Below are 71,702 nucleotides of genomic sequence, written 5' to 3' on the forward strand. Positions count from 1 at the left end.
CAGCAATTATTCCTTAAGGATTCCTGAGGGCCAGTTCTTGAACACTTGTCTGTAACCAGCAGAATGCCCCATGCCCAATCCATGCAGAGCTCACATTTCTCCAGTGYGCCTGGGGCCATGCTAGCAGCAACCAGGAACTGGAGTAAGATCATTCCAGTTATACTGACTAAAATATTAAAAGCTTTTTCTGCTTATGTGCAGACTATTGACTTCTTAGGCTGGAGGTTCAGCAGCGGCTCACCTAATGGAAGTGACATTTACATGGTAAATAGCAGAGTAGAGAGGGAAGGCAAAATTTTGTTCATGTCCCAAAAAGGTTATCCAGAGCAGGAGTCAGGYTTGGCATACTTAATAAGCACCTGACATAATGTGAAGCTCCTAATCTTTGAAGAAGTTTTTATGCATAAATTGTATTTTCTTAACACTTGAATTGGGTACAATACATGAGGCAGGAGCACATGCTAAATAAGAGACAAATCAAAACACAAAAAGTTACCTGTGAAACGTATCTTGTTTTAGCAATAACATAGATTCCCTGGAATTAATACTGTGTATCAAAGCAGCCTAACAATCATGGTAAAAGAGGATGCATGTTCAATGTTACACAGTTGACATAAAGGCTTCTGCAATAAATTTTATGCAGCCAGTGCTGGTAATGTGGATGAGCAAAAGCTTTATGAAAAATTGTCCCTGTTTGGTATGGAAAACAGCAGTGGGAAGGATGTGAAAGAAGTATAGTGTGCATTCAGCTGCTGTTGGAGCTGCCAAAAAAGCATCTATGCCAGCCAGATACCACCCGGCAAATACAATGAGCATATTGATTTTCTGGGAGTAAATATCTGACAAAGATGTATGGAATAGAAGACAAAGAACGCAGTATTCGTTTTGATAGAAATGTGTTTGCCATACGTATTCAGAGTTGGTCTAAGTATTTGGAATGGACTGGAACGATCCAGTGACTTCAACAGAGTGCCTGAATAGCCTAACACATTTTAAGATGAGTAAGAATCAGTGACTTACGAGCTGTAAGCCAAGAGATTTAATTCGGTGGTAAAGGCATCTGATCCGATGAGGACAGATAAGCCCCGTCCAACAGTACTGTTTGCTATATTTGTGCTGGTTTTCCTGCCTTGCCGTGACTTAGCCTTTTCTATTTTACCTATTTAAGAATCCCGTAATTTCCTTTTTCCCCCCGGGCCTTCTAACACAGCGCCAGCCGCCCGCGCCCCTCCCACCCGGCTCCCGCCGCCCTCCCGCGCCGCCTCCCCGACGCTGGCCCGTGTCCCGCCGGCCGCCCCGCAGCCCGGTGTATGTGCGGCAACAACATGTCGGCTCCTCTCCCCGCCATCGTCCCGGCCGCCAGGAAGGCGACGGCCGCCGTGAGTGCGGGCGGGGGTGCGGGCAGGGGAYGCCGCCGGCCCGCTTTGTTGGCGCGGCGGCCGCGGGCGGGCGAGGGGCGGGGGGCGAGGCGCGGCCGCCGGTGGAGGGGGATGGCGGGCGGCCCGGGCCGGGGGATCTCTCCCGTTCCTTCCCTGCCGGAGGCGGGCCGGGCTCGGCACCTGGAAGGTCAGCGGTGCCCGCGGGAGCGGCCSCTGATGGCGGCGGGGCCGGGGAGGGGAAGTGAGCGAAGCGGAGTTTTCTTSTGAGAAAGTGGTGCCGTGCTCCGAGCCGTGCCTGACCTTGGGTGGGCGCCTGGGGCTCCTGGGCGAGGTGCGTTYGGTTTTTTGGTGATCCTAAACCGCTACCTTTGTTGTCTTTTTTTGTTTGTTGTTGTTGTTTTATTTCCTTCAGGTCATTTTTCTTCACGGATTAGGAGATACCGGGTGTGTATTCTGATCTATTGCTACTCAGTAGCTATTATACTTTCAAATATAATTTGCACGTGAGCAGTTAAAATTTACTTAAGCTTCTTATTTTGCCCTTTACTGAATGCATCGGCCAACAACAGATCAAACTTCATGTGTGAATGAATGGTGACAACTATTTACTTAAAATTTTCCACCAAGTCCTCAAAAACTTAACTCACTTGCCTAATTTGGTCCCAATGTGATCTCTCTTTTGTTCTTGAGACAAAYTTAGTAGAAAAACAACTCTGTGGTTTTTTTGTTTTTTTTTTACCATTTACTTTCCTGAGAGTGGGTTTCTGGTTATTCCTGTGGTTGTCTAAATTTAGAGTTCTTTTTTATTCTGAACTTGTGGATTGCTGGTTTGCCAGTAGGTAGAGTTAGTCCGTGGCTTCTTCATCAATGTGTTATACTACAATCCAGACTTATTTGATTTATCTAAGCAAACACCAAAGTCACTTAATGTCTACAGATGTCTGTCTCTGAAATACTCAGACTCAAAAAAAACTCACCCAGATAAAATGTGAAATTCCCTGTTGCCTTGTTCRTGTTATTTTCATGTAGAAATGGAAAGAGTAGTAGGGAGTTTCTGGGAGGCATTCTAGCTCTGGTGTAATGTTTCTGTTTGAAGCTTGTGTGTGCCCAGAAGTAAGCCTGCRTTCATTAAAGCTATTGAATTAACAATTTAAGAGAGTGTTGAAGCCTTTTTAGTGGATGATTTTAAAGAAATTGGCACTTAGATACTGAAATTAAGTATCTAAGTAGCATGAATGTTTTGTCTGTTGTACTCCCTTGTGGGCAAAATGACATCATTTTTTTAAAGAACTTCTCTTTTTGTTATCTGACTTAAATGCTGCCCCTAGGTTGAAACTTGATATGTTTAAGATGTAATTTTTTTCCAAAGAACTAACAAAAGTTAGCTGTTAGAATTAAAACTTGCATGACCTGGGCATTTAGTAAGTTAAAAAGGAGTCAAGTCCATGCTCTTGACTGTATTCTACAAGTGGAGATTTTTGCTCTGATTTGTTGTGCTGACACGACACCTTGTTTGCATTATCCCTTTTCCTTTCTGCTGGTAGGACACAGCTGAGGCAGCAGTGCTGCYTGCATCTTGGCACCAAATGTTCAGCAAATGATTGCAGAATCTTTTGAGCTTTTGGAATTTGAGTCCCTGCAAATTGGGTTGATGTTGGTTTTGGCAAGGGGTGTAAAATAGAGACTTGCTCTTTAACCTAAGTTGTATTCCATAGACAAGGTGGCATTTCCATGTTAGTGTCAAAGCTAATGCACAGCCTCAATCTTGTAAATGCACTGAGCATACTGGAATGTCTGCACTTAACAAGACATGACACGTCTGGGAAAACATAGTGATTTAGTTGTATTTCTTAGTCCAGTCCACTGCAGATTAGATTAGATTAGATAGGCTGCCTTTGACATACTGGTGTTGGTTTTGTTTTGTTTTTTTTTTTTAAATAAAAGCTATATAGTGACCCAAAAATTTTTCTGAAACAAACTTATTAACATTTTTATAACTTCACTTGTTTCACTTCATGTGAATTTCTAAATTGATCACTTCAGTTTACCAATTGTATTTTTCTTACTCTGGAAAGTGTGTGACAGAGGTTCTTTTTCTGTCTTAGCTCCTATAATAAATGGGACTTAAAGACTGCAACATACTTGTCAAAATCTGAACAAAAGATGCAACATAGAGAATTTGTTGGCACGTGTATGCATTGTTGCTTTCCAAATTTGTCAAATTAGTCTTTATAGTTGACTTTAAAATGTCCCCAAATTCTTATGTAACTATTTTTCTCAGTCACATTTCTCCTTTAGACTCTTATTTGGCCTTCTGTGATACTGCAAATATTGTGCAAGTCATATTACCTGCAATTGTTATTAATGTATATATAAAAGTGCTRGTAGGAAGTGGTCCGAGATAGACAGTCAGTGCTTCAAATGTCTGTGATGTCAGTGTGTTRGAAAAACCTTTACCTTTAGGTAGCATACATTAACTTTTCAGGATGATATTAAAACTAAAACAAACATATTTTTGTGGCTGGTCTGCTATTGCTCTGATTAGTTCAGCTGTGTCACTGATGAGATTGTTAAATGTTTTTCCTACTAACAAACAAATTTCCAGTATCTAATTTAGTGGGTGAGTTAGGAATATTAAATGATAAGAAAAATTAGGAAATACAGGTGTTATTGAGTGTTCTGGAAAGCCAAGTGCAGGCACATGTGGTGGTTCTACATGGGTTCAGATTTGGGTCAAGGTCGGTTCCTGCCTAGATGAGGCCTGGAGTGAATCTCTAARTTATGCTCTCCAGTTTTCCGGTTTGGAGGAAGTTCATTAACTCACCTGCTGTGCAGATCTTGTGTTGTTCAGGGCATTCATACACAGTATCTGYTTGAGATTATAAAGCTTTTGCAATTTGGAATGTTGTTCAGGACTGCYTGAATCCAAGAGCATTCAAGCTGAGCTGAAGTTAATAGGGCTGATTGATTAGGTTGGCTTCATGTGGAGTTAGCTTAGATGTCAGTTAGCTACTGTCCCACGTCAAGAATTATGGGTCACAAAGCACCAAGTTGGCTGTCAAACAAGCTGCCTTAACTCTGCARGAGCAGCAAAGCAGCCTGTGAGCTRCTTGGAAGCAGGATACCTGCGTGYRTCTGTTGTGGCACACAAATGAATAAARCCAGACAGATACAGAGTGAGCTTTGCCTGGAGCCAAAGTGGTATTTCTGTAGCTGTGCCATAACTATGGCAGTCAAATTAGATCAAGTCTCCCTGACTGTGTATGTGCCACAAGCATTCAAAGGCTGARCAAACCTTCTAAGTTTAGTACTACATTCATACTGTACTGTGGTTGATGTAAACATTTTCTAGAAGTGTGTTTRTATTCAGCACATTTCTTACTTGGTCTGTGCTGATGCACTAAGAAATGAGAGCTAAGCCAAAAACATAAATGCAATTGAATATATTTTTGTTAACAGGCACGGATGGTCAGAAGCACTTGCAGGTATCAAAAGCCCCCATGTGAAATACATTTGCCCACATGCGTAAGTTTGTAACTTTCTTGTTTTAACTTTGTAGAGCTTAAGACGCTTGGTGCAGGTGATGAAGTCAGATAGTATTTGGACATCTCTGCATTTTGTTTTATATATAAAAGTCCCCTCTGAAATAATGTTGGTACTATTAAATGTTTAAATGTTTCTTGKTTTTAGGAGCTGCTATGTGATTTATTTTGGGGAAAAACTGAATTTTCATTTGTATTTTGTTTTTGTTATTACTTGAGACTGAAAACATATTTGGAAAGTTTTATGTGCAAAATTCTATTATTTTGACTCTTTTTTTTCCAGTGGATTGTTTGTTGCTTCCCCTTCCCCCCAACAAGTTTTTGTCAAAACCAGTTTTATCAAAGAATTTTTTTTTGTATTGTACTTACAATTACRCATAAGTTGTATTAGGTACATATATTTAAACTTGGGTGTGTATACAGCAGWTTGAAACTTGCTGTAGGTTACAAGGACATTGAAAGATTCTCAGGATATTCATATTTTCAGTAAATGATGCAATTTGACYTGTCTTTGTGTGCAATTTGAGAAGTGAAATACCTCTAAGCATAGTCAGGCATCAGTAAATAAGGCAGTAATGTTAACTTAGTGGCAGTAAAACTAATAAAGTATAATTTTATTTTATCACAAAATTCAGATTGTCTTTTGCTCYAGTSGTCTTGGTAGATGTGGAGCAGAAGYGATAGGAAGAGAAGGAAGTGGTGTTTTGGTGTATTACTGACCTGTGATTTATTCATTTATTTTACCACATGGCCATGCTTTGCTGAGCCATTCAAAAGGAGCTTAGCAATATCTGCTGTTTTCTTTGCTTGCCCTTTGTCTTCTTTCAGTCCTTCYCCACAGACCTTATGCTGCTCAGTTTCCATAGATTAAAACTAAAGCCAGATTTGATCCATAGCATGATCCATTGAAGCTGCCATGGTATGGCTGAGAAGATGCCACACAGCAGCACAGGGGTGGGAAGGAGTTGTGCAGKGAAGGCAGGCGCTGCCTAAGCTGATTCAGTGGATGAGAGAAGCATGTGTGTCCAGACTCGGGACATGCTGCATTTGGCTGCTTCCTGGTGATGCTGCTGTGTAAAGTGCCTTAATCCACTGAACGTGTGTGTGGAACTGTGATAAATAATTCCTACTTAGAAATAACTAAATAATATATSTATATTTAAAATATGTATATGAGATATATGCACTCTCACACACGTATTTAAAGCAGCCCATTTATGTTTTGCTTGCTCTCCATATAGAGTGCTAATTCAACCCTGAATATTAAATGTGTTTGGGCTGGCAAGTTTCAAGAGAATTWTYTTCAACAAATGCTGCAAAGCAGCTCATGTTAATTACTGCTTAGAAGTAAGACGGAGTTAGGGGATATGGAATTTCATGATGTTACTGCATCTGCATTATTGAATTTCAGTATGTATCTTATGTCAGTGGTGTTCATTCTCRTTTCTAGGCCAGTTATGCCAGTTTCTTTGAACATGAACATGTCTATGCCRTCATGGTAAGTATTTGTTCAAATACAGATGGTTTTAATCAAATTACACTTGCAGGTATGAATTCAGGTTCTTAATTTAAAATCATGAACAACCTAAGTGTCTGTTTTTAATCACATGCAAGCGTAAAAGCCTTTTTGCTTTAGTTCTGTTCTTATAAAAGGACTGTCATGAGTACTCTCTAATTATCCTTTTGTAGGGTGGTAGTGGTTCTTCCCAGGACTAATCTCTATGTCTTAGAGCAAAACCCTATTTTATTTTACAGGTATAGCCTGTAGTATGCATTGTCTGAATTCATAGTCAGTAGAAGTAGAGACTTGGAGTAGAAATATTATATTTATTAGTAGAAATATTATATTTATAGGCTTGATATATATACAAGGCCTATATGTATTTATGTATATTGTATATTTTAATATATTATTTATATTATATTAGTCTATATTATATTCATATAAGGCATATGTCTATATATTTTTATATTTCTAGATAATATTTATAGACTTTGCTGGGGGGGTGTTAGTTTTTGTTCGGTTGCTTTTGGTTATTTTTTTCCAATAATAGGTGCTTCATGCTCCTTTTTTTTTGGTGAGTAACTGACTGCTGGGCTAAGAAGTATCCAAATCATAAGTTTRTGKGRCTAGTGAGAACTCCCTCATAAGAGKAATAYTTGCTGGGTCAGTAGGATATGTAGAAACTGTTCTTTAGAASATCCATTCTGAATAGAGAACAAGAAGAATATGGAATATTTCAATGATCTTAAATCTGTCTTCAGTTTTGTTGGGTTTTGGGCTTTTTTTTTTTCTCCTAAAGTAACTTGTGTTTGTTTTTCTTCTGTTTCTTCAAAATATATTTTAATTTGTACATGCGGCAAAATTCCTGCTATTTTTRGAGCAAATATCAAAACTGATCTACTTAATCTGCAATAAATTATAGAAGATGTCAAAACTCAGAAAAGGCTTGTTGACTAGATCTAGTCTTTTAAGTCACATTCACAGATAGTCCACTGTTTCTTGTAATCTGTGGGCAGTTGGTACTAAACAATATGACAGCTAACATTTTTATCTGGAAAACATACAGATTTTATTAATTGTGTATTAAGTGGAATGGATGCTCTAATGAGTAATGGTCTTGTTGATGTTTTTGTAAGGTTTAATATCACTGGACTTTCTCCAGATTCACAGGAGGATGAAGCTGGGATCAAGCAGGCGGCGGAGAGTGGTATGCTTAGGAATATTTTTTTATGTTTTAAAAGTACTTCTTCAAAATYAATTATCAGTCTGAAACAGGTTTTCAAAGACAACATTTTTAGGGAAAAGAATATGTGCATATGGAATTATCATTGACCAGAGTTTAGCTTAGATGAGTTGTTTATTGTTTCTTTTTTTACTTCATTAGTAACTAGAGTAATTCCCCAACATAAACACTTCATATTCTGAAATATGGGAACAAGTGTAGGGGTTTTTTTAAGAGCTTTTGTGTAGCACAGCAGGTTAGAGATGTATTAGCATCCAGTTATGTTTCTTGTGCTTGGAAAAGGATGCCATTTTCCCAGCCGTGGGGCTTTTGCAAGACTTATTTGTATGTTTTTCTCTTTGGAAATACAGTAGCACTGAAATTTCTGATTCTGCYCTGGATCTTTTGATACTTTTAATGTATAGTAGCTTAGATTTTCCTTTCAATAGCTTTCTTTTGATGCCATGAAGAAGGCATCTTTCCTCTTCTGGGCTTTCTATAGAATGGAGTGGATTTAAAATACTGGCCTTCATTTATGTTGCAGTTAAAGCACTGATAGATCAAGAAGTAAAAAATGGAATTCCTTCTCATCGAATTATTCTGGGAGGCTTTTCTCAGGTAAGATATAGTTGGAAAGAGCCATTGTCTCTTTTCTAGGGTAGTAACCTAGCTTGATTTACTTGGGAAACCCAAACACTCAAATTGAAATAATTTGATGTTAGATGCTTCTACAATTTTAAGGTGTCAATTTTCCTTTGCTTTAACAAATAAGGTTCTTTAGTTTTATGCAAATAAATACTGTTCCCTGGAAAATGAACATGCATGTGTGAAAAATGTACTAAAATTAATAGTCTGTTTTAAATCTTTATGCACATAACCTACATAGTTTTGCTTGAAAATATTGGTAGTATTTTTAATTGAATTTGGTAGATATTTGGTGGTYTGAGTTTATTTGGGAATCTTTCCCTTCATATTTGTGAGGCATCTGTGGTAGGTAGAATAGTAGATTAATTGGTTCATACATCAACTCCCTAGTATTCATGCAAATAAATGAAACATTGAAGTAGTGATAATACTGTTGTGAGTAATAGTATTTTTTGACAGCTGTTAGTTACAGTAAATTTGTTGGTTTATTTCTGAMTTGACTACATGAACTTGGAGGGGAGGAGAAAAAGCTAAGCAAATGTTGTACATAAATACAGGTTTTAGTGTTGGCTCTGAAGAAGAATAGATTGCATAGAAAAAGACCTTTAAAGGAGAAATCAGAAATCTTGAAACAAACATTAAAAAAGRTCTTTACTGTCACTATTCTAATACTTATATCCCTTTATTTTAGGGAGGTGCTTTATCATTGTATACAGCTCTTACAACACATCAAAAATTAGCAGGTGTCRTAGCCCTCAGCTGTTGGCTTCCTCTACGGGCCTCTTTTCCTCAGGTATTTGTTTCTGTCCTAAGGTAATTTGCCCTTGGGGAATGATCATATCTGAAAATTGTATCTTGTACAGGAATTAGTGGCCATCATTATTACCCAGTGTTGACTGTTCTTTGAAAACTTGGCAGTTTTTAAACTAGGGTCTGGGAGTCTTAGATTTCGGTAAGTAAGAAAACTGAAGAAACACTCAGTARCTATTTCTGCTTAAAATGACACTCAGAAAATTTCAAGGAGATTAGAAATTTGTATTGATGATTTTCTATCTGTCGTTTGTTCCAACTGCAAGGCACTATCTTATTAGAGACTGGGTTTTTGAACAAAGTTTCAGTTTTTTTACTTGGCCAGAAATAAWGTTTTTCTGTTATAAAATCATTTTGCCAAAATTTTGTTTTCAAGTCTTTGAGCTTAATGGGTTGTCAGGTACAGAGCTTACTTCATAAGGAGATTGCAGACTATACGTTGTACTATTTACCCCTCAGAATTCAATTTGCTTGTCATGCCACAGGGTATAGTGCCATGGAGCTATTTTATTTCAAAGGTGTTAGCCYTATCTTCACTTAGCATCTCTTTCTTCTCTTCTCCTGTCTAATTCCCCGCCTCCCAGGGCCCTATCAGTGGTGTCAACAAGGACATTGCTGTTCTTCAGTGCCATGGGGACAGTGACCCCCTGGTTCCTTTAATGTTTGGTTCCCTCACTGTTGAGAAGCTAAAGAGTATGATAAATCCAGCCAACGTAACCTTCAAGACTTATGCTGGCATGATGCATAGTTCATCTCTTGAGGTAATTTTTTTAATACACCATGTTTTAGCTGGTATAGTTAATTGTTTTACCTCAAAACAAATATTTATAGGCTTGGTGGGGAGGGGGGTATAGTGTGTGTATGTGCTAGTTTTTGTTTGTTCAGTTGGTTTTGGTTATTTTWTTCCAATAACAACAGCTTCATGCTCCTCATTTTGGTGAGTAAATGAAAGCTGGGCTAAAAAGGTATAAAATTCAGTATTTTGGAGAGATGGAGATGGTTCTGTGGATGGATACATGGAAGAGATAGGGAGGGAGGGCTAACACTATAGAAGGGGCACCCTCAGTACCTGTGTTTACGGTTCTGGCTCAGCAGACCGCTGAGCTGATGTAATAACTTCCTGCTGCCAGAAAGGGGTGGACTCCCTCTGCTCATGACATATGTGTCATTTGTGTCATAGGTATGTCATATGTGTCAAATGTGTCGTGTGTCATATTTGCCATATGTGTCATATGTGCTCCGGGGCAGATTAGAAACTTCCTTGAACCATTTGAACTTGCTAAAAGGGCAAAAGCTGCTGCCTTCAGTGTTTGCAGCTGTAGGGAGCTGGAGYATCAGAACTCACACAAAGTGGTAGGAGCAAGAAATCAAAGAGGTGAATAACAGGTTTGCCATTTGTATGTAGCAGTAACATTGTTAATTTTGTTTGTTGCATCTTGTTGGAACTGTACCTTTGAACAACCTCTTTGTAACATTTACCAAGTAGTATTATATTTATAGTGTAATATTGCTGAGTTGTTACACAAATGTAGTAGTAATATGTTCTTTCTTTCAACAGTGATTTAAAAAAAAAAAAAAAAAAATATTAACGTGGATTAGTTTCTCAGTCTAGTTTGATGCATTGCTTTTTCTTAAGGAGGGAAACATGAAAATGAAACTGAATGGTTAGGAGGAGGAAATGCTGATTTTTCATGCTGCAGCTAATTTGTAAAATTTTAAAGTATACATGAAGTTATGGCCTTAGCTACATTGAAACCCTGTACTTGGACAACCTGGTGCTAAGATCACTTGATAATTAATACATAGCTTGCCTGTTCAACTTCAGAGACAAAAAGTAGTCTTTGCTTTTTGTCTTGTGTGTTAGCCTCCTCTGAGTGYGTGCATAGGGCCTTGAAGTTATCAGCCTTGGCTGTGTGCAGAATGATAATCAATTAACTAATTGCTTAATATTTCTMGCCCAGCTGCTCATTATAACTGAAATATTAAAGAATGATTTAGTGTAGCTGATTAGGTAGTAGTAGAGAACTTAAAACTAATATGTATTTTTATCTTTGAACAGGAGATGATGGATGTAAAACAGTTCATAGACAAATATCTACCTCCCTTAGACTGAACTGATGTGTGAGAAACCTTCTGTATAGATACACCAGCATCAACTGTGGTAGAGTGTTAAATCTTTTCATATGCCTGATAGGAGACATTATTTCTATACCRGAAGTGTTACTACTGTGTTGCAAATTTATACTTACAATGAAGACTAAATAATGCACATGTACAAGAAATTATAATCTTTTTAGTATTCATTGTCCAGTGATGGGAAGGATATGAATGAGGGAACTAGGTAACAATGACAGAATGTAACTGTTTTAAGATGTATGATTTTTTTTCTTCTTGATTGCAGAATTTCAAACTATTTCTACAAGTAATAAAAAACTAAATTTAAATGAACAACATAGATGTGACCAGTTTAGTTTTACTTGAGATGTGATTTGTTCTTAATACTCATTGAAAACATATGACAACATTTCTTTTATGTAGTGAATGCATAAAGAACACCATATAGAACACAGTGGGCATAAAGTACAGAACATGTAATGTAGTGGGCATATGATGGTAGAATAAATGCTACCAAAAATAAAGCTTTAAGGATTACATGTTAATTTTTTAACAAATAAGGAGGGTTGCTCTATARTGGCTAGAAGACAGCTAAGGTATTTCTTATATTTAAACCACCTCTATTTTAAACTGTTCATATAGGTAAATACTGTGGAAATTCTAAAGATACTCATACTGTTGTTACTTATTTTTTCTTTTAAACTTGTTGCAAATGTTGACTTGGAATAGAATTCTGAAGAATTGCATAGGAATAATTTGGTTTCATTAAAAATAATCTTGTTTTCATACCGAGTATTCACCTTATGCTTTGTTGTARCTTTCCTTTGTTTATATTTTTCACATGAACAAGTACAGAATATAGTTTTGATGTTTTTCTGTCTGCTTTGGAGTAAATAACTGAAAATAGTGCAGCTGCCTAGTTCTGTGTATTGTTGAATTCTCATCTGTAACACACACTCATTGACTTATTTGAACTATTTTTTACTAGAAACATAAGTGCAATTGGGAAATAACTTATCTAAACTTTAAATTGCTACTTTTAGGTTTCTGTTATTACATTTAAAGACTTGATTTTTTTTTTTTTCTTAATAGGAACAAAGCATTTTATTTTCAAATCTATCCTTCTACATTTCCCTTGATCAGTATAGCCTAGGAATATGAAGACCTATCCCAGAAAATAAAAAAGTAAATTTACAAGACACAGAATGTTTCTTCTTTTAGACGCTTAAAGTTGTAAAATGCACTGGTTTACAGGAGTTGATGCACATGCTTTTTTCAGTTAAGAGCCATAATTACTGCTGGAAACAGCTGCTCTGTAGCGTTCAGAGGCTGTCACCATGCTACGAATGTTTAAAATAATGCACTACACTTTTTACTGCACTATATGCTGCATAACAGTGTTCTATAATATGCTTTCAGAGTATTTCTGTTTTGCATGTATTTCTCTTGTCAGCACTGTGCTTCACACCTACATTTAAGGTACTTTTCCTCTCCCAGGGGTCCTCTTACAGTGTATGTGGATTTACATCAGGCATCTGCCAGTATGTGAGGAATTGCACCTTTATATCTCTTCTTTAACAGTGCTGCTGCCAGAGATCTGACTTGTTTACCTAGTCCAAGTTACCAGTTGTCAGTGCTTTTTCTTTTCAGTATTTTGCACTTCATTTTTGGGAAGCTGCTTCTTTTCTAATCCAGTTTCTTTGGATTATTAAATATMTCTTAATATGTAAAATTGAAAATTAGGATTTTTTTTTCCTAAATGGTAATGAAACAGTTTTAGATATTACATCTGTGTAGTTAAGAGGTCATTTTTATTAACTTTGAATTTTAATTAGTAATTTCTCTCAGTCACTCTATTCTATAGACCTGCCAATTTGTCTTTCAGTTAATTTAGTTCAGAGAAGAAACCATAATATTCTTATTGTAGTTGTGCCAAAGTTCTCCTGAGAAAACATTATGTCCTAGCTTGGAGTCATTCCCAAACTGCATTAGCTGATTTTGTAATCCTACTGAATTGCAACCTTGGTAAGCAAACTATATGTTATTCTAGTTTTTTAGATTTATCATCATTCTCCTGTTGTCTAAATAATTCCCTGAATATTGGTATGTTTCCTAAGTTCTTGCACAAGCTTTTAATTTTTCCTTACCTATTTTCATRTTCTGTTTGTGGATTTGTTGATAATGCTGTTCAGCTGTCTTAAGCACACAGTCAATTAGAAGTCATTTCACCTATTTTCCCTTCTGCAAGAATTTGTTAAAAAAAGTATTTCTGAGATGTTGAAATGAGATCTGCCCTAGCTTCATTCTGTGCTAGCTTCATAACACTTTCTTCAGTCTGGTGAACTGTTTATAGCTTGTGGTCACTTTCTAGTACTTAGACACTAATCCAAGTCAGCTTCAACTGTCACTGTCATGATATTTTCAGGTGTTTTTCTGGAAATGCTTTTTACATGTTAACTTTATTCAAATATTCAGCTGTCATAACAMGATTCTTTTTTGTACTGTTGTCTTGCTGCTTGCTTTATCTACAAAGAGCTGTGTTACCAAAGTAAATACAAGTAAATGTTTTGACTTACTTTGAATTTCTGTATGCTATGARGAATTCTCCTAATATTTTTTTTTCTTCAGGAGTATATGTTTCTRTTGTAGTTGGGGGTTCTTAAAGAGCCCAGAAGCTAGAGGAAACTTCAAGTCTGTGTCTCCTCCTGTATTACACTGTGTATGTTGAACCTCTGTCTTTTGTAACTTCCCAGCTGGTTTGAAAGCCTTKTGTATGTTCTTGTAGCTGAACTTCTTCACTACCTGAACTGTTTTGATGCTGGGATTGTTGTTACAATGCATGTATTGGAGGCTGAATAATGGCTCAGTCTGGTGGGGAATTTTCATAGTRTTCTATTAAAATGGAGAAATTGGACTGTCAGTGTTCTAAATATGAATGTCCTATCCTCATACAATTTGAAACTGTCCAGTAATGAAGTTTATTTTTTGTAATGTTAGACTTTCCACCAAAGGAGATTATGTCAGTCAAACCATGAAAGCATCGGTAAGAAAATACCTTGCCTGCAGATCAGTTTGTTTCAATGGGTATTGAACTTCCTAATGTGTTCTTGATTTCAAAATGGTACTTAAATTTGACTGCAGTTTTGTGCTGTCACAAGTCTGACTTCTTGTTGAAATRCGTTGCCCACTTTTCAATAAACATGTTGAATTTCATACTGTATGCCAAATCTTCCAGCCATTCTTGAGGTAAAACTKTACTGGGGTCTGTATTACGGTGTGGGCTGTATGATTTGGTCTCTTCCTCCTATCTTGTATAATTACAACACAGTAGATTGGTAAAAGTACTGTACACTGTAACTGGTATTAGAACTGTTAATTAAAACTTGTTCTCTCTAATGGCGTATACTGCATTTCATTGAAATMATTTAGATGCACCTTTCAGTAGAGCTCCTATTTGGGTTGATGGATATGACTGAGGGCAAACTGTTAAGATATTAATGAAGCCATATGTGCAAGACCTGTCTCTTAAATTTTATAAACAAATACTGAACGCGTGCTCCTTGTGTTAAGAAGTATAAGCTATCTACATTTAATATAAACAKCTAAGATGTAATTTTTTTTGCTAATTTTATTTATGATAAGAAATCTTAATTTTGGAAATTATTTTTATAGTAAGGAAAATGTAGCAGCTTCCAATTTTCAGTCATTGCAAAATAAATTTCAGTTGGACAAGTACTAAAGGTTTTTTCCATACTTATCTTAAGGAAGTTGAGCTTTAATGTGCTGTAAAGCAGACACTCTGGAAGCTCTTTGCAAATATATTGCATGGTAATGTAAGCATAATATAATACAGAAGAACAAAGATTTCTAGTTACTGGAATGAGTATCACTTTCCAAGTTATGTTTTGCTATTTTGTYCAAAGAGTCCTAGGTATGACTGGAAGGTGGTTTTCATAATCTAGGTTAATTTAACTTGTTTTCTTGGAATGTGCAATAATTTTGAAAGATGGAAGAAATTAAGGTATTCTCTAGCAGTTATTCTAGGATGCTGAAGAGCCAAAGTCKTCTCACTCTGTATTACAAAACCTTTCATTTTCAGGTCAGGAGTTATATTCTTTATTTAGTTTAACATTTGAGGGTGATTGATCAGTGCTATACATAGAGCAGGGCACTCTAGAGAAAACGTGGGATTACCTGGAAGGGGAGGGAATGGGGTGTACATGTGGTAAAGGCAAGCTTCCCCCATCAAGCAGCTTAAAGCAACTAAATGGCCACTTGTCTCCACAGACTGCAATGTCCAAAAGTCAGTATGGAGTGCAGTGAGGAATTTCATGAATGTATGGGAATGCATGGTAGATTCAGTGCTCTATGTGAAGATGTTGTAGAAAATCAAGAGCTCAATAACAGCTRGTAACAATGAAAATGCAATATCTCAGACTAATCTGCCAGTTTTTATTTTATGTAAAACATTTTGAGTAATGATCAGTTTCTATTTATTTTCAGCTCTGGCATCCCTGAATAAGGTATTTGTGAGGGAGGAGAAACATTGCCTAAAACTAACACAGTAAAAACTCCCCAAACAATACAATGTAATATTGCATTGAACTTCATCAAATATAGTGTGGGAACAGTGGTGTAAGTGAAGAACATGACTCAAGAAGTTTTTAGAATGTTTCTTGGTTACCTTGAAAATGTGATTCTTTGAAGATTAATAGCTGTAGAACAGATTCTCCCTTCCTGTCCCCCATCTTTTTTTCTTCCTTTTCATTGCTTGCCACTCTCATCTTACCACCATTTGCCTTTAGAATAACAGGTTTTATTAATTATCTTTGAGTTAAACAAGTGCCTTTGATGTAGCTGATTAAAGTTGATTTAAACAAAGTACTTGTATAATTTAATGGACATCCACAAAGTGAACCAGTAAATAATGTTTCTTTTAGTACCAATTACTAGTAAAGTGCTACCCACTGCCTCCTTTTTTCTCTGCAAAACTTGTAAAAGTTAAAGCTGCCAGCCAGTTTGCTGWGGTGTAGTGAACTTGTTTCAGGCATCTAAGAGGGAGGTTTAGCTTGTGTGGAGAAGATAGACTTCCCTYCTTTAAGGTTTGCTTTAAAAGAGTTATTTCTGTGTATTAACAGGTAGTGCACATGGAGTCTACATGTTCCTATTCCTGTGAATACAAGCAAACTCTTAAAAGTAATTTGTTCTTGAAGTAATTTGCTAACTGTGTTGTAGTATTTGAAATTATTGGAGGACCTCTTCAAAAGGCTTAAAATATTTTGAGTCTATATTGAAAAAATWAGTAAAAGTTGCCATTTTAGACACCTTTACTTTAACAAACTTAACTTAAAAAATTTAAAAGTAAAAAAAAAAAAATTGCTTAATTTTTTTTAAATATTTAAATATCTGCAGTTACTGCTTCTAAGTACAAAAAAGTGAAGGCATTTTGAAAATGTAAACAACATTTTGAAAAAGTAAACAAAATATCCCAACCCATCTGTTGTATAGCCACAGAACAACTAATCAAGGTGTATATTACTATTTCAAAAATTTTTGAAGAAAATATTGTTGTTARGAGGAATTGGAACTTCTGTTTGCTATAGCTCCCCTTATGTGTCTGTGATTGGACTCCTCTTCCTCTGCAAAGGTTGGGGTCCAGCTGGCTGATTCACAGTATCTGAGATTCTGTTTTGGCAGACCCAAGTCATTGTTGTACTCCAGGCTCAAATAACGAGGAGAAGGTTAGTATCCATAACGTGGTTACCTAAAACCTATTGCAATGCTGTGAATATTATGTTTTACATAGTTGTGTTAATACTTGATTACAGTAGCTTTCTCCACAGAGAAGATTAGTCCTGAAAGTGTAGAATTTTAAGTGCCTTGACAGCACTTCAGAGAACCTTTACTATAAACTCTGTAGCAGTAAAATGTGCTACTKTGTTGCCCCTCCTGCCCCAAATTTCTGAAATGATATATCAAATGAGACTAGTTAGTAAAAATCTACATTATTTCATATGTGCACTGTTTTAGGAGACATCTCTGCGTGCTAAGTCTTAGTATGGTAGAAGGCCCYCTGGTCCAGCAAATGACAGGCTCTTGGGAACTGGATAAGGATTTTACATGAGCACAGGTGTCCAGTACCCTTTAGAAAATGGTGCAGAAGAATGGTGAGRATATGCCATAACAGGTAAACACAGTGCAACAAAGAGTGTATTMTTTCTTCTTTCTAATGGGTTAATTTAAGAGAAAGGTGACAAACAGAAAGGAAAAGGTCAGGKAGGTCTCTCCTACTCCTCTGTGGACTTCAAATAACATGTTATAGAAGAGATTGGTGCTGTACAAAGTTGTTTGGTTTAGAACCAGCTAAAAGAGAAAAACCATGCAGAGTGCTGTGTGTTTCTTTACAATAAAGAAGAACTGTCCCAAGGGTGATGGGACAGCAGATATAAAGAATCTGGTTAGTATTGGTTCAGTTCAYTGATACCTTTCTGGTATATTGTAGCATACAATATAAATAGTGTGAGCTTCGTTATGTTTTCTTTTAATGCATCTACTTGCAAAAATGGGATTATTTTTTGACATCCCTACTGAAATATTTCTCTGATGCTACTTTTATTTAAGATTGGATATTAAATAAGTGTGATGTGATTTGCCTTTTATAAAGGTTCTCATGGGATTTAATTTGCAATTGTCAGTTTCTCACCTGATACGTTATGGATGTCAGTATATTTCATCTGCATTTTTAACCTTTCCATGCATTTCCAGTGATGTAGGTGTTGAATTGTATTTTTAAAAGAAATTTTAGAAAAGTCAGGATGACTTTATTCCAGAGCCTARATACATTGAAACTAACCATAGTGACTGATTTGAGATTTCTAGTCTTGTGATTGTGCTATTCCTGACCTGACTTGTACCTGCTGTAGAAAATGTACAGACTTGTTGATCCTCTAGTGTAGCAATCGCTCTCAGCTGCCAACACCCTGTGTGTTGCKTTTATCATCTATGTAATTGTGGGGAAAAATGATGCTAAACTTCATTTGAGGTTAGCCTCAGGTTAAMTACTGGTGTTTGATTATTACTACTAGGTAACTAAATCTAGACAAAATTGAATTAAACCTGAACTGACATGATCCCTTAAATGTTGTAAAAACACTATTTTATTTTTGTCTCCCCAAAATCTGCTCCTGAATGAAAAGATATTATTTTCCTTAAAGAGTAATTTCTTTCTTCTTGCGGGTTTTTTTTTTACCCCCCGTTGGGCTGAATAAACAAAAAAGTTGCAAAGTTTCTGTATGCTTGTCCAGTTCATGGCCCAGATCCAACTTAGGGGAAGATCCTGGGTAGTTTCCAAATAATTTTAGTTGCTTCTAATATGTCTGTGCAGGCCTTACATTTGACCAGTGCATGCATTGAGCAGGATGTAGAAGTTTCCAAGGGCCACCTGTCTCTATGTGGCTTCAAAACACGGGACAGTCTTGCTGCCCAGTGCATGATAGATGAGCATATTGACAGCTCTTGGCATAATGACTTCCTTGAGTGTTGTTCAAGGAAAAGGCCTACCTTGTCAATTCTCAAAAAKGTACATATTTTACAGTTCTCAGTTCACAACTCGGGCATCCACAGCATTTGACTAATAATCTGAGTGGCTGTATAAGCATCCTCCTCGATCTTAGTGAGGGATAATCTTTCTGTAACTTTCACATGTGCCTACTGTTCTCATGAAGTAGACACTCCTGTTTTACAGTAAAAATGGTTTCACRATGCTTTTCTCAACTAAAATCACAGTAACAAGGCATCTCGCTCAGAGAAACAGATATGAATGTAATACACATATATGTACATATTCATATATGGAGTCTGGCGTAAGTTATATGTCAAACTTTATAAACACACACGAGATTTCACTAGATTTAACAGTTAGAGGCACTGCAGCACCTCCCAGYGTGACACTTGGCCAATCTCGAAGTTTATCTCCAGCTGTGTTGTACTGACTCAAAACTTGTATCTTCCAAACCTACTCTGAAATGCAATTTGAAACCCTCACAYCATTTAATATAAAAGTACGTCTTAGGCTTCTTAAAACAAARCATGTGAAAAACGAGRTTCACTCTCCTGTTAAAATTTAAAAGATTTTAATAAATACAATAGGGTACATAAAAAGCAAAAGGATACGGTGCYRGGTGCTTGGCTATCTGCCAGAGCACATCTGCTATTGACAGAAGACATCTTTAAATACATTTCATATTGCATCAGCTTAATGCCTATTCATAGGCATTTATAYGTGTTCAAACTTTTCCAGGGTCTGTTTAGCATGGCACCTCCTCCATGTAGCCCCCTGTTCCGTGGTTTCAGTAGATGACAGTTGTTGATAGGGAAGTGTCCCTAGCAAGGGCCTCTGGGCTATCCATGCAGATAAGCACATCCAAAAGTTGGGGATCCCACCAGCCAGGCTCCTTTTCACAGCAAAGGATGAGCATTCCACGAGCTCTGACTAGAGACTTTTCACTACACATCCCAAAGCCTCTGTTCCTCCCACTCCCACCCTTTTGCTGTCAGGGTCTGTGCTGGCCTGGCACCTGATAGCCCTGGGGTGATGGCCTTCCCACCATGAAGGTGCTAAGCATCGTGATCTCTCTGTGAATGTATGCATCCTTTTCCCCAGCTCTGAGCTGCTTCTTATCTTTAAGGACCACTGCCTCCAGGGCCTCATTCAGGGTTTTTTGGTGACTTTCGTTGCGGCTTTTGTATAGTTTTGCTATAATATGAAAAATATCCTTTATGGAAATGTTTAAGTCACAAGTCGTAGCACTTCAGTTTAACCACAAGTATTCTATAACTATATCTGAGTTACAAAAGAAATCCAAACCCATCAGTTATGATTTTACCACCGTGTCTGCATAACTAAGCTACTTATGCAAAAATGGCAGCATTGTACACATAGCACTCATCTTAATATTTTCGAAAGCCAACACTATAATGTGTGTTTATAACACCAGGCAATATGATGGAAGTATTAGAAACTAGGATAATTACAGAGAAAAGTATTTATTTAGCCTGCCGTTCTGTCAGTCTCCTGTTTAGAAATAAACTGTGGTACTTAGGAGACTGTTTTAAGTAGAACGTCATGGTCCGATGAAAGCAAGTAAGGCAGAAAGCAAGAAAAAAGATCCATTAGGAAATCTTTAAACAAGAACAGGGAAATAAAGCTGATCTCTCTTGCATAAACTTGTTCAGTCTTCCAYTGACCCATTTAAATTTTCATTGTCCACAATATCCTTTGGCAAGTGCTTCTAGAGCTCAAATAACCATCGGTCTGAAAAACACCATACTTTTTTTTTTTTTATTTTCTTGAACCCGATTCCTATATTRTACCTTGATGTCCCCAGTCCTTGTACTGGAAGGGACAACAAACAACTTGCCCTCATCTAGGCCACTGTTACAGACTGCTYTCCAGTTCTCTCTCCCAGGCCTACTTATCCATCCCTGACATGACAATTGTTCCATCTTCCTTCTCTTTTTGGGAACTGTATACCATTTGATTTGCCACTGCTGAAAAGTGGGCTGGCATTCCTGTGGAAAAATCTGCCATAATCCTGAGATCTTATTCTTGAGTGGTAGTCAGTTCAAAATTTGTCACTCAAAGTGTGAAACTAAGATTTTTTTTTTCTTGTGCATATTATTTGATGTTTATCTACATTGCAGTATTTATTTATCTACAATACAGTTTCATTGTTGTATTTGCAAATCACTCAATTCCATAATGCCCTTCTGCAGTTTTTCAGTCAGGTCCCYTCCTGTTATCTTGAATACTATAGTGTCAGGAGCAAGCTGTGACCTCACTAAGCTTCATCTGCTATACAGAAAATGAAAATAACCCATGCAGAAATGTCATCTAAATTAATAATGCTCTGTTACAGTACTAAAAAAAAAAGTTAATGCTCTTAGGTTAGTTTAACTCTTGCTGATTCTGTAAGAAAATTTTAAGTTTATGGGTTTGAAAACACCAGCAGATATACTTAAATGGTTATTTACACACACAAATCTTACCAGCATTCAATGTCTTTCAGAAAAATCTTAATACAGATAGTGCCTATATGAGCACAATCAAAAAACATTAATGTTTTCATATTTTATGTTTTCTTATACAGAAATATAAAAATCCAATAAAAACTACACAAAACACTTAAATTAGAAACATGCATCGATTTATATCATGGATCATACGTAAGAGGCACTGTGTACATTTTATGGCTGCAATAAAATTCTTGTAAATACTGTGTTTTCAAGTGAAASTTTCTCAGAGATTACCTTCTCAAAATTCAGATTTTATTAATAAAAAGTTTTCAGGTGGATTTACAGTTCAGAAGCACAATAATTGCTTTTGGAGATGCTGGTAATTGGAAAGATCTGAGGTAATAGAAGATGGTTCCAATATGACAGTCCTGTCTGATTTTCCTTTTAATTTGTTCCTTATACTGGAGGCATACAATCTCGAGGTTTATTACAAAGCTGCCACTCCTTCAAYTTACCCAGCTGAAGAACCTGTCCTCTTGTGAACCACCGTGTCACAGAGTTCAGTTTCTTCAGTTTGAAAGATTTGTGAAAAACCCCATCACTGTCTCAGAAAGAACACTGAGAGTTTATTAGAACCTTATTCATGGCCTTAATTGTGGGAAACCAGTATAATGATATCAATGATAACAAAAAAAAAAGTTTTAAGGTTACTTTACTGCAATAATTCCCCTTTTTGTGGCCAAAAATTTAATTTAAATAGGAATTAGGGCAAAAATCTGTCAACTCAATTCTAGCAGAATACATTTTTCTTCAGATTGAGTGCACTATAATGCATTTCAGCTTGTTTGTTTCATAAAAAATAAAACCTGTCATGAATACTTATGACTATTTGTACTTCAAGTGAGCCTAAGCAAACATGCTGAGGTTTCCCATAGAGCTCAGCCAATTTTTTTTGATTATTCATGGCAGCAGAGAATGTGTACTTTTTAGAGCTTTTGTACTCCATTGCTGCTGATAAATGTTACCAGTTTTTACAGCCAATGACAACTGTAATAAAAAGCTTCTTTGGAGGATTTCATGTGCCTGGGAACATGGGAATAGGTGGGTCTCCAGCAACCTGGGGGCTCTGTATTGCTTACCTACCAKTGTGTGGGAACTTCCTAAGCATTGCACAGGGAGAGTCTGGGCTTGGCTATCTAAACCAAGTGCTGGCAAAGAGGTATTTCTACTTGACAGTGACATTGAGCCTATGACACACGGGAATGTCTCATCTCAGTCCTGCCCTGGCTGCAGCTCTGCAAAGGGTCGGGGGAAGGAAGCCCCGAGGCTGCCTTTGGAATCCCTGAATCAATAAAAAAGACCTGTGGCTCTTAGGGTCCCTCGCTCATGCTCTCTTGGSCCTTCTGTCCAGTATTTATTTCACGGATGAAAGGCCTCTCTGCACTCCAATGAGTGTCAGTAGGTGGCAGCGTGGCATCACGCTTCCCCTCCCTCTGCCTCTTGTTTTTCGGTCGTGCTTCGTGTGTTACCGACAAGAAATTCCCCGTTTGCCTTCTTTTGCCTGGCTTCATCAGCRTGGAAGGTTGCATGCTAATTAAACGCTGCCCGAAGAAAGTATTATATACACGGCACAATCTGGGTATAATTCTAATGCCAGCTGGTTTCGATGATAGCCACAGTTAATTATTAAATCTCTCCAGAGGACAAAATTTTCATGTATTAGAACAAAAGATTGACGTGTGAACAGTGATCCTGAGTATCTCAGAGGTGAAAAAATGAGAAGAAAAATCTACATCTCACTTGGTTATTTTTTTCCCTAGTTAAGTACTGTATGAGTCCCTAAGACATCCCTTAAAACACTTTTAGGTCCTAACCTATAGCTTTAAAAACATTATTTATACAAGTGCTTTAAGATTTAAAAATTAAACATGCTCTATAAATGCTACAAATTAATTATAAGCTACAGTTGTCTATAAGTGTTTCTTATTTACAGACAAAAAAAGAAAACAAATTTTTTCAAGTTTTACCCTTATTCTTGCAAGCATCTGCTGATCAAACACAAAACCTACAATAATAATAAACCAAATAAAATTGGTTATTTAGGACCAATACTTCACATGCCCAAGAACCTATGTCCCATTTTTATGACCACACCTCCCTGAAACTAGAAGGTGACACATAAGCAAGTGTCAAATGAAGCTTAATATTGTAGCAAAAGCTGAGCAGTGCTGTGCTAGTTTTAGCAGGGATAAAGTTAATTTTCTTCTGTCCACTGCTGTCCATAATGACAAGAGGTGGACAGTGGTGGACAACCCAAGTCATTCTATGAATCTGTGATTCTAACTGGGTTCAGAACACAATATAAGGAATGTTGTACACATTAAACACTGACATTTCTTTACACAAAAGCATTCCTGTTGAGCCTTAGAAACTCGTGTTTTCTCCGAAGGCAGAAAAGAGTGAATCAGTATGTTTTGAAGTATATGAAAGAGTTTTAATTACCAACTTATTTGTCTTGTTTGAATTCACAAAGAATTTCTAATTTATTTTAGTCAGACTAATTTATTTTAGTCTGATGCATAAATATTTGGCACTGAATTAATCATAGTTCTGCTTTTGAAGCAGTAGCTTCAGGGCTGATAGTACTTCTAACATACAGTACAGCATGTGTGGAACATACGTAAGACAGATAACAGAATCTATTTAAACTCTTCCTAARTATGTCCRTAACATATATAACAATTTGCAACAATCTATTAAAAACTAATTATTAACTGGAGATTCATAATTTTTATATAACTGATTATTAAGCTGGAAATAAAGAGCAGAGGCATTAGAGTACAGTTTTGCCCACATGCTTATGAGTAAGCATRTAATTCTGAAAACAGGAATTAGACTTCAAAATTGCAGAAATTTTAGGGAAAAGAAACTCAAAACAACAAGGTGTATTTATAAGGTTATAAATAGTTTTTAATTTACAGAAAAAGCACAATGTATTACTCAAATTAGTGCTTGATTTCACTGAAAACAGTGAAGATATGTAAACATGGTGACTAGAAAATACCAGTTTTTCAGAGAAGAAAAGCCAGCAACCATATATTCTAAATTTTCGTTGTTTCTCGAAACTTCACGAGTCACTTTGTCTCCCAAGGGATATACTTTTGCAACCACATCTTTCCTACCTTCACATAGGCCGTTGCCCATGCTGCTGGATTCTGTATTTCTGCAGGGTGGCAGAAATCCCAGTGGTGCTGGGATTTCTGGGTGCTGAGATCCCAGTCCCCAGAGGGGTCTGTGTGCACCTGRCTCCTCCCAGGGTACAGAACTGCAGCTACCTGGTGTCCTGCACAGTCCTCCTCCTCACTCTGGGGGAAAGCCTCAAGAGCACCAGCCAATGTGTCTGTGCTGTACTAACCAATTAGAAGCTGACCCACTCTGCTGACTGTTTTGCTCAGCCTGGATTTAATGTGCACAAGAAACACTATTTTTGCTGTGTTAATGGGATTTAAACCTAAAAAAAAAGAGAACTATTACTGCATATAATGCCACAACCTACTTGTCAGGTTTGTTTTGTACAACATGCACTTTTCTCTTTTCTCAGTGATAGTCCTTATATTGTTTTAAATTGGATTTGAAGARAGGCAGTCTGTCATTGGATGAAGTATTGTTATTGCAAAATATGCACCCAGCTTTCAGGTCCACAAGCTTCTCTTATAAATGATGCAGCATTGCATAACCAGTATGAAGCATAACAATAATAAGCAATTATCCAGTCAAGAGAATTATGGATCAATAGCATACAAATATTTATTTTGCAAAGTCTTAACTCTCCTTCCATTCAGTAAGAGATATGACTTTTCAACATATATTTTAACTAAGATGATACTTTTCTGCTCTATGAGCTTCATCATTGTGCATGATGAAGGAAAAGAAGCACAACTACATAAAAGTAGGACAAGACTCAACCATTACTCATGAATTTAATARTGCAAATATTTCTGCATGYAAATGTATAATAAACATACTTGGTTTGGTTAAGGCACTCATTTGTGTAAATGTCGTCAGGGTACCTTTACTAGCCAGTGAGCAAAAGGGAAAAAAACATTTCTCTGAGATTGCTAAAGAAAGGAAGTTGTCTATATAAGGAGGAGCAGCAGTCTCCACAGAAGGAACCTGGAGTGATTCCAGCTCCCCATCCCTTTCTGAAAGAATTTGAGCAGCCTGAGTTTGCAGAAGACAGGTGGTGGTGGCTCCTTAATACAYAATACTTTGTACTTGATTTCCCTTTTCCTTGACACAGGCGCGCACACACACATATATATGTATATATATTTAATCTAAGTATTCATATTCCTATCCTCATAGAAAACCCTCCAGAAGAAAAACTACTCTTACGCCAGCACTACATTTGACGAAATTTTTTGGATGCTTCCTCAACCTGGGGCTAGGCAGCTGCCTGATCCCTTGTGACTGCATCCCTACACTCCAAAGGGCAGCTGGAGTCACTGGGCTGGAAGAAAACTCSTTCTTTTCTCCTCTGCAGGTGGGCAAGGTGCCAGTTCCCTCCGCCGGCCTTCTGTGCCGGGGCAATCCCCACGTCAAGCGGTGCTGCAGAGCCGAGCCTTCTGTGCCGGCACAAAGAGGGTCACAGGCCAAGTGTGAGTCATGGCTTAAAATAGCAGCGGGCACAAGACTGCAGCACAAAATGTCACACAGGGCAGCGTGGAAAACAAAACTGGACAAAACTGGCTGGGAGAGCGGTTATCTAAACGCGGCTCTCCTTAAGGACAGTCTTATGTTATAGTTAAAAATCTCTGCTATTCTGAAATAGCCATRGAAGTGCAGAGCTAATGTAATCCTCCTATTTAGCTGCCTTGCTTTTCATCACCAAATAAAGGGTTATTTTCCATAGGCGTCGCCCATTAGGACTGAACAGCAATCTCTAAGTAAAAATTATCTGTTTCTGTTCTGTTCTTGTTCAAACAACAGAGGAATGTTCTGGGCAATGCCTGCGTCAGGGAAAGCAAGAAGAGTGTTTGCATCAGAGTCTGAGTAACACCTGGGCAAGATAATGATGTCCAAGAGGGTGCCACACAGCTCCTGCCTAGGAGAGAGGTGTCCGAGGGAAACTGTAGAGAAAAGGTGTGCTAAAGGAAAATAACTAATTTGAGGGTCAGGCGAGAACAAGAGGGATCAGCAGGGACAAGTAAGAGACTGGGGGAACAAAGATTGAAATACGGAATTACTGTAGAGTGCCATCACCATGCTGCATGGGCTTTGAAACGCGATCAAATGAGAGAGACGGTGCCCGCACTTGTCTTGTGCCCGTAATCTCAGTAACATCGCCGCTGTTGCGGTGAGTCACAGGCGCCAGATCCAGGGAAAGGTGGGGGAGATGCGCTCAGCCATGGTGGCAGCCTGAGCCTTGCTGGGGCACAAACCAGCAGCTCACACCCTTGGGCTCCCCGGTGCGAAGCTGCGCTGCCGGGCGCTGCGGGAGCAGTCCGGAGGATGTTGGCCGGCCAGCTTTCGGGCAAGGGGTGGGCCAGCAAATGCCCGGGACCAGTTGATGATGGCAATTCCTCCTGCTCGCCCTGGGCCTTCCCACAGGGAGAACGCTTAATAACACGCTCTRTGCTCGTTTCACTTCCATTGCTTCCATGGCATTCCTCCTCTCTTGCAGACAAGGGGAAGGGAAGGAGGCATAAGCCTGTCCTTGTAGTACAGAAATAAACCCGCTTCTCTCCAAGGATTAGGTTTGTGTCTCTGGAACAGCAATTACTTATTTACAAAACTTAGTCAGCCTCCTCGGGAAGCGCTGTGACCGCCACGGCGGAGCACGGACTGTCACACTGAGTGCTGTGGCGAGATAAGTGCTGCAGACTATGTCACCATGTCAGCTTTGAAYACATGTCGGACTTTAATTGCTGGTTTATTTAGTGTTACTTCTCCCATGTGGGACGGCCGAATACAAACTCCGACGGACCAAATTACGTAAAATGCCATTACAAGAGTTGTTTACCGATAACATCACCACGCTTAAGGCTGAAACAAGCTTGAGCATTCCCGTAAGGTGACGGGACTCGGGGAACAGGCGTTTGTCGGGAGGGAGGGAGKGAGGGGAGCTGSCCCCGGGAGGTACCACCTCGGGCGGGGAGAGCCATGGTACCACTGCCCCCCCCCCCCGAGAACGGCGTTGAGCAGCCCCATCCGGGTCCTTGTCCCGCGGACAMCACGCGGGGCGAGCGGGCGGTTACACGAGGCGTCACCGGAGGGGGGAGGGAAAAAAAGAGCAGGGAAGTGCAGATTTCTGGTGTGGTGAGGGCTCGGAGACGCTCCAGGCCGCTATTGTACTCTCCTTCCTGCCATTGTCGACAAGGCGTGTGCACGGTGGTTACCGGAGCTGAAGTCTACTGCCTGGACCACAACAGCGCGCCACTCCCCCGGAGGCGCGAACACTTGGTACGCGCCAGCGGTGCGGGTAGGGCGGCGCCTGTGTGACTCAGGCGCTGCCATTTTGAGGGGACGGTGGTGGCTGCGCACTTCTACTCCGCCCTTGCTCCGTGCCGAGGCACAGGCGCTCCCGCTCCCTCCTGCCCGCTCCTGCCGTCGACCTCGAGGACGTCCCGGGACTGCCTGGGCGAAAAGCGGCTCTCCTCAGCCCTTCCGTCATTCTTCCCGGCCGTCCCGGTCCTCCTTCGACGCCGCTCCAGGATCTCTATGCCCGTCGCCCTCCTCCGTAGGAGCCACTAGCTCAGGGACAGCGTCCTCCTCCTTCCGCCGCCGCCGCCGTCGCCTCTTCCTCCTCTCTCCGCCACCATTTCCCTACTCCCCGGCCTCGGGGCGCTGAGCTAGACTATGGGGACCAGGTCGGGGCCGAGCAGCGGCAGAGCGGGCGGCCCGGTCACCGTGTCCCCTGCGGCAGGGATGGGGGGGCTCCGCGGCTTCGTGGCTTTATCTTGACATGGCTCCTCTTCGTGCTGCCAGCACCGCCGCCACCTCCTCCTCCACTGCTCCTCCTGCGCCCGCCGGCTGCGGGTAGCGAGCGGGCCACGGTCCCGGGCTCTCGTCGGAGCCTCTSAGTCTCTTGCTTAACTGGGGGGGAAGCTTTGGGAGGGGTTCCTTTTTTTTTTGTTTTTGTTTTCCGTTGTTTTTTCCCGTTCTCTCCAGAGAGAGAAGGGGGAGAAATACTTCTTCCCCCTCCTCTTCTTAACCTGGTTCGGTGAATTTGCTAACCTAAAAACTTTTTAACCCCCACTAATCAAACACCTGGAGAGGGGAAAAAAATGTCTGGAGAGTGGAGGAAAATAACCTGATAATTGGGGAATTGGTTTTTTTCGGGGAGGGTGTTTTAGAGGTTTAAAATTGCAACCCCGATTGCAATTTAAAAAAAAAAAAAAACCTCGCAAAAAATTCTTGTCACCGAAAAGCAGGAGCAAAACACACTCSATGTTTTCGGAGTCGTGGCCATGAAGTGAGAGTGCAGAGAGGCGGTGCTGCTGTGGGTGTCCCGCTGCCCCGGGCGCGGCCGCCCTGCGTGCAGAGAGAGGCTGAAGGGAAAGCCAAGAGCGCCGGCCATGCTCAGCCTCGGCTGACTGTGCTCGCAGCACTTGCAGAGAGAGAGGGAAGGATCCCCGGGGGATCAGCAGCCCAGGGAGTGTATGAGGTGTCGGGGGATGTAGGGCTCTCCCACTGGTAGGGAGCCCGGGTTTGGGGCACCGATTCAGGTTTTAGTCTCTCGGTGAGATAATACTGTCTTTAGAACCCCTGTCCGCCCCTTGTCAATGGCCATCATGATCCCTCTCCTYTTTGGCAGCAGTAGCCTCAGGGCAATGATGAGCAGGATGAAGTTAGAAATGACTCCGCTGTCTTTTCTCTTTGCTCCCCTGCAAACCAGCGCTGTGTTGTCTGTAGTTGATTTTGTTGTTGTTGGCGGCAGAGAAATGTCATACTTCCCGGGTTGTGCACTCCTCCTTTGCACCCTTTTCTCTGCTCTCCACCAAGTGTAATAATTCTAAAGAAAAAGACGGGCAACATAGCAATAGAGGAAGGCTGAGAATAATAATCAGTAGAGTCATGAATCTGGCTGGGGTAAAAAGCAATCTGTAATTTCAGCTTCGGTTTTTTTTTTTTTTTGTAAGCAGAGCAAAAGTACCCCCCCATGGATTGGGCTTGTGCCAGCTGCTTTTTATTGTACACATAAATTGTGATAAGATTTGTTTGGGGTTTGATTTCTTTTTCTTCATTCTTACCCACTTATTCCTGCAGCGAAACTGTTCAAATTTTTCTCTTCAAAATTCTTTGGGTTTTTTTCCTTGATTTATTGTAAAACCTCTTGTCCAGCTATGGCTGGACAACTACTTTCTTTCTTTCTTGACCCCTCCAATACGACATTCTCGTAAAATACTGCCTGAGGTGCGGTTTTGGGTTACATTAGCGTTTGATCTATTCAGTCGTATTAGCAGGAATCAAACGACTTGTTTCTGTTGTACTTAAGTCTTACGAAAAGGTGCCCATAGTTTAGCTACAGTTTCCAAAGGCTTTAGTACCACCTGTATTACAAAATGGGGGACCCAAACTCCCGGAAGAAACAAGCTCTGAACAGACTTCGTGCTCAGCTTAGAAAGAAAAAAGAATCTTTAGCTGACCAGTTTGACTTCAAGATGTACATTGCCTTTGTGTTCAAAGACAAGGTAACTTGGTTTTAAAGTGTCTCTCTGTGTTGTCTGTTGCATGTTAAGTTGTCTGCAAAGTCTTGCTGCCTGGTTGCATCAAATGTTTTATACTTAATATCCATTGATTTATTATATTTTTTAAATTGCTAGTTCCTAAACTTAGTTTAGTTTGTCATCTTGTAGTTTGGTAAGGCAGAGGGTTCTAGTTCTTCATTAAAATGGTTACTTGGTAACTGCTGTATTGGGTAGATATTTTTGAAAGTTAACACCGTAACTCATTAGGCTCCATTGGAGTCTGACYTCCTGGCTGCGAACAGTTGAGCTGTGAAGGGAATCTGAGGTGGTTTCTGAGYGTGTTTATCTGGTGAAAGCAGAAAGACCTGGCAGTTGAAGGGAGGAGTCCTTAAATGTGATGTGGAAATGGCCCAAGTGCRCAGGCACATGTGGAACTGCTGCTACCATTTTGAAAGGGAGTGGGGAGGGCCAAGAGAAAATGTTCATTTGCTTGGCTGCCTCCTTTGCTGCTGGATGCTGCACATCTGGATGGGGAGCTGGGTCTTTCTAAAGCCAACTATAGACCCGCAGTTGTGGGAGAGTTTTTATCCAAAGAACGTTAAGAAAAGTAGGTACTTAAAGGAAGTGAATATGCTGAACAAATGATGAGGAAGCGAAGATAGAAGCAAATGGCAAGAGAACATAATGCACAAAATGCATGTATAGGACCACTGAAATKATTTAATTCCCTTAAATGTATAGTTTTAGGTGTAATAATTAGGTGTTTTTAATGAAGACTGTATCTTGAAAAGCTTTAAAATTTCTAAGTTCAGTTTGCTTTTGTTTGTCAGTTCCAGTGCAAGCAGAGATGGATATGTTGGGATATAATTTGAGTACTGTGTCATAGTAACATAGATATGAATGTTTAAGCAGTGGCAACAGTTACATTTTCTTAGATGACACAGCTTTAAGTCTTTTGGTTGGACATTGATACTACTACTTGATTGCTTTGTAGAAATACCTTGTAAATGCCTGTTTTAAATCCTCTTATATTTGCTTTTAYCACGGTGAACTGAAGAAATCCATCCCATACCAGTTTGCTTAAAGTAGAAGTTTAGCTCAAGTTAGCTTGGTCAGCAAATAGTTGCCTGTTATCTGTGTTCTGATGGGAGGGGGAGAAGGAGCGTTATTTGGTAAAAATATACTTTGTTTTTTAAGTAGGTCAAGACTTCTAATGAGCGGTAAGAAAGCTGTTAGAAACAGACARACCTTCAGTGATTTTACATTCTCATAATGTTTCGGCCTCTCTTGAGAGATGCTGAAATACTTATAGTGAGTATAAGTTACTTAGCAAATTAAAGTAGTCCTCCATTGAGAAGATTATAGCTAACTTCAGATGGGATCTCAGTCATCTGCTGTTAACAAATGTGGCATTGAAAGATTTCACTTTCCATAAAAGGCCAGCTGAAAAAAAAATTGAAAGGGGAAAAAAGGTATTACTTGGTTGGCAGAGAGAAGCTTGCAGAGGCTCTTGGTCATCYGAAAGTCATGTATTTTGCTTGAGGAAGGGGCAATTCTGTTAATGTTTAGATAGAATTTTAGTGTTTGCAAGATTGATATTTTAGTGTTTAAACTGTTACCTATAATTTCCTTGAAAGGACTGTAATCTTAATGTAATCTGTGCTTTTTTTTAGAAGAAAAAGTCAGCGCTTTTTGAAGTGTCTGAAGTGATACCAGTCATGACCAATAACTATGAAGAAAATATCCTGAAAGGTGTGCGGGATTCCAGCTATTCTTTGGAAAGTTCCTTAGAGCTTCTGCAGAAGGATGTAGTACAGCTCCATGCACCCCGCTACCAGTCTATGCGCAGGGTAAGGCTCCTTTTCACACTTGCTGAATTACACTTTTTCAACAYTTGTGCTTTTCCTTGTGAACCTTATGGCTAATCCTGCCTTTTTTATTTTCTCAACTAATTTGCTGCACGACAGCTCTGTGGAGCTGTGTTTATGGGGTGTAGTTTGAAGGGTAGCGGTGGGGTAATAACAGTTTTGAAACTGTTTAAATATGTAGTTCTTAAGCTTTACCTTTCATTTGTCTCATTCAGAGATGTGCCTTGGGAATTGTGTCTTCTTGCCATCTTTGTCCTTCAGRAGGCATGTGTTAATAATTCTTGCAACAACTCCCACTGTACAACTAAGTGATTTTGCTTTATGAATATTGGAAGACAGACTTTGCTAGTGTTTTCTTAAAGTTGTAGTTTATATTAAGTAGGTACTGATATTAAAATTCAGTGGGAAGCAAGGAAGACTTCAGTTGTGTTATTAGTAATAAAAATGGAAAATCAAACAAATGCTGTGTAAGTGTCATTTTTATAGTATGTGCCTGTAAAGATAAGTTGCTTATCTCTGTTTTTGACCACTGGAAGGAATGTAAGTACACAACTTTACTGCTCACAGGATGTGATCGGCTGTACCCAGGAGATGGACTTCATTCTATGGCCTCGTAATGATATTGAGAAGATAGTCTGTCTCCTGTTTTCTCGGTGGAAGGGATCTGATGAACCCTTTAGGCCTGTTCAGGTATTTGATTTTGGGTTTTCACTTCAGTATGTAATTTACTCCTGGAGGGAGTGTTCTGCTTAACCAATAAGTTGATAAGGTATGTGAGTTGTATGGTTATTAGAAAAATACGCTGTCTGGCTTTATTTAGAATGCAGTCAGTGTTTTGAATGCCAAATTCTGCCTCCTATCTTCAAGCACTGTTGCATTAGCCCTTCCACAGTGTAAGTTTCCAAAAGGCCTTTGCAAATGACATGTATGTATGAATGCATACAGTGTGTTTGTATTTGGAGAAGTGGATTAGATTTGCCTCTTAATACAACCAAATCTTTGTCTATATGTGATGGTGTTGTTAAGGTTCTGTCAGTATTCCAAGTTACTATATTTGATTAGATGGAAGAGTGAGATGGATGGAACCTTTGCATTATAATTTTGTCTAGAAATTGTTGCACAGGGATCTTCTGCCACAGGAAGGTAAATTGGTTTTTACATATACTGCAGGTAAAGTTGGACCTTTGAGTTGTGAATATGTCATTGCAATAGGCAGTGAAAAGCGTTGGCAGAATGAAATTAAGGGATTCTTTAAATTATGTCAAGACTCTTGTGCGTCACTGCCATGGTCCCCAGTTTCTGCTTTTCAGAATAGATTGAAGGAAAGAACAAAAGTTGTTGTAAAGCCCTAGATGAAAGGAAATTAATGGGTTACATGTAAGCTTTATCTTAGTAAATATTTTATTCCACTCCCTCACACCATGTAGGCCAAGTTTGAATTTCATCATGGTGACTATGAAAAACAGTTTCTGCATGTTCTGAGCCGAAAGGACAAGACTGGAATTGTTATCAACAACCCTAACCAGTCAGTGTTTCTCTTCATTGACAGACAGCACTTGCAGGTAAGCGTCTTTTGTCCTCATCTTAACAAGTGTTAATCATAAAAAGCTTTTTCTTCTGAGGAACATCAGTGATTTTGCTGCAAGCTACTCAAGTAAAAAAATGATCATGCATTTGTGATTGCATTTTGGCAGTTTCTGAGGAAACATGCTATAAATAGGATTCATGCATGCRAAAACTATGAGCCACACATGTGTTCACATAGAATTAATGTTCTTACATTAAAAATTATGTAAGTTTTCTAAAATAGGCCTAACAGTGTTTAGGAAAAATGAAAACATTGGGTTGGTTTGGGTGACAATCCAGAAATAATTCAAGTGAAGAATGAACAAAACAGTGAAAACATTTTATGCATTAGAGTTTGCAGACTAAGTTCAGGCTGTTTATATGTGTGAAACAGTGAATTTAAAATGTTTGTGGGGGCCTGCCTCTTAGTCCTGAGTTAACTTCTAGGCTTAATACGTTTTCTTTGGGTTTCTTCACCTTTAGACTCCAAAAAACAAAGCTACAATCTTCAAGTTATGCAGCATCTGCCTGTACCTGCCACAGGAGCAGCTCACTCACTGGACGGTTGGTACCATAGAGGATCACCTCCGTCCCTACATGCCAGAGTAAGGTACTGGCCAGCAAAATGGGGAAGATCACAGAATGCAGCAGTGGATTTTCACTTTCCCTCACCACTTTATTCTTTCCGAATTTAGAAGAAAATGGACTCATGTTCAGAACACTATACATTGTGAAACTTGATCATCCTGGATTTTTTTAATCATTTGTATCTCAGAACTTTGCAATTTTTTTTTTTAGATGTTTTCTGCATGGACCTTGTGAAAGAGAGGATGCTCTGCACACTTCTGCACAGCATCAGCATCTTACTAAAATGTGAAATGAAGGGACTGTACAATGAAACAAATGTATCTGAAAGCACAAGGTGATCATTTGTGGTGGTAYTCCCATTTGTGCTGGTCATGCCCCCTAACATCTCTAATGTTAACCATCAGTATTTTGAGGGTGAGAAGTGAATGTAATGGGTATAAAAGCCTTATACCTTTGCTGTTAATGATTGTATTGAAGAGCACTATCATTCATTCTAATGAACGAAGAAGTGGCTATTACAATAGGAAGTAAATGTGGGAAAGAAATCCTTTCTTTCTTTAAAAAAAGCATCTCATTTAATGTTTAGGCATTTTTTGCCTCTTTTATTTTGCTGGGCCATGTCTAAGTTTACTGGCACTTTTGTTTTGGATCTCTTTCCCCAAGTTGCTGTATAACTGTATGAAGGTATTCTTTTAAGTTGGATGCTTTTATACAGATGAGGCAGACCTGGAGTCTGAAGTTGCTAAAGCAGCTCAAAAAAAGGTAAAATAATAGCTGCAGAAACAATGTTGGTAGAGGATTATTTTTTCTTGAGAGTTGAGACTTGTAAACTTGCAGGTGAACTGTGCAGGAAATACTGGTTTCTAAAACATTTCTTATGGAAAACCCATCGAGGGTTTGGTTTTTTTTTTTCTTTTGGAATAGACATTATAAACCAATGTAAAATAGTGTTTGGAGTGTGAAAAGTTTGTTCTGACAGAACATTTTAAGATTGTGCAATGATAAAAGGAAGACTACTGTATAGTTTTGATGACAAAGAAGGCTCTGCTTAAGGGTTGAGTACTTTACTGGAGTAAAACTGCATAAGCCTACTCCCTTTGGATAAAACTAGTGCTTACCTGTTTAAAACTTGTATTTAGCTTTTGTTTGGAATTGGAAAAAAATTGGAAATTAAATAAATTAGGTGAAAGATGGCTGGTTTTATTTATGGAAATCTATTAATTGAATTTTAGTAGCATCTTGCATCTTAACAGTGTCACCTACTACCAACACTGAAAATTGTACAGACTGTAAAATATTAGGATCAGCAAAGATCTGTGGCACAGGTGTTCTTGCAGATGGGGGCCATATGTTTTGAAAAGCACTTGTCAGAAATATTAGCATTACTAGTATGTTATTGTATTGATACATAAGTATTTTTACTTCCTTGGTTATGAGTTCCTACAGGTTAATCTGAAACATCCTAGAAAAACACCACCTGAAAGCTTCAACTTAACTTTCATAGTTACCTTAAGTTACAAAGAAATACCTTGAAAAGCGCTAAGACTTTCTAAAATATTTAATAACAACCATACCTGCTAACAGTACCGAAAATTTCTCAACTTTAAGTGCCTCTTCTTTGAGTGATCTGCAAGGTATAATACAATGCATCTACATAAAGCTTGAGAGATGTTTTGTAGGATCTTAAACATTAAGGTTTCAGGAGTTTGGAATTTGCTTCCTAAGTGCCATCCTTTGTTCTTAATTTGTCATTTTAGACATCCTCACTGCCRTGAGAATAGGGCTGTAGTTACCTTGATTAGCAAAGCTACTGACAGCTCTTGCATTAGGAATTTTGGTTTTCTTCAATCCAGTTTCTCTTAGAAGAAGCCTCAAGATGTTGGCCTGAGTGGCTGTGTACAATGCTATTCAAGTGTCAGTAATTGTATGGATTTTTATTCTCTGTATTACAGGAAACAACGCATTCAGTTTAATTGCATTTTTAGTTTTCTATAAGGTCCATAAGACAGGCTGCTCATTYGTTCCTCATAATAAATAATACCGTGTTTTTTAGGAGAACACAGTTAGGATTAGAAGAAATAAAAAACTGGAATACTAATTTTGTTAAATGTGGCCTATACTACCCAGCTAGCAAACACTATGCTTTTGCTGTGTTATCAGAGTGAGTTGAGAGCCATCTGCATTGCCTAAGTAGTGTTGGGGGGGAAAGATAAAGGCTTTAGAGCATAAGAACCTTGAGGAATATGTGAGATTTTTTTTTGTATCATTTGGCATCTCAGAAGAGTTCCTCTCCCCTTTTGAGCTATCTCAAAAGGGATGGCTTTTGAGGGAAGAGATTAAAATCTTGTTCTAATGTTTTTCAATGGAACTTCCAGTTCAATCTCAGAATGTTCTTTGGTTAAGTTACTTCAGCAAAATGCCCTTCAGAAGTGAATGGAAGTAGTTTGTAAATCTAGCTTTTGGTTTTAGGCCCTTTTCTGTATCAGGTTAATGAATATTTGTAAATACAAAAAGGCTGTCATACAAGAAAGAATTTTAGTTACTACCTACTGTCAACTGCTTGTGTGTCTCCTTTGGACATACTAAAACCAAGAACTGAAATACACTCMATATTGCACCTGAATATGGGAGTTTAATCAGGCTGCTGCTTAAGGATTTGTTAGGAGAACTTGGTAAGTGCCAAGGGGACAGGCATAAATTAAGTAGACAGAAGGCAAATCTTTTACATCTCTGAATTGTCTGGTGAACGAAGYTTGTGTCAGGTGCTTCTTGAATGATGAGAAGCTTCTTAAATGTCATGGTCTTTACATGACTATGAAGTTTCTCTTCACTTCTTAAGCTTCTTCAGCTATGCAAGAGTTACCAAAATATGGTAAGATAGATAGAACTGCTGTACAAGTACTGCCAAAATGTAAAAGGACTGTAGTTAGTTTGCAGTTTATGTTCTTTGTGATGTTTGTCTCAAAAGTATAAGTTCCCTCTGAAAAGCTATAAAATAGCTTTAGTGTTTATGTTATAAATATGAAAATGTATCTGTTAAGTGATATACCAGGTAGTAGAAAAACATTTGGATTAGTCAGTGCTTCTCTTAAACAAGGAAAAAAATGGTTAAGCAATCGGTTACTAATCTCTGAGCATTGAAAGTTTTATATCAAAGGTACTGATTGCAAGTCCTTTTTTTAATCACAAAACGTTAAAGTCTGTTAGAAAAACAGCAGGTGGAAAGATGAAAATTCGGACTTGTAAAATTACTTAGACTTCTGAAAAACGGACATTTCTGAAAGACCTACTGGATTGTACTTCGAAAATACTGAGGATCAGCCTTCACTATGGTAAGTGGCCATGGTCCTTGGGCATAACAACGTCTTTTTCTTGACACGAAGGGCAAAGTATTAGTTTTGAAATTACTTTAAAATGTGCTACAAGTGCCATAAATGCTTGCTCCTTGGTCATACTTGCAGCTTGTGAGCTCTGCAGGCATCCTTCCCTTCCCTTCCCTTCCCTTCCCTTCCCTTCCCTTCCCTTCCCTTCCCTTCCCTTCCCTTCCCTTCCCTTCCCCTATTCTGCTGCCAGAACACTGCTTTTTCTTGCACTTGTGCTGAGTCTTAAGTTACTTGCAGTTACTGAACACCAGCTTACTTTGAATCAGGATCTGGGGGGTTGAACAGTGAGAAGAGTCACAGAAGGGTTTCCTTCCTTTTAACAGTCTAATGGACTGTTGGAGGCTTCATTTAAGATTGCATTAAGGTTTCTGCCATTGAGCATGATAGTTGAAGTCAAGAGTGAGTACATTTACATTCCCTAARCAGATAGACATGCCGTGTGAGTTTATTAGCCTAAAAAATCATCTCAGATTTTTCATTTTGCATTTATTGCAGCAGCAAATTCACAAGCTGCCTAAGCCTACAGATTTTGGAACAGCTTTCTGGAGTGAAATAGTAAGACAAAACACTATCGAAATCCTTTATATAAGGGAAAAAAAAGACTAGGATTGATGTTTGAGGAATGGTACTAGCCTGAATGGTTATTCTGGAATTATTTTGTGGAAATTTTCATTTCAGTGATCTTTACTCATGGTTTGGAGAGTGTGAGTTATAAGGCCCATATTAGTGTTTGTCCCTTAGTCTCATTAGCACCCAGARAGGACATTTCTCTGTGCAGGTGTTGCCTTCATTTGGACCTGTGCTACTTGATGCCATGCTTTGTGGTGTGAGAGCAAGGCCTCAGCATGTAGGTGCCGTCTGCACCTGTCAGCCTGGCAGGCTGAGACAGCAGCCCCTGCACTGGGACTGGAAGTTCCCTTAGCTTTTCCTGCTGTCATGCACCTGGGCTGCATGCTTTGTATTAGTTTGGTGTTCAAATCTTCCTTGTGGCRGTGTTCTTGGAGCAGAGTTGAACTCGAGCCTCTGGAGGAGGCTGCAATTGTGTCTCCAGCAGTGCTGCTTTCTGCTTTGTGCACTGCAGCTGGGAGGGAGCTCATGGGGCTCACCGGGTAGTGCTGTGCATCAGCTCTACAGGTTAACTAAAGCTAAGTAATTTCTCTTCTGCATGGGTGACTGAAATGCTTTTTAGGGCTGAAGATATCCGTGGCCTACTTCTGCTTGAAAAGGATTTACATATGGAAAGGTCCCTTAATTTAAGCACAATTACTGTATGCTAGAGCACCCACTAAACAAATTGCGCTTCTGGACTCCTGAAATATATTCAAGCAGCTACTGCTTTTAAGCAAAAGAAATCCAAAGATCCAAAATTTTACTACAGTGATACAAACCCCAGGTRCTGTCTTAGTAAACAAAAATAGGAGTCTTTGTTTGGTGGAGTTAATTYGGTTTTGTTTTTTTTCCCTGAAGAAGATGTCTTGTTTGATAATAGCTAGCAGGTAATTTATTCTCTTTTAAGCAATAATTGTCTATGGTGCTGTGTACCACAGCCATGGCAGCTTGGGATCAGGGTCTGGTGGTAGCAGTTGTTCAGTGAATGTATTATGAAATCACTGTCATCATGTTGTCTCTGAACTGAAGTAGCAAAATAGGCATCTAAGTGCTTTTTTTATTCCCATGGACATTGAGGTAAGAGAGAGGTTTGGGAGGTTCTGGCTAAATGGTTTCTGCAGATGGAAATTTCTAAAATTGGGAATGATATAATACAGTTGGAAATTCTTCCGTATGTCCTGGCAGAGTGTCAGAGCCAGTCAATGAAGCTGAAGAGATTTGAACTGCTGTTCAAAACAGTTACTTAACAGCCTAATTCACCTCACATCCCTGCCCCCCTGCTCCATCCCCTTTAGGTGGTGATGTTTGTGAATTTGAGAACTGTAAACCAGCAGCTCAGCCATGAGACCCCTGTGACAAGGTGGCTCAACCAAAGAGACTGAGAAGGAGTTCTGATAGTTCCAACACTTGTTTCAGCAGTGACACCCTTCCTTACCTTTGCCCTAGTTTATCACTGACAAGATGAGTCTTCCCAAGAGCTGGAATCCTTAATAAGCAAACCTTCTCACTGCATCTTAATCTGTGATCTGTATTTGCCCTGATTAGCATCTGAACCCCTGGCTTCAAATGCCAGTGGGAACAAGTCTGTTCTGATTCCTTATTTTCTCAAGGCATCTGTGAAGCACTGCTGTACATGGTGCAAGCTCATGGGTGTCAGTCTGAATGTATTTGTGCAATAGTGATGTGAAWCCAGCATGGAACACTTGGCTGGCCAGGGTACTGCATGAAGTGGGAAGCTGAAGTTACTTCCACTGAGAAAAGAGAAACTGTTCCTCAACATATTTCATACCATTATGCAGCCTCCTTAAGAACAGACATCTACACAYAAGTATGACCTGCGTGTTTGGTATGTTTAAAAAAAACCACAACAAACTGCAATATGGGAGGGCTGGTCTCATTTTCAGCTGTGAGATAGGGAACTTGCAGTTGTCTGTCAGTTACTRGATATGTAATGCTGGTATACTATAAAGATTCACAAGATGAGCTCATGAAATCACTTTTATTTCCTTGCTTGTAAGGGAATCATGCCTAAATCTGCTGTGATAGAACCAGGTCAACCCCACAGGAGGTCTGTTTGATGCCAGGTGGAGCCATTTGTCCTTCTTACAGTAATTTGTTTCCATTACTTTCTTTGAGATTCAGCTAAGATAAGATTTTTCAACATGCAGCTTAGAGTGAAATCAGTAAGAACACTTCCAAGTATTAAGTCTGATGCTTGACAGTTTACTCCCAAAGCTAGGCAAGCTCACTGGTGACAATTCTTTCTAAGATCATCTCTGCACCTAAGAGAACTTGTGAAATAAATTATGAGGTCAACATACTGTTTCTGGTGGAAGGATGTCTTAAAATACTGTTTAATTAATGCTTCTGAAATAACTGGCCTGCATATTAATGGTGTCCCTCTTATTAATTAGGCAGTACTAAAACACTGCGTTGAATAGTCTGTTGTAAGGGAGAATTCACTTGTCATTTCAGGAAGGTTTATTTCCGTTTCCCTCTCAGCCTGAAACAGTCCTTGCCAGGCTTGAACGGGAACAGGAGGATGTTGTTGCTTCTGTGTTGAAGTTTGCCACTCTCAATTGGCCTGGACGCTTTTCAGTAGCAATTATGTAGATATGATGAATGCTAAGTGATAGAATGGGACCACTTAACTCTGAYAGGTTCCTGAGGCAGCCAGTGCTGATTGAGGGAAGCCGTGTTAAGTTGCACTGGGACAGTTACACAAGGACAGAGTGGCCCCAGCACGTAGAGCTGAGTGTTCTCAATATTTTATCACATATTGAATTTGGCACCTCCTTCATTCTCACCCTGTGCCTTTTATTGCAGGTAAAAATCACTCTCATGTTCCAGTGAGGTGTGTGGCTTTATAGCAGTTGGAGGGGAGCAGTTTTAATGCTTACTTCTATTTTCTTGCACTCTACTACATGAATAACCCATCGAAGAAAACTGGTAAATTTAAGAATGAGAAAAAAGATGGCTGGAGATGCCAGAACATGTTAATTGGAAGATAWCCAGAGAAGCAGTTGCCAAAGTGAGTAAGTGTTGCTTTGACTGATCCTCTCCGCTCATCCAAGTAAATGTAGAGGAACTGGAGATGCTTAAGACTCATAACAGCACTCCAGGCTGAGGGAGCTGTAAAGTGAGAATTTAATACAATGAGRCATCTAGTTCTCAGGAGCAAAGATTCTTTAAAAAAAAGGTTGCCCCTGTAGTAAGCACCTTTGCAGAACTGTTTCAGCAAAACCCTGTGTTTCTTTAAATGGGATTCAGGGATGATTTCTGAGCACAAGTGAGTGCAAGTACTGGGGGAAAACAAATTTTGAATGTATTGCTAAAGAGGAGATGCTACTATTAAAAGTTCAACTAGCCACAGGMATGTCAGCCATGTAGGCTTCTGAGACAGCCACATAGAAGAAGCTTTTATTGAGAATGTATATACCATGAACAATAATTAATTTGCAGCAAAAATACATGCTGGTAGCCTGAGCCCACTGTAGGTATTTTTTAGAGACTTCCACTGGCAATCTGCTCATATTACTTGTTCAAAATGATGACACATTAGTAAACTTGTACAACTTTGTATTGAAAATCAGACTGCATGAACAGGTCAGTCACCTAACTMATTGAAAATTATTCCTTTAGGTTTAGGAATGCACAGAAAAAACCCTAACTGCACATTTCATCACAAAAGTCAAGTGACTGAAGACAATGAGTTAACTTACACAACAAAAAGGACTTTTTGTTATATATGCTAGTGTAGATTAGCTTTTTGCTAGGGGAGACAATTGTTCAGTGCATATGTAGCACTGCTGTTTTTATTACAGCATGATAGCCTTGGATCATTTGTCAACAGTCTGAAGAAAGCAGTTAAGCCTGTCCACAATAGTGCAAGAGACCAGTTATCAGCCGATGAACAGCAGCTCTACCACATTCAACCCAGGTCGGATAATCTATAGCCTTAGCCTGAATGAAAGCTCACCCAAATTATTTTGATACATCTGTAACATGTAGGTGATGATTTTTACACCTCTACAACTAGATAGGTATAGGTGAAAAGCCCACATGATATAACTGCATTTTCATATTCAAAGATCAGAGGGAGATGACGACATCTCAGGTGAATTTGCATACAAATTCCATCTCCCTCCATTCTCTCACCTCCATTCTGGTAAGGTTTTATTTAGTGCGAAGAGGCTACAAAACTATGGAACAATCTTTAAAAAAGGTAGTTTCAGAAAGCTTTATTGAATACTTCTTGATTTATTACAGCATCAGTAAATTCCATTTTGTATTACTCTGCTGTACACTTTCAAACCAGTTCTGCACGATGTTACAGGAACTCTATACTACCATCTTAGGGAACAAGTAGAGTTTGGAAGCACATTTAGTGGTGTTTGAGTGTGACTGTGACAGGCCTGAAGACCGGGTTGCTTTGTCACATGACACCACAGGTAAAGAAAGCAGATCTCTTAAAACACTGTCATGCTGGTAAACCATATGGCATGTCCAAAGGCTCTTCCCTTCTGCTATCTAACCAAAATAAGCCAGGTGCATCCCTGTGCTGTCATACTCTGTTGTTCATCCCAAACCCAGGCTTGTAGAAATTCTGGTGGTAATTAAGAAATTTGTTCGTTTATTATAGGAGTGAGACAAATTGACTTGATAGAGACTATCACAACTTTGTGCAGATGATTTGGTGTGAGTAAATAATTCCATATGGGATTCTGAAGTCCAACATTATTATTTAAAATAATTTTTCATATTAATTTCCTATGAACTTTGTATGTCTACCTTGTGCAATTAACTTTCCTGTCGCCTTATTTGTTAARTCCACGGTGGCAAACGCAAGGGTTTTTCCTTGCTTCAGAATCTGAGCTGTAATCAGTATGTCTTCTCCAATCTTAGCAGCAGAAGTGTATCTTCAAGGAAGAAAGAAAGGAAGAGGTAAGMGACTGTACAGAGGACAAATCCAAGAACATTCCTGCATTTTATATAATCATAMAGATTAGCAGAAGTGGGTAATAAGACATATCTCTGTCTGCCTACCTACTTGCAAACCCCCACTTCKTAATGTACTCCTCTATCTACTGGCAGTGGTAAGTAAGTATAAGAGTTCTCTGAGAAATTGGAGGCTARAAAGAAACCCATTGGCTTGGTTCTGACGAAAAGTCTGTTTTGGAACTGAAACAATGAGGTATCCAAGACTTCAGTTAAAAGTTCAGCTCCAAGTCCTATTCCAACCACTGCTGGCTCCCTACAGCCTTTCTAAACTACTCTGGCTGCTTCAGCTGCAAAATGTCATTGTTACAAAGGCTCCAGAAGGTCATTCTTGCATGGCACTGTAAGCATAGGTTAACTGTTTCCCATACCCTGGTTAGAGGAWAGTCCTTGAAATCTGGGCAGCCCTCAAATGCTGTTTTCATTCATTAGATAACTCTTTGTTTTTATTTACATGAGCAGGAGGGTGTGCTTTCAAAACACACTCTTCAGGGAATAGGAAGAAATTTCCCCACAAACAATTCCCCTGGAAAGAATTAGGAGGAACATGATGCAACCATGATCTGAAATAAGGGCACAATATGCAAATGTCAGAACTGCAGAGGAGATTGTAGAATTGCTGGATGTTAATCTTGTTGAGATTAATTTCATCAACCAGTCCAYTTATACACATGACACCATGTCACAAGAATGTCAGTCACACCTAATGATGTAGCACCAGCTCCATTGGTTGACAAGGGCAGGGTTTCAGCCTTGTCTCATTTCCAGAAGCTACTGCTGATCCTCTTGTGGTTACCAAAAAAAATTTCTCTGTTTCTCTCTGTTCTTTCCATTACTGAAATAGCTTCCTCATGACAACTTTTTAAAAAGCTCCTTCCCAAAAAGGGAAAAAAGTTCTTATAACAATATTTGATATCCAATCTCACTTGTTCATTGAACACAGTAGTTCAACTTAAAAAAAAAAAAACAAACTATTAATATTACTTCATGTAACATTGCCTAAAGATAATTTTGGATCACCTCCAGAGACAGCACTTTCTTCAGATTTCAGCCCTTATGTAAYTGGGTGGACATAACTCAGTGTCAACAAATCATATGGCTTCTTGCTATACTACTGCAGGGAAAAGCCCACAATCATAGGGGAATTTCAGGTATCAGTTTCCAGTAAGATCCTGGTCATCACAGGGGTAGTGGGAAGCCCAAATAGATGCTTAATACCATCTACCCAGTGGAGGAATCAGAAGGTGCTAGCAGAGAAAGGAGGGAACCTGGTAAAGATACAGATCACTTCCTACGCACTTCTAAAGCTTTTTTTTTTCCTTAAAGATAGTTTTGATGAGGGGTTACTTTTCTAAGATTTTTTATATACTGTGTTAATTATTCTAAATAGCATTATTTTAGTTCCAATTGGTCATAATATCTTCATTAGAAGTAATGAAGCAAAGCTGACAAGCTACAGCATGATCAAAGAAAGTGTCAGAACAACTGATTTTTTTAAAGGCATTGTGCTTTGAATTTGCATCACAGGAGGAACTATTCTCAGCATAAAACCACCTTAAAATACCCTAGAGCAAAGGAATCTTTTTCCACCATGAATCAGAATGTCTCTCTGTTATTCATCCTCTATATGGGCACACAACAGAGGTAAATTCTTTCCTGCTTTAATATTTTTCTCTGGTTTATGGACCAATACTAAAAAAAGGCTTCTAGAAAGCTGCTTACCCTAGACCTTGGGTTTTGAGGAGATGTTAACATATCTGCACAAGTGAAAACTGAAATCAAAACAATTTCTTAAGACTAAAATTGATYACATATCAACATCCCTTACATTCTATGAAGGAATGGGCACTGTCTCTGAAACACATGTAACAAATAAAAGCTTAAGAAGCTCCAATTCAAAATTTGAAACCAAATGGCAATGTCTCCAAATACATACAAGCAACTTTCTTRAATCAAAACAGGACTTCTGAAACCAAAGAAAACACCCATTTTAGTGAGTGTCACAGCACAGAAATGATGTACAATGGAGTCAATAGGGGAACAAAAGTTAGTATATTTTAGTAAACATAGTGAATGATACCTACGTGATGTTCATGTCCACACTGACCCCAGGTATTGCTCTTTCTGTGTACAGCAAAGCTGTTGTTGACACCACATCCACAAGTGTGGCAGTCAAACCTCCATGTAATGTGCCACCTCTGTTTGTATGCTCCTCCTCTACTTTCATTTCACAGACTACTCTTCCAGGAGTTGCAGATTGAAGTTTCATCTGTATAACCAAAACAGGAATAAAAAGCTTAGTGACAGTAGTACCAACATCCAATATTGCCCTCAATGAAATTGAAAGTAAATCTTGTCTAACTCTGGACCCAGGTGAAAAATTAAAAATGGAAAATATAGCAATTCAACACTCCCATTAGATATTTCCATAAATTTTGAGCAGGAGACTGTTGCCTTAGAAAAATCTGAACTTCTAATGCAGATAAATATTTAAACTGACAGCTTAATAAAACTTCAGTAYTTGCTAAGCTGTCAGGAATTCCTTAGGAGGAAACTGTCTTCAGCTTTCCTTTTGCTTTAATCTGTGAGTGAAAGGCGAGATTAGAGGGAACACAAAAAACTGCTGTGTGTACCACAGTTGTGAAGAAACATTTGTTACCTCACAAAATGGAAATGAGATCATCAGTAATTAATTTATCATTATATTAGGGTAACCTCAGTAAAAATCAGTATTTTGAAATGAACATTGGAAATACAAATCAAATTGGCCTCCCTGATGGGAAATTCATATTCTTGAGTAGAAGTATCCATGGCTGTATCACAGTGTTACAGCATCRTTATTTCCATATCCAGTTGTATTCTAGCCCATAGGTGGTAAATACATACAGTTCACCTATGGTACCATAMTTCCCACTATAGCCAACACAAGAAGCTGGAATTTTCAGACCAAGAAGTTACCGCAATTCAGTATTTTAAAATCTCTATTTAAGTTTCTTCAGTTAGTAGCACTATATTCAAAAWCTGAAAGCAGATGCACAACTGGGGCAAGTTCCACATATATATTAACATGTATAACTAAAACTCTGAAGTGCCTTTAGACAAGTGAAATGTGGATATATTGTAATTCCTATTTATTTTCAAACTTTTTGCAATGGCTTTTTTTAACTTGCCTGTTGCCTTTACTGTTACCAGCTTGATTAATTTTTTTTTGGATCTTAAAAGGTATTAAGAGTAAAATGTTCCCAGTTTCATTGTTCCTTATTTATAATGCAGTGTAAGAGCTCAGTTTCACTCTTTTTGATAAGCCGAAGTTTATTCAAATTTTGCAGACAAATGGTACTAAGATCAATGATGATATTGTAGAGAGTCTTCTAATGGAAAAAAAACGKGATTAMACAGGGAGAAAATTACTGAGGCAATGTCCTAATGCAGAAACAGCACCTATGTCAATGAATTCCCCAGGTTCTAAATCAGGCATGCTGCACTGCACTGGAGGCCTAAGCTTCTGACAGAATTTTTAAGGAGTACTTTACTGATGCTCAACACTGGGAGCAGATGGCTTCCACTCCTGTCAGGGACTGGTGCTCCAATCCACCAGCGAGGCGAGGAAAGCATCTGGTTCCATTTGTCATTGTTCTGTCAGGCACTACATGCCTGCTCTCCTTGACAAAAATAGTTCTGTACTTGGACGCTTCCAGGACCTACTCAGCTAGAGCTGCTGGTCTGTGCTTCTCCCAGCCCTGCTGTGCTTGTCCTCCCCCGCGTCTGCCTCGGGGAACAGCACACTGTGTCAGCTTCCACCCTTAAAACACACAGTCATTAAACTCTGTGTAGATACCACACTGGAGTTAAACCAGAAACTAAGTCTGAAACTGGAGGTGAAGGGTTTCAGACTAAAATGTGTCTTCTCCAGAATAGGAAAAACCTCAAGTCATTTAGTTATGGTAAGAGAGATTTCAGGGATCTTCCAGAAAAGCAGCAGTTACTTTTAATTCAAACACAACTGTAGTTTTATTGTTATTATCGTCAGGCTCATAGCATCCTAATTCTAGAAGGTTGCAGAAAAAATCTAAAAGTATTCCAGAGCAAGATAGGAACACTTCCAGCCAGTACCTTTAYGACCTGAAATGCTAATATTTGCTCACCACTTATCAGGATGTAAAAGGAGYRCAAAGTTATCACASTGAAGTGRTKACTAAGAACTAAATGGACTGTATAAATAAATTAGCTCCTCAAGCTTTATACATTTTTTACAAACTTTATACTCACCAACATGTCTTGGAAAAACATGACAGTAAGAATTGCTTTGCAAATAGGTGTTTTCTATTAAATGTATTAGATCACAGAGCAGTCAACAAAAGCTTCCATTATTACATTTGCTTCACTACAAAGCAAAGCATATAAATTTTTACATGGTTGGTTTTCTTAGAGATATTTACGCCATGAGTCCATGTATTAGAGATGCATGAATTTTGCAGTGGGTGTGGCCAGCATGTAGCTGATAACTCTGGGGCTCCTTAACCACACCTAAGCTAATCTTAACAAACAGGCACGCAGGAGTCCCTGCCTTTTTTCTTTAAGGCCTCTTACTGAGCCCCCCCTTTCTCCCTTACGCAATACTCTCAGAAGCTTACCATATGCAACCCTTATCAAGATGTGTTTTTTAAAGGGACCNNNACAGTAAGAATTGCTTTGCAAATAGGTGTTTTCTATTAAATGTATTAGATCATGGAGCTGTCAACAAAAGCTTCCATTATTACATTTGCTTCWCTACAAAGCAAAGCATATAAATTTTTACATGGTTGGTTTTCTTACAGGTATTTATGCCATGACTCCATGTCACAGTCACACAAACAAATATAAATTAAAGGGATAACTCTAGCATTGCAAAATTCAATGAGAACACTAAAACTGCTTCACAGGAGCGCCCTACACAGCAGCTATACTTCCACACCCTACACAATTCAAGGCAATACAGTAAGTTCAACTTTATTTGAGCATAATGTAGCATGACACCACAGCAGTACCAGTCAATTACATTTCTTTATACCAGAAGGTGTAGCGTAGGGCCTTGTGAAGAAATTCAGAGAGCACTGGAGTGTGCACTGTACTTTCAGTCTAACTTCAGGCTGAGGTGTGAAATGTCGTAATAAGCTACCTTTTAATTTTAAACAAGGAAGAGTTTATTTCACAATTTCACGGACCTGCAAGTCAGCTGCTTTGCACGTACTGCGAAGGGAAGAATGACACTTAATGACTCCTGAAGGTTATTCGGTACAGTCACCTTCAGAGAGCTGCTGGAAGGCAGCTGGAGTACTTAACAGATTTACTGAATAACAACGGAGTCATTCTTACTATAAAGACTGTGTTTTGTAGCTCGTGTTAGCACCAGGGCCACACGGCCCCGTTCCGTGTCCCGAATGCGGGGAAACACCGGCGGGCCTGCAGCACCGGGCTCCTGCCGTGCTCAGCCCTGTCCAGCCCCGGCGGACTGACCCCCCGAGCCCGGCCCAGCCTGTTACCCCGGCCAGGGACAGAAACTCGTACAAACGAGCAGCTCGGGCGGAGCCACGCTCCCGGAGCCCTGCCCTGCAAGTGCCCGTACCTTGCGGAGCACCCGGTCGAAGCCCTGCGACTCCACCATGTACTTCATAGCCTCCCTCAGGGTCTCCACCGTGAAGCCCATGCTGCCGCCCCGCCGACAGCCGCCCGTCCGCGCCCCGGAACCGCAACCCCGGCGGGCGGTGCCTGCCGCCGCCTTCCGCCGCAGCCATGGAGGAGGGGGCCGGGGCAGCGCCGAGCCCGCCGCCCGCCGAGCAGAAGCGGGAGCACCAGGATGAGGGTGAGGATGAGGAGGCGCTGCGCGTCGCCAAGCGGAGGAAGGCGCTGTGCTCCGAGTTCGCCGCCATCACCAGCAGCGACGAGGCCGCGGCGCGCCGCTTCTTGGCCGGCAGCGACTGGCACATGGAGGTACGGCCGGGGCCGGCGGGGCCGCGGGGCTGCCCGGCGGCGGCCCCTCCCTGCCAGCCGCCCCTGTGTTTCAGAGGGCGCTGAACGCCTATTTCGACCCGCCGCGGGACRGGGAGGCGGCGGCGGGCGAGGCGGCCCCGGCCTGCGCGGACATCGGCGGCTGGTAGGTGACAGGGACAGGGGATGTGGCGGGAGGAGGCGGACGGGGGTCGGGCASGTTCCCCTCGGCGGGAAGGGGCTGCGGCTCCGCACCCGGGAGAGCATCGCCGTAACCTGGAGAGCGGCGCTCCCCTCTCSCCTGCCATCGCACCTCGGCGGACGTGTGCCGACACAGGCGGTTCCTGTTCTATTCCGCACCCGTTCTCGTCCTTTCCCGACGTTTCTTACCCCTAAGAGGCTGTCAGGCATGCGGGCTGCACTTCCCCTCTGTGCATCCTCTGGACTGTGGAATGCGAGCCTTTTGGAGAAGGCACAGGCACATTTTCATCTCGTTGCCTTGTCTTGTGCAGCAATACATGCGCGGATTTTTCCGTACACACATTTGTATATGTGTAAATTGTGCATATTTGTGTTATACCAGATGTGTGCGTATTTACATTTCTATAAATAAAATTGGCACATACRTGCACACCTTGTTAAGTGTACCTGTGGAAGGTAGGATGTAAGATGTGTGTCTTGTGTACACAATCACACAGCTGGAGGGTGTACTGCAGGTATTGATYCTGCATGTGGGATTGCATTTTTCCAGATCCTTGCCTGCTGGGGTTTAATCTCAGATACCAACTAAGTAGTGTGCACACACTCACTTGGACACCCTCACACACCACCACCCCCTGGGTGGGAAAGAGAATTGGAAAAAAAGATAAAACCTATGGGTTGAGGTAAAAACAGTTTTATGGTAGAAATAAAGTGAAATAAATAGTATAAAATTAATTGTAATGAAATAAGAAATAACAAAAAAAGAGACAGAAATGAAACCCAAAAAAGACAAGTAATGTACTATATAATTGCTTGCCACCCACTGACTGATGCCCAGTCCAATTCTACACAGCAAATGGCTGCTTCTGGCCAGTTCCCTCCCGTTCATTCACTGAACATGATGATCTGTGGTATGGAATATCCCTTTTGCCAGTTCAGATCAGCCCTTCCATTTACGTTTGTTCCGAGCTTCTTGTTTACTTGCTCACTGGCAGAACTTGTGAAGCTGAAAAGTGCTCTTGGGTGGGGTAAGTGCCAGTTAGCAATAGTCAAAACATCAACATTATCCTGTATTAGGTTTGCTTGGCAGGGTTTTGATAGTGAAGGGCTACAGGAGTGGCCTCTGTGAGAAGCTGCCAGAAGCTTCTGCTATGTCTGACAAAGCCGATGTTGTTGACTTCCAAGACAGACCCACTGCAGAATAAGGCTGAGCCCATCAGTGGTGTTGGTAGYGCCTCTGGGATAATGTACTAAGGTTAAAAAGTTGCTGCACAACCATAGCCGCCACAGAAGACAGAAATGGAAACATCTCAGCAGACAGCAAGGATCTGTGAAGAAGGAAGAGGAAGAAGTGATCCAGGTGCTGGAGCTGAGATTCCCTGCAGCCCGTGGTGCAGACCAGGGTGAGGCAGCTGGGCCCCTGCAGCCTATGGAGAACCACAGGGGAGCAGAGATTCACCGGTTCCACCTGTGAAGAACCCTACACTGCAGCAGGTGGATGCCTGAAGGAGGCTGTGATCCTGTGGGAAGCCCATGCTGGAGCAGCTCCTGGCAGAACCTGTGGACACATGGACAGAGGAGCACAAGTTGGAACAGTTTGGACCCCATGAGGAATCCACTTTGAAGCAGCCTGTTCCTGAAGAACATGGGGAAAGAGTGGGAGCATGGGGAAGGAGCTGAACTACTCAAGTGCTTTGGATTATGTTGGTCACCATCTGATTAACTTAAATCAGAATGGTAAATGTTACYTTGTGTCTATAAGGAGGAGGAAGARCCATTTACTTCACCTGCKTACTGCAGCTCTGTGACTGGGGTCTGTTTTAGTTACTATGCTTTTAAATAATGTTGAGATAAATAGATGCTTTAGAACATCAGGGAGGTAATCACAGATAAATTAGTATTATGCATGTTGACAAACAAGTACACTCTCTCTTTAGCATTGACCTCACAGGAGATGCAACTACAAGTAGTGCCAGTGTCGATAATGCAGACTCAGAGCAGAAAGAAGATGACAGCAACTTCTCGCTAATCACCTGGAACATTGATGGGCTGGATCTAGGAAATCTGAAAGATCGAGCTAGAGGAATCTGTACATACCTGGCATTGTAAGTGTAGCCTCCTCTTTCTATTGTCATGTACTTGGATTCAACAGAAGAAAAAAAACTTCATTGATTTAAGTATTTACACATCTTCATGCCCCCTATTACCTTAATGTTAGATGCACTGTACAATCACCCTATAAATCCTAAATAGCTGAGAATTGTTTTACTGACTGTTAGAGATGTGAACCTAGGCAGCATCCCAAAGGTTAAATATTTCGAAATGGCTGCTTTAAAAATCTAATAATAAGCAATATTGTTCAAGTTGCAGTCATACATCAAGAACATTTTATACTTGTATCCCCTACATGAGAAGGGTAAAACTGCAAGAAACTTGCAATAGTGTGAATAACTTCATGCTAGAGTAAACTATTTGAAACAGCAATAAAGATTTTTAGTGCATTTTTTTCTCTTGCTTTTACTGTTAGTTGTCTATCAAAAAAGAAGTGCAAGATAAAAGCAAGAGAATCCATGCTTATCTTTTATTTTTCTAGCAATGGAGGCCTGCCTTCAATATATTTATGAGCGATTCAACAGTTACATAGATTGATTTATATTAATACAGAAATTTGTCAGTGTAGATTAAGCTATTTAAACAAGTGCTAATTTCCTCTCAAAACAGCTGAAACCCCTTAACTAAATCATTTTTTACTTGGCGTGGTTAGAATCTTCTGGAGAACATGTCCCAAAGCTACTTTGCAGCTGCTTAAGTTGAATTCTTCATGTATGTAGTATATGAAACCTGCAAGGTTGTGGAATGAGGAAGTCAGGCATTTTATTACCATKTCAGTTTTGTGTTCATAATAATAATTGTTTGCTTGCTTTTAATAATAATGGTATCTGCGTGCTGCTAAATATGGTGCAGATAGTTTTTTCTTTTTTTAAAGAACAGATTCCTAATATACCTAGGAAAATGAAGGCAAGGTCCCTGAAATCCCTGACTCTGTTCCATTTGGTCTCAGAATATTGCAGTACTACTTTTCAGTAATTAATTGAAAATCTTACCTTGCTGATTTCAGATACAATCCAGATGTTGTGTTTTTACAAGAAGTCATCCCACCACAYCTCTCTCTTCTCCAGATGAAAGCAGGCAATTACACTGTTATTCCAGGTAAGAAAAAATCCTCAGTTGAGACAAAAAAACAGAAAATAAAGTTTGGGTTTATTCTGTTTCCTTTGCCAAAACCTTCAACCATTTTAAAGAGTATAAAGAGTACAGTGAAGAAAGAAGCAGTAAATGTTTCTGTGTTTTGGTATCAGCGTACAACTTGATGTAAATTATGCATGCTTTTCAAGTGGTTTCCTATGTACTTTTTTCTGCATTTTGAAAGACTGGTAGCAAGRGTAGCCAAAAAGTACCATACATAAGTGATTTTTTAAGTATTAAATATTATAAATATTTTAAGTATTTGCATTTGAAAAATCTGAAAAATACTTTTCACACCATCATTACATAACTTTTCACTAATGATTTAAAAATCAACGTATTCTCACAGGTTGTGGTAAAAATGTCTCTTTCAGAACCTTAACTGCTTTATGGCATAGAAGAAGGTATCTTCAATCCTTTCTTTCCTTGGTCCTCTTTAGGTAACATAGATGAGTATTTCACTGTAATAATGTTAAAGAAATCAAGAGTGAAGCTACTGAAACATGAGATAATACCTTTTCCAACAACTGCCATGAAGMGGAACCTTTTGGTTGTGCATGTGAGTGAATCAGGATGTACTAAACAGCTGGATTTCTTCCTTCCGAACAAAAAATCCCGGGAAAGGCTTAACTGCCTTTTTCTCTATGACAGTCTTTAGCAGCAGAAAAACTTCTCCAAGAATACAAACCCAGTGTAATTTGATACTGACAAACTCAAATCTTTTATGGAAGTTGTTTGCCATACTTTGTTTTCAAGTCTGATAACCTCTGAAAACAAAACTAGAAGCCAGTTTTCCTTCTGTAAGCCACTTGTCTTCATTGTAAATCTGATATTAACCAGAACTCTGTCATTCAGTAATTCTCTTTGTGATTAGATTTTGTCTTTGAGCTTCTTATGGTGTTGTGCATGGTAACATTGTCTCTTTGTTTCACATATAGGTGAGCGTATCTGGTATTGAGCTTTGCCTTATGACCTCTCATCTGGAGAGCACTAAAGATCATGCTAAGGAACGTATAAAACAGCTGCAAATAGTGTTAAACSAAATGCAGAAGGAGTCTGAGTCCAGGACTGTTATATTTGGAGGGGATACAAACCTCAGAGACAGTGAGGTAAAGAGAAATGAGCAACTTGGTTGTTTTGAGAAGGCATTCTGACAAAACCTTCTCAGGCTTTGCTGTTGTCTTTATGAGAAATTACCTGCTTCGGCAGAGCAGGGGTATTCAACACTTATTCTTAAAAAGTGTAAGTGTGATTAAGTGGAAGTAAGCATTGTTATGGCTGAGATGATTTATATGGAGACCCCTTTCCAAAACCAAAATGCTTTATTAACAATATTTATATCTGAGCAGATGCAGGCAGATTTGATGGAASTTTTGACTTCAGAAACATCTCATTTTGAGAACCTGATTTTTATTTGTTTAACTCTCCCATTCTCAGAGCTTGTAGAATCAAYGAAAGAATAGGGTGCTCTGGAGAAATAGATCTTCATCCCCTATGACCAGGACATTCAAAATTAGAAGTAGTTTTTGGCTTCTGATGCTAAAAATTAAATTTGTGAATTATTACTAGAAGGTCAGTGTTTCACCTCTCCCTGTCATGAGATTCCATTGCAGTGAACTGAAATTCCGTTGCTTTAGAAAACACGGTGTTGACCCCTATGCCTCAACATTTCAGTGCTGAAAATTTCTATTGGAACATGTTTTGGATTTAGAAACTGCAACAGGAATTGGTCATGCTTCAGGGTATCTGGAGAAATACCATAGTCTAGAAACATCTTGAAGATACTTGGTTTTTAACAACTTACATTTTGCAAAAAATAAARCAATCTGTGAAAGCTCAGTTCTATTTTTTGAAAATGGAAAATGAATTCACTTTCTTATGGAATTTTTTTCCTCCTTCTTCCTTCAGGTTACTAAACTTGGTAATTTACCTGGGAACATTAAGGATGTCTGGGAGTTTTTGGATAAACCTCARCACTGCCGCTACACTTGGGACACCCAGTCCAACACCAACCTGAATGCAGCCTACAAGTGCAAGATGAGGTTTGACCGTGTTTACTTTCGGCCTGCRGTGGAAGGGGGACAGTTTATTCCACGAAGCATGGACTTAATTGGTTTGGAAAAACTAGACTGTGGCAGATTTCCTAGTGATCACTGGGGTATTCTRTGTAATTTTGATGTTATATTATAAAAAAAGGAAAAAAGACTTGCGTCATTAGTTTTTAGGTGATTTATTCTTGTTTTTACAAATTTTTTGCCCATCTTAGTTTAAGGTAGGGTGTATTTAAGTTTTCAGCCCTAATACATTCTTTGCTCTTGACTTCTGCAGGAATGGTTTCATTTCAAGCCAGATTTCCCTTTTCCTATTGTATGCATCTTTTCTTGAATCATGTTTTAAAATAYTTATTTTTAACAGTATCCGCAAAAMCAAACAAATTCTGGTTTTAAAATCGCAGGAAAAGCCTGTAAATACAATTCATAAACATAGTCAGTGATTTAAAAGACACTTTTATTTTGGCATGTGTTATGATCTCATAATAAAGGTTGCTATTTTGTATTTTAAGACTACTTTTATTGTGCCTTCATTGTTTGTTTTATAACCATTCCCATGATCCTTTACCCTTGTATTTTATAGAGTGTTTTCTATTAGCTTCTAAAGTTTGTGTTCAATGTACTCACCCCTTCAGGCAAGACTGAAAAGGAGTAGAGGAAACAATGACTGGATCCTCACAGAATAAGGTTTCTTAAGTAGGAATTGAACTACTGTTGARCAGATTTAAGAACAAAATGCCTTCTATTGGACAAGAATGAATATGGGCAGATGCATAGATACATCACTTGGGATGGTGTATACCTTACTGTGTGTTTATTAACCTGGTTATGAGGTGCAGATTAAGAAGTGTTGTGTTTCAATGAGCTCCTAGAAGCTCTTGTAAATTGTGCAAAGCCTGAGCAGCTCAAGGGCTTGCTGACTTTGCAGAAGATCAAAGAGACCTTCTTACTCTAAGAACTGTGTAATTGATCTGGTAGAAGCTGCCGTTTTACAGATGTGCAATACACTAAGCTGATTTAAAAGGCAAAGACTCCTAACTTTGTGATGTGAAGTTCAGTGCACAGAGAAGGACAGATAACCCATCAGTGACACAAAGTAGAGTTTGACAGCCTAAATTATTTTACTTCTTTTTGTTGTCATTTGTCTTTGTTCTTGAGTCCRAAGCTTGCAAACAACTTGTATTTTGCTGCACTACTCTGGTGGCTTGGTTCCACTTGGTTGCCAGTCTGCCACCCAGCCACTGTCTCAGTCCCCTTCCCCAGTGAGGTGGAGGAGGAAATCAGAAAAAAAAGGAAACAAAGTTCATGGGTTGAGATAAAGACAGGGATATCACTTCCCAATTACCCTCATGGGCAAAACAGACTTTGTTTGGGGAACATGATTTGTTTCTGAGACACAGGAAGTTCAACTGGAACAWGAAGAACTTCTTTACTGTGCACTGGTGGTTGAACACTGGATCAGGCTGCCCAGAGAGGGAGTGGAGTTTTCCACACTGGGGATATTCAGAAGCCTTCTGGGCACAATCCTTACTGATGTGCTCCASTGGACTGACTGTGCTTGAGCGGGGAGGTTGGCTGGACAGCTGCTGGTGTTCGCTTCAACCTTACCCATTATCACATTCTGCAATGTTAATTTACAGCCAAAGTGTTTGAGCACCTTTTCACTAAAGATATCCATGCTGAGGTTCAGTCTAAACCTTTCCTGAGGGAGTGAACCTTAAACACCTTTTCCTCTCGTTGCAGGAACAGGGAGGCCTGAGGTGGGTGTGGTTTCCYGTTCATTCAGCAGGAGGCCCAGGTGGCCTTGCTAAACAAGCAAATAAGCCTCAGGATGTTAATTCATCTCCACAGAAATCAGCTGAAGTCTCCTGTTCTGCTTTCTCTTCTTTAAACATTAAACCCCAAATTTCTTTTATTAAAGGTGGAAGAGAACAGCCTGTTTTGGAAAGGATGTCCAATCCTTGATTGCTTTCAACATATCCCATTGTTTTATAATAACTCAGCTTCAAAAACAAGGAGGAAGAAGTTAGTGATATATTTTTAAACTCATGTTGAGCCCATAATCTCTTCTATTCCCAAATAAATAATTCCATAAAAAAGTGAAAAATACCTACAACTGCCAGTGCTCTTCTGCCAGGGTTTTGCTTCTGGTCTTAAAATGGGGCTGGCACACATCACACATTATGACTTGCTCCATGATGATCTTGTTCCTTACCAAGACCCTTTGAAGAAATGTCATGGGGTTTGTTGCCAGGGCTTGCACCTCCTCCCTGTCCCCRGTAGTTCCAGCCAAAGGATTTGTTGGGAGGGTGAAGGCAGTTTGACTTTTCTAAAAGTGTTGGAGAAGGGGAAAGTACAAGAAACTCTTGTTTCATCACAGGAAACACCGGATTATGTGGCATTCTCTATTATGACTGCTTTTGTCTGTATGGCTGTCTCTTCTGGACTKTTTTGAAAGACATGAAAGAAGCTGACTCCTGGTGTTCTAGAATAGGTTTTTAAATTGGGGAAAAAAAGAGCAGAAAAAAAAAGCATTCAGAGTAGTGTGTGATACAGCTCAATGCCTAAACTCCAGATCCATTTCTAGCATCAAATGATCCCGCCTTTGATCCGCAGTCTTTCTTTACCTTTGGAATAGATAGTGAGGGAGGCCACAAGAGTTTTAGTAGGAACAAGCAAAGACATAACACTTGTAGGGGCCGATCCTTTTTTATAATTATAARCAGCAGGTATGAGGAAGGTTCTTTTCAGTGCAATTAGTGGTTAGTCATTCTTTTAGAATGAGGAAATTGTGCATACATCCTTTAAAAGTCTTGAGCTTCAGAACAAGTGGTAATACTTCAATAAATTTAAGAAGACATAAACACTGACTGACAATGTTTCACTGACTACTGGATGTGAAGCAATACATSTTTAATTAAAGGTACTTTAAACCACTTAATAAGCATCTAAATTGCTGACAATCMAGAGCAGTCAGAGCCTTTAAATTAATTTGCTCTTAATTTAATCTGATGTAAAGGTAAAATATCTGCTGAATACAGCACTAAAAGGGGTAGAAACAGCAAAGTTAAACCAAAGAAAATATTTCTTGGCCTGCAATTTGTAATTTGATTTTATTTCTTGGTTCAGTAGTGTAATATGGCATCTGTACAGCCCAAAGGATTTATACAAATGTGAACATGAGAAAATGTAGTAATTCTCTCCTGTTAATAAGCAACAGTAACCTTTACTTGTGGAAATCATGTACTATTGGAGGCATTATTTTAGTAATTCTTTGATTCTGGTTTCAAGAGAAGCAATTTYTTCTGAGAATCCAGCCAGTCTTAAACACTTCTACAGCAAAAGAACTTGAACTTACTAAAAGAGAAGAGATACTCTAGAATAAAATGAAGTTGAATATATAGGGAGGTAAATAATACAAAAAGGGGGGGAATAGTAGCAAGTAARGTTCCCAGGGTTTTGTTTGCTAAGAGAATAATAAATAGTCATTAATGAAGATGCACAGATTTCGTGTTTTTATTTCTTGTAGACGAGGCTTGTGTAACATCAACTCAGAGCAGAGACTCAAGAAGGAGATTTAAACATGAGGTGCAGTGGGCAGAAAYACTGCTTAATTACAACAACTGAAGTGAAAGTTATACTCATTCTGCAGTGATAACACTTAAATGAAAGACAAAGAAGAAGGATTACACCATGCCATTATGGCATTTTGCCACTGTTATATTTCGTGATACTTTTACTGCTGGGACAGAGGAACTAACAAAAACCTACTCAGAAATCATTTGTTGAGGTAGATTTACCGGGACCTGGTAGTAGATACTACATGCAAGTACGGCTGGCAAGGCTGGACAAATACGTGCAAGGAAGGGAACTCACTTTCTTGTGGCTTTCAAAAATTCTCCCAATTATTGAAAAATCAGAAAAACTCTGTCTTGGATGCCCCAGAGGTGAATGCCACCCTCTTTTTCACTGTTGGCAGACACTTCCTTGAACTGAAACATGTCAGATWTTTTTCCATTTAAGATGGAAGGTGAGGAAAAAGGGTCTTTCTGCAAAAGCGCAACACAATCTCACCAAAGTTTGTTACCCAAAYCAGTGCATGTTCCAGACCCCCAGGCAGATGGCTGACTTGTGAACAAGGCAGATAAGCAGGGGAGAGCAGGGYTCAGGGTACCCAGAGGGCTGCACCAGCCCCCTGCAATGGGAGAAACTTCCCAGGGAATGCCGTGCCTCGAGTCAGGGCTGCTCTGACACCAGCACAGAGTGGACGGCAGAAGGGCCATTTGATGGAGATGGGGTGGGTGCTTGCCAGGTCTACAAACTACCCCTGGATGTCTGGAATTGAATTGGCTGTCCTGGCCGTTGGCAGCTTCACTGGGCTTTTGTCTGCCCACCTGAGGGCACCTACTGTGGAAAGGAGCAGGAGGTAAMTCAGCATTGATCTCTAGGCTACATTTTAAAGCTGCTGTGGTCTTCAGATAGCTTACATCACACTCAGCCTATTATWTCATCAGTGCTAAACCTATTAGCTCATCAGTGTTACGAAACACAAGAATTGGCTCAGCAAGAAAATACCATCTTAGCCTCAGCCCTCTGCAGTAATCTGCTTTCTTGGTCTGTCCCTCCGTTTGTAGCATTTCTGGAGTTCACAGACAGTGAGTGGGCAAGGGGAGCTGCTGCTGGGRTTTGGGGTGGGAGCTGTTTGCTCTGATGCCTTTGTGTTTTCATGGGACTGGCTGTGTGCTGTGTGTTCAGCAGAGAAGGAAAGTCTGCTGTGACAGAGCCAAGGGCACTGGACCAGCTGCTGCGTGCAGAGAAAGCRGAGAGGGGCATTTGCTGCTTTCATCCTTTCCCCCTGCTTTCACTGGGGTGCTGGGGGTGCCTCCTGACAGGATGAGGAGAGCTTATCTCCCTAAGCCTGCACTGCACCCAGGAGCCTTTTGCATACTTGCACAGATGGTTCTAAAAGCTCAAGCTCTGAGTATCCAAGTRAGTATTTTTTCCTGCAGAAGAATCTGCAGCTATATCTGCTGCTTCTCCAGTCAGTAAAATTAGGAACTCACAGGCGTGCAAAGCATTGGAGGACAATCATCTTCCCCCACTGGCTCTGTAAATCAACCCTAAGTGCTGACAGGAAGGCTGCAAGGCATGAGAAAAGGGGCTGCCTYGCAAAGGACAGACAGCCAGGCTTCCTCTCCCCACACACACTTCCTTTTCAAAGCTGACCAATCTCAGTCAACATAAAAAAAAATATACAACATTCTCAGTGTTCTTTTTTGTGCTGTTATTATAAGACCAATTATTTTTACATCAACTAAGCAGATTTCTGCCTCCCTAACTGTGGCCTAAACATGGAAATCACAGAAACTAGAGGAGCAAAAATTGGCATAACAATGGCATGAAAAACACTTTAAATGAAGTAGTCAGAGAATTTCTTTCGATTCTTTTGTATATATTCACAAGAAATATGATATTACAGTTCAGAGACTAATAGTCTCACTTTACAGAGCTTGTACCAAAGGAGATTTGAGTATCCTCAGGAAATGTCATATAGCCTGCTGTTAAAAAAAAAAATGGTGAGGTGGGAATCAGAGGGAAAGTAAAAAGACCAGGCAAAACAGATATATATAAAAAAGATGACATTTTTATATCTTTAGAACACATTTTGTTTCAATCATCCTGTAGCACCTGCAAAATACCATTTTCCTGTCTCAAACCTTGCCAATTTATTAAAAACTAGGCAGAATTCAGAAAGCAGATGGGAGCAACCATGAAGGCAACCTGGTTAGAAAGGGAAAAGTATGGAACAGAATAAGGTTCCTGCTGAAATAGTCACGGAAAATGCCTGCCAGTCTGGGAACCAGGAGCATCCTTGAGAAATGCAGCTGGCATCTTTGAAGTACAGCTGAGTACAGAGGAACTGGAGACATCCTGAGATACCACTGATAAGCACAAAACTAAAGAACTCGGGAATACATACAGGTAGGAATATATTGTTCGGTAGGTTAGAAAAATCTCAACATCTTTGAACTGTTTTTCTAACAGTTTAGTGAACTCTCCACTGTTTATTGTGTTGTTTCAATATTTTTATGCCCTCCTCTCGTTCAGCAGCTCCATGGCTTTGCTCCTAGGTCTGTGCTGATGTTCTCCATTGTGCAGCTTCCAGACAAAGCTGTTTTGACAAGCAGGACAGAGCATGGTGGAAGAAATCCCATTCCCTTCGTTGACAGCAGTGATCAGGATGTGACATCCCCGAGTGCTGCACTCCTGTGCCAGGGCCTGCAGAGAGACTTTAAACTGCGAGCCCAAATGCAGCCTCGGGACTGTGCCCCAGCAGCATCCCTGCCACAAATGGGCTCAGCTCTGTGTGTGGGTTCTGGGTGTGGCTTTGAACAGGGCATGGGAAGCTGGTCCTTTCACTGAGTTACCTGGCTTTTGGGTTGATCTTCAGAGTCATTGTTTTGACTGTCAACCTATAGGAGATAAATAAGATGAATACTTCCACAAATCTGTGCAGAGTAAACACTGCTGAGGCGTTCCATTTATTGCCYTTCAAAAATCAGTAGCTAGCTTTTGATCTGTTATCAGGATTTTTTTTTTTTCAGGTCTTAGCAATAGCTAGGATCTGTCTGTGCTGGTGATGACATTTTTCAAGTATTTATTCAATATGTTAGGCCTGACTTAACTCTTGTTTGTGTTGCATTCTCTGATCCTAGTCTGATCCACCCATCGATTGGGTGATGTTAATCAACAGAGTGATTATACAACATTTTTATTTTACTTTCACTCCTATCCCAATAATTCYTAACAATTCCCTTTGCTTTTTTGACTAGTGATGACACTGAGTCCCATATTGCCTTCCTTAATGCTAATTAATCCATCAYTGCAGAGATGCTTGTGGTTATCCTTCCAAGATGACACTATTCTGCATCATGTCCTTGTTTTGGTCTATCACATAAAAGCTTATCTGAAGCTTATTCCATGATCCAGGGAGAAAATTTTGTACAGGAGCAACATTTCTATTGGAATCTCAGCAGCTTTCATTTCTTCACTGGCTCCTACTGGTAATACTGGGGAAGAAATAAATTCTATGCTCCACACATCTGTCCTACTGCTCTTCAGTAAAGAGTTTCCACAACTAGAGTACAAGTGATCTTGTTGAGTTTTGTTTTTGCTTTTGAGGAAAATCCTACCTTATTTACATCTGGGGAAGCCCTTAAGCATAGGGAAAGTGTCAGCTCCATGAAAACTTGGGAAACGAGTTTTGGAGCAGAGCTGGAAAATTTCCCTTCTGCAAGGAACAGATTATAACTTGCCACTGCAAGGCTGTCACCTTTCTGGTGTTCAGAGAGTAGAGGAACCACTATTTTCACATTTACTTATTTTACAGAAGAGTAAAGCAACAGGGTTCACTCACACTTTATGTGCGACGTGTTTTCCACAGAGCACCTGCTCTACTGGTTTGCAGTCTGGGATAGAAAATTAAAATGTACTCATCCATTGAGAAGTCCCCCCATGTCTGTGGGGCTTAGCTGGGCACTGGACTTGCTCTGTATTGTAGCATTCTCTGCCATTACAAAACATTCTGAGGAGAATAAGGGCACTGAGTGAAGTGTAATGTTTTTGATTAGATTGCAAGGAAGGGAAGTTTATTAGTRCAGGCTGCTAAAGAAAACTCTCTGTGCTAGGCTTTTGTTAATAAACTTGCATGCTTTCTGCTTTCTGAGCATGAGGCRAAGAAAAAAGAGGGATTCTTTTTGTAGCAGTTATTTGCATTCTAATTTTTCAAACCAGAAGATAGCCTGAATGAACTTAATTATAAATATACAACAGAACCAARATGAAGCACAAATCATAGAGGATCCAGTAACTCTGTTTCAATGGATCAGCTTCTCAGGCAGTATGCTTTGGAGGAGGCTTTTCAGATTAGTTAACTAGGTTGAAAACAAAATGTTCCTTTCACAAGGTATTTTTGGTTTGAAAGGGGATTGGTGGCTTTCTTCCGTCTGCTTGAAACCTGCTGAGCTGCATGTACTGTGCTYTCTCAAAGCTTGGTTCTTTGCAACTCTGAGAATAAAATACTGCACTTGCTCCGTTGAGTGACTGAAATAAAGTCATCTATGATGCCTGAATAAGTCTAAATGAAATAATAACATCTTCAGCAGTGAAAACCAGATTGTTGATATGATAATTGAGCAGATTTATTGTCATCTCCTTGGACTAGCCTGCTGAAACAGCCTGCTGTTTTATTTAATCTCATACCAGAGGAATTGTGGGCTGGTAATCCATCATTAAACATCATTTAGAATGATAGATGAAAATGTCAGCTTTCCCAACATAATCAATCCATATCTCATTAAAACATGTTATTTATATTTCTTATAATGGAACCTGCAGGGCTTTCYAGAGGAAAATGGAGACATCAGTTGTTGTGGAAAGATGAGGTGAGATACACTCTAATTTATGAATTAAAACTGCATATAAAAATGAGTATCCTCACTATTGTCCTTTATAATTTTACAAATAAATCGAGTGCCTTGGCTGTGTATGGCACCACTTTGTGATGTTTATTTTGTTAGTAATAATTTAATGAGAAAAATATTTAAAACCATATAGGAAAGACCATTTTGGTATTTTTTCCAAGACATGGTGTGGGGAAAAGCCCTTGAATGCAAATTAGTAAGWAACACTTTARTSCTCTGTTKCTGTTTGCTAAGGATGCCTTTTGTCCCTGTTAGTTCCCATGTAGACAAATCTTCAGCTGCAGCATTAAATTCCATTTTAAGGACASTTTCTATTGTGTGCTGGCTCAAAGATGAATGAAACCTGGATTCMTGTCGTTGTGGTGCTGCCATAATCAGGGTCACAAAGGCAGTGTTGCTTCACTTTAACTACATCTGAGAATCACTTTATGCTCCAACTCCTAAACAGCAATAAAGGAAAATGAGTAGTAAATGACTGCCTAGTGCACAACAGACCAACTCATACTTCAGGTGAAAATGAAGACAAAATGTAGCTTTGATTTGCTTGTGGAATTACAATCATCTGCACCACTGACAGAAGGGAGCTGGATCAACAGTGAGCTGGCCTCAGGAAACAGCTTTTATGTGTTCAGCAGTCAAGGCAAGAGAAAAACTGTCATGGTGTGGTATTTATCAGGTCATCTTCATTGTACCAGGCCAGTGATAAATGTATATTTTGCTCAGCTAGAGGTGCTTTGAATTTCTGGTCATTTATGGTSTCTGGGCACAATGCACTTACAAATTTTGTTTTTGAGTTGATTTCACCAAAGGCAACTGCTGACTGTTAAGGGAAAACAAACACCGTCTACAAGCTGTTGGCTTTGCAGATGACAGCCTCTGGGTATGGCAAACCACACACAAGACATAAAGATCTCTTTTTTTTTCTCCAGAGCAGAGATAAGTTACTTCTTTTCAATTTTCTTTAATTCATAAAGTTTCACTTTAGTGTGTGTGAGGTGAGGATCTGTRTACACAAGACAGCAGCTTTGGCTTGGCTGGTGCATGGTTCTTGGAAGAAAAGGTTTTCAGAGCACAGCACAGATTTTTAAAATGTTACTGCTTGTATATCCTAAAGAAGGAGAAAAAAAAAAAAACTTCCTCATGCAATGATGACATAAATTATATTATCAAATCCCCTAGACCAATYCTACAAATAATCACAATATTTTTACACTCACTCGGAAATCTATCAGTGAGCTACTACAAAACTGGTTATGCAGATTATATGCCTTATTAAATGATACTGCCTTCAGATTAAATAAAGGTACATTTTATGGTAACTGGAAAAGTAATGGGAAGGCAGAAAAGATGTCCAAATATCCGCAGTGAAGTCCAGAGCATAAATCTGAATGTATTTTAAAAAATGACAGAAGTGAGAAAACATGGTTGGTTTGTGTCAATGAACCAGAAAATGTACACAGATTTGGTTCAGGCCCTACCTCTGAAGGGCTCACATACATCACAAAATGTCTGWAAGTCACATTTGGGGAGTTTTTATSATTCATTTTTCTCAGGGGAGGGAAAAGAGAATGAAAAGTTACATTTTATGTTATGTGCTTGTCACACAACCACAGTTTTCTGAGGGAAAAAAAATCTTTAATCCCTACGGAATCTTTCAATCAGCTTTATGGTAACAATGGGACTGATACTGTCCTTGACAACCTGTATGAGATGATTGTAAAAWTATTAGATGAGGCCCTCTTGCTTAGCCAGCCCTTTTCAGTAAGGCTATTGGCAGGTTCTGTTATATCAGATAAGAAATGTATCAGCAAGAGGAGACACACAGTCTACAATTTCTTCATCTCATAAAACTTTTCCACAGTCAGATTTTTGGACAAGGAGTGTTTATCTTTCCTCCAAGCTTAATTTTGACAACATTGTRAAGACTTCTAAGCAACCTGATGATTCAGTAAAGTTGTTCCTGTCTCTTTAGCAGTATTGTGCTTTGCCAGCAAATGRGTCACTTTCAATAAATATGCCATTCAGCTTCAAAAAATCCATGTAATAATGTTAGTCTGATCCCTTTAGGTGAATTTTGTTTATTTGTCTGAGCAGAGGACAAATAAAAAAGYACCAGCAGTGTGTGGGTTTTGGAAAGAAAAATCTGGGCAGCACCGATAACAGTGAGAACAATCACTGAAGCCAAATTTCATTCTGCTACAAAGACGGGTAAGGTTTTAAATAAGTACAGATTGAAAACATATGGCAATCAAAAACTATGTCAGAAGTGAAAAGAAAAAKGTTGAGAATCAATGGCCCTTTTAATATGTTAGTATTTCACTTTTAGTGCATGATATTTATCTATTTAGTTAATCAAAATGCATTATTGAGAAAAATGGGCACAGAGAAATATTTTTGAAAAGTTTTTGTGTTTATTGTAATTAAACTAGGCAGAGGCACCAAACAGAGCCACCAGATAGGGGGATTGTTTTTGGCTGTTTGGTTTGGTTACTGTTGTTTATTTGTTTTGATTTTTAATAGTTCTAAGGAGATTAAATGTCAGAACTTAAAGAAGGACCATTGAATAAAAGCAAAGAGRAAGTAAGATAGAGGATCAATGGAGCAGAGACGTTGCAAGTTATTTGGAGTGAGAGTTCTGCCAGATGCAATTAGATAATGTTTTATTCCTCTGGGATGCTGTTTGCTGATAAATACTTCAGGGCMTTGCTATTTTTCATAATTTGCTGTATGACTTATGATTAGAGCTAGGTTACTACTTTATCATTAGACTGCAGAAGGAAAGTCATGGCCTTCTTTAAGAGCAATGAGCGATGTTTTAATTAACTTTTGAAAGAGTGGGTGGCAAAAGAAGAAAGAATCAGATGGTGAGTTTTGAGACTACTCAAGAGCAGCCGTAAGCATATTCAGGGCACAGCTATGATGCAGGTGGGTATAATTTTAAGGCATTTTAAGTTAATATGATAAAAGCTTTCATAAATATTTTACAAATGGTGASAGAATTTAGTAGCCTTGGACTAAATATTTGTTCTAAAGTATTTWGTGCAGTAAGATAAAGAAACAATATATCACAGACTTTGATAATTATATTTATTACATTATATTTTGTATGAGCCCACAATATTTCAGGTTCAGTGTCTTTTTTTATAATGAGTGTCTTTTTTTTGTAATTGATTTTACAAATAAGCATTCTAAGTAAAAATGTATGAGTCCATCTCATACACATGTACTCACCTGTATGAGTCCATGATACTTGAGATAGTATCTTTTTTATGAATGACTTTTTTATTTATATGATGAGTCCTTTTAATAATTGATTTTACAAATAGGCATTTTAAGTAAAAATACTAAAATACAAATATTTACTGCCCTATACTATCTCTATAAATCAATTTCTGACTTATTTTGCTGGCAAGAAACCACCCCTTTTTGCACTTAGTGGGTATGTAGTTTGCAATATTGAATGAAAGCACCAGTATGCACTATTTTATGCTGGAAGCTACCAATAATATGTASCTAATATATTGTATTGAATGAAAGATACATAAATCAATTATACAAGGSATCRTACAATGCTTTTAGTGAATTTGCAGAGAGTCATAAAAACTATAAATCAATGTATTTTTGATAAATTCACAGTGTCAGAGGGTTAAATTAATTCTATTTACCTGAATAAGATTAATGATCTGTTTTTAATATTTGGATTTAAAAAAAAAATCAGAATTGCATCTTTTATGTTGATAGTATTAAAAGATAACTGTTAGTGATACTGTGCATCCACAATGGGCCATGCTAGTTTGGCTCAAAGCTGAAGTCTCTGGAATTGAATTGTGAGAGTAAGAGAACATTAAGGGTGCCAGAGTGCACTGAAGARTGATTTCCACAGAGTAGCTGGGTAGACATTTCGGGTCATTATCAGTGACAGTTGGAGGAAAACAATTTTTAACCGTGATGGGTGAATTTGTCTGGGTGCCAGGTACCCACCACACTGCTCTATCTCTCCCTTCCTCAGCATGACAGGGGATGGGGGCAGAAAGTAAGATGGAAGGAAACTTGTGGGACAAGAGAAAGGCAATTTAATGAATTAAATTAATAAATTAAATATCACACAGAAACAAAGAAAAACCAAGGATTTATTCTCTACTTCCCATCAGCATGTTATGCCCACCGACTTCCCAGGGAGCAGGGCTTTAGCATGCAGAGTGATTGCTCAGGAATACGAATGTTATAATAACAAATACCCCTCCCTTCTCTCCCTCCCCCTCCTTGTTTTTTTTTCCAAACCATATTAATACGGTATGGAATATCCTTTCAGTCAGTTTGGGTCAGCTGTCCTTGCTCTGTCCCCTCCCAAGGTCTTSCCCATCCCCATCCCACTGGTGAGTGGGGAATGTTGGAGGGACAGCGCTGTYGCTGTSCCAGCCCTGCTCAGCAGGACCCAAAGCCCTTTTTGTCACCAATCCTTTCCAGCCACCAGCACCGGGCACGGCACTGCCAGGGCTGYGGRGAGATGAACTCCWGCTCAGTCACACCCAATMCTTGAACAAATCTGGTACCCTTCAGCCCAGGCTGGCCATTTGAAAATGGGAAACAATTCTGTGGCAGTGGGATCATTGGGGAAGATCTGCAGCCATGCAGAGATGYTCTGATTTATTCTCCATCAGAGGACACAGCACCCTGGCTGGAGTATTTCAAGTGAAAGAATCCAGTAGCTTTGAACAAMCTTCCAGTTGGGTACAACTGTCAGTAAATATTAATCTCGCTGCAGATATGAAACACCATGGAATCAGTAACCCATATTTCTGGCTCAGAGAGGTGGAAGTTGTTTTAACTCTAGAATTAAATTGCTGAGGTCTCATGTTCTCCTGTCTTGTGTTTTTCCTCTTGATAAAATACAACATACAGTGCAAGAGGGCAGAACACAGCATCATTTCTGTGTGGAATAATACTTTAAAATTCCATGCAAGTGCTTTATRCTGTTCAGGTAAAAGTTACAACATATTTATCTTTACTAGTAGTTTGGCACAATTGCAAAAATTAGCACCTGGTTTATGGTRTTGATGACAAAAAATTAAATGCAAYRTAGTCTGCAGATTTTAARGAAGACAGTTCAAAAATATGGGAGGAAGTCGTGCTTTCTCTGAGCCTCACAGAAAAAAATGCTATTTTTATTACTTAAACCAGCTACCCATGTACTTCACAGAATGCAAAAACATTTAACRGTAAATGTGATATTTCTTCACATATTTCTCCAAAAAGATCTTTAAACTGAAAAACAAAGAAATGCTTCTAATGTGAGGATAGTAGGATCTCCCTCTTGATTCTATGAAAACCTAAGCAAGTGAGGGCACATGTTGTGGGACTGATGCAGAGAAATCTTCATTCTGATAAAGGCAGAACGTTCCCAGCTCCGGTCAGAAAGTAGGAGGTATTCCTTGCATGTGTATTTTGCTAAGATTGAGGCTTAATGGGAGTTTTTAATTTGACTTGGCTTGATTTGACAGAACTTTTATGCTCATTACAGAGAATCTGGAGAAAAGCCAGTTTGAGGGAAAGAGAAAAATTTTACATCTCTTACCAGCATATTTATATTAAGCATAGTATAAATGAAGTATTCAGTAAAATGAAAGCATTCAATTCATTTTTTTATTGTACTGCCTACTAGAAAACAGCATTGAAACCTGAATTTTTTAAAGAAGATATTGTCTAGTCACTGTCATGTGTTGAATAGGGGTCATTTGAATAGTGAAAACAACATTCTTATGACTTAATAAATGTTTATGAATGAAGATCATGTTTTAACACTGGTTAGTTTAGCATTGAGCTAGTCATTAGTGTATACCAGATGYGCTTTATTATTGCAATCACTAGGAAAGATACTTTTCACAAATAAGTATGAAAAGAAATAAAAATACCACTTTTATCATATTAGTAAGTCCATGCTTTATTCACAATATCTCAGATACTTTCATTTGTTTGTATTATTTCRCATTGAATAAAACAATTCCACCTCTTTGTGTTGTGTTTCCTGGGAACTCATTCTAKACTGYTTGTCAGCTGKTKKTKGTTTTTTTAGRGAAAAATGTAGATAATTCCACTATMAGGCTGCAAAGGCCTTGGGTGCAGCTCTGCTCCCTTGTGCCAGCCCGATGCTGCCATCCCATGGTCCATAGCAGGGTGTGGGGGACAGGGACACAGTTCCCAACCCGACACAAGTGCACTCCAAGCAGGTGCTGAGATGCCCAAATTCAGATGCACACCCTGAACAGCCCGGTGCCCTGATGCCTGTCATGAGTCTGGTAAGGAAAGTTAAAGGGTTCTGACCTCACAGGATCAGCGTGTAGGGCTTTGTGCTCTGTCTGTGCWTTAACGTGGGGTGCTGTGATGAGCACACACACCCTCCTGCCTCCAGCGTTCTTTAGGAGGTCTTTCCAGTAATGATTCCTGGGAATCCACAAAACCAGACATTGCAGGTTAAAAGAGGGAGTTACAAACACCTCTATAGCGCTCTGTGTGGAACCGATGTTTGCTGGCACTGAGCTAAAGCACCCAGCTTCTCCACCTGAAAATACTCTGGATGTCAGGAACACACGTGTATAAATCTGAAAACACGCGATTTAACAAAAGCTTTGCCACTGGCATATTCCTAGGAGGAATTTTACTCAGGACATCATTCTTAKGTCCAAGCATTTGTGGGAGCAGGATACTGGGGAAGAACCATGTTACTCTATCTTGCAGTAATGTGGAATCAATACTTTTGTTCTCAGCCATAATCTTGAATGTAAGAAAGTCTAACAGGAGCACTTCCAGTCTTCCAGACACTCAAAGTAAGTACTGCTTTTCTATTCTTGCCTTTCAGAACCCACTTGATAGTTACCAGATGCAAAGACCCTGGAAACACAGCCTTGCTGAGTTTATAAGATATTTTAAAAAAAGCTTGTAACTGCAGCAGTTTGAAAGCMTTGACTCTTACTATAAGCACCACTTCTGGATTAAATTTGGTACCACTTTTTCAAAATAAATATTTTCAGCAGGCCCTGCAGTTAAGTGCATCATTATGATTAATTTATGCAGAATGAAGTTGCCTTTTTAATTGATAATGATTAGCGAACTTTCTAAATATGTAAAACTTCAGGAGGCTTAAACTTCCAATAAATAGCACAGTCTATTTTTATACCACAAGCTTCTATTTAACGGAACAGGAAACATCTCATCCTGAAACTGCTGATGCTGCCAGCTCCAAAAAAAAAAGGCTTTTACTTCACCTACAGTGTGCAWCAGGAGTGTCAGCCCACATCAGTTTTTATCTGACCCGCTCCAACCAGAAAGCAAAACCTAAGAATTTTTATCACAGTGTTATCTAGAAATGAACAAACGACTTCTTGCTACAGTCTTGATTCAAACTTGCCTTGAGATCAGTGATTAAACAGAAAAGAAATGAGGGTGAGTAGAAGAAAGTTTTAATGTATCTTTTTGTTTTCTGCTACCTAATTATGCCTACTGACTGGTTTGTACTTAAATTTGATTGAACACTTCTTGTGGAATGTCCAGTGATTTGACCAATTTCTTAGCCCAAGCTTTGGAAATTTGGGAAGTAAATACATACAAATTATGGGACACCAGTATGGACTCAGTTGGAGCTCTTGTCTAGGCCAGATGTAAATGCACYGGAATCCTCAGGGGAAATTGGTGTGACACAAGTATAAAAGGCAGGAGAATTAGAGCTTTTTGGTAAAATACTTTCATAATCTCACCATAGCCTTGTCTCCTCGTACCTGCTTTGCATCATTTCTTAGCTCACCTGGGTCAGATTGAAAGGAAAGCTGTCCCCTGAAGTTTACATGCATATGAGGGATTAAAATAACACCCTTCTACACTGCAGTGAGACTGCAAAGCCGTGCTCTCCTGTGCTGTATTTTGTAGGCTGCAGAACTTTTATGTGTTATGACTGAGTAAGCTGAACTCAAAAAYTGTCTTCTTATCCACAGCTCAAAATTAATTGGCGCTGCTGCAGCTGCTCTCCAGGTTTCTCATGGCAGCAGGGAAGCTGCACAGGGAGGTTGGAATCACACCCCCCTCACAAGGCAGTTGCCAAAGAAGAGTCTGAAATACCTGTTCTCATCCTTAAAGAAGATTACTCTTGATTTAATGACAACTTCACTTTCACCCAGAATGTTGACCTCATAATCATCTACAAATGTAGATGTAGTTCACTGTGCCCAAAATACATAATTTTCCACTTTTTTAGTTTTTGAGAAGAGAGCAAATTTATGTCCCATCCAAAACACATAAAGTCCATGTAAGAGCATCTAGGAAAAGATACTGTGGGTACTAGTTCAGCTGTGCATTATTCCTAGAGCTTGTAATACAAGTAAACACAAAGTCATAAAAATGAGCACACATCTGAGTTATTTCCATGCCTTTTGTCCTCTAGTGCCTAGGATAAGAAAAAACACAAATCTTTGAGGTGCTTCATGAGTTGACTATTTATATCAGGAGCATTAACGTCCCTATAATAGCTACTTAAAAAACTATGTTGCTGAATTGTGATTTGCACATGACTTGCTATAATTAGAAGGGGAAGCTACTAGTTGGAAAAAAAAAAGAGCGTAAGAAGTAAAAAGCAATAAGGACAATATTTCCATTTAACTCTGTTTAGCGAAAAAGATGTAAAATGACAACAACCTTCAAACTCTATTTGTTTGCAGATGGTCCAATCAAGGGTAGCTTGTCTCTGACAGGTTAACTCCTTTAGTCTGTTTTGGAAAGATGCTACATAAAAGAATTTCATTTTGTCTTCCTCTAGCAATGTTTGTTTTCACAA

General features: G+C 39.4%; 4 protein-coding genes across 4 annotated transcripts; 3 read left to right on the top strand and 1 right to left on the bottom strand.

Annotated features, from left to right (window-relative positions):
• The first annotated feature begins 1,230 nt into the window (after nt 1–1,230).
• Nucleotides 1,231–11,555, top strand: LYPLA1 (lysophospholipase 1). The gene is made up of 9 exons (XM_057366622.1): nt 1,231–1,379; nt 1,792–1,823; nt 4,839–4,904; nt 6,372–6,419; nt 7,562–7,632; nt 8,192–8,265; nt 8,984–9,085; nt 9,687–9,863; nt 11,162–11,555. The coding sequence occupies exons 1-9, from the start codon at nt 1,311–1,313 to the stop codon at nt 11,213–11,215; spliced, it is 693 nt and encodes a 230-aa protein (XP_057222605.1). The 5' UTR covers nt 1,231–1,310; the 3' UTR covers nt 11,216–11,555.
• Nucleotides 11,556–27,726: 16,171 nt separating this feature from the next.
• On the top strand, nt 27,727–35,134 carry CUNH6orf62 (chromosome unknown C6orf62 homolog). The gene is made up of 5 exons (XM_057366624.1): nt 27,727–29,924; nt 31,595–31,771; nt 32,357–32,479; nt 33,217–33,351; nt 33,839–35,134. Exons 1-5 carry the CDS (start codon nt 29,796–29,798, stop codon nt 33,962–33,964), a joined length of 690 nt encoding a protein of 229 aa, XP_057222607.1. The 5' UTR covers nt 27,727–29,795; the 3' UTR covers nt 33,965–35,134.
• A 4,786-nt stretch (nt 35,135–39,920) lies between these two features.
• On the bottom strand, nt 39,921–48,619 carry ACOT13 (acyl-CoA thioesterase 13). The gene is made up of 3 exons (XM_057366625.1): nt 48,539–48,619; nt 45,018–45,202; nt 39,921–42,854 (listed from the first exon to the last, which is right to left on the bottom strand). Exons 1-3 carry the CDS (start codon nt 48,617–48,619, stop codon nt 42,698–42,700), a joined length of 423 nt encoding a protein of 140 aa, XP_057222608.1. The 3' UTR covers nt 39,921–42,697.
• An 86-nt stretch (nt 48,620–48,705) lies between these two features.
• Nucleotides 48,706–54,914, top strand: TDP2 (tyrosyl-DNA phosphodiesterase 2). The gene is made up of 7 exons (XM_057366623.1): nt 48,706–48,903; nt 48,978–49,066; nt 51,039–51,206; nt 52,220–52,311; nt 52,788–52,906; nt 53,286–53,456; nt 54,256–54,914. The coding sequence occupies exons 1-7, from the start codon at nt 48,706–48,708 to the stop codon at nt 54,535–54,537; spliced, it is 1,119 nt and encodes a 372-aa protein (XP_057222606.1). The 3' UTR covers nt 54,538–54,914.
• The last annotated feature ends 16,788 nt before the right edge of the window (nt 54,915–71,702 follow it).

Source organism: Malurus melanocephalus, unplaced genomic scaffold (assembly GCF_030028575.1).
Source record: "Malurus melanocephalus ecotype Western Australia unplaced genomic scaffold, MMel_1.1 scaffold_69, whole genome shotgun sequence".
Lineage (NCBI taxonomy): Eukaryota > Metazoa > Chordata > Aves > Passeriformes > Maluridae > Malurus > Malurus melanocephalus.

Excerpts from the sequence above, each read along its gene's own strand:
- CUNH6orf62 (XM_057366624.1), top strand. The coding sequence starts at position 29,796 with ATGGGGGACCCAAACTCCCGGAAGAAACAAGCTCTGAACAGACTTCGT. Across the intron at positions 29,925-31,594 it reads CCTTTGTGTTCAAAGACAAG|AAGAAAAAGTCAGCGCTTTT; the intron begins GTAACTTGGTTT and ends GCTTTTTTTTAG. Across the intron at positions 33,352-33,838 it reads TTGACAGACAGCACTTGCAG|ACTCCAAAAAACAAAGCTAC; the intron begins GTAAGCGTCTTT and ends CTTCACCTTTAG.